The following is a 72089-nucleotide window of genomic DNA, read 5'->3' on the forward strand; positions in this document are numbered from 1 at the left end:
CCGCGATCAGACCCAAATCGCCTAAAAATATTCCAGCCCATAAAAACGATCAAAGGATTAATAGTTTTCGCTTCGTCATGACCGTTCCTCGTTTTTGGCATTTTGGGGTCATAAAACTGGAGTTCCGCCCGATTCTCAGATTTTTATGTGCTTAGCCCTCACTATCTGCATGCGTCCGGGCGACCAGACTCAAATCGCCTAAAATTTTGCCGGCCCATCAAAAACCATCAAAGGATTAATAGTCACCGCTTAGTCATGATTGTTCCTCGTTTTTTGGCATTTTGGGACCGTAAAACTGGAATTTCGCTCGATTTTCATGTAATTTAACCCACGCCATATGCATGCATCGGGCGAGTGGACCCGAATCGTCTAAAATTTTACTGGCCCATCAAAACTGACTAATGGAACAATAGTCACCGTTTTGCCATGATCGTTGCTCGCTTTTTGGTGTTTTAAGGCCATAAAACTGAAATTTCGCCTGATTCCTAGATTTTCATGTGCTATTGCACACGCCATTTGCAAGCATCCAAGCGATCGGACCCAATTCGCCTAAAATTTTGTCGGCCTATAAAAAATGAATAGTCACTACTTCACCATGACCGTTCCTCATTTTTTGGTATTTTAGGGCCATAAAACTGAAATTTTGCCTGATTCCCAGATTTTCGTGTGCTTATAGCCCACGTCATGTGCATGAATCCGGGCGACCGGACCCAAATCGCTTAAAATCTTATCGGCCCATAAAAAATGACCAAAGGATTAATAGTCACCGCTTCATCATAATCGTTCCTCATTTTGATACCATAAAACTAAATTCCGTCTGGTTCTCAAATTTTCGTGTGCTATCCATCTGCATGCATCTGGGCAACCAGACTCGAATCGCCTAAAATTTTGCCGGCCCATAAAAAATGACTTGAGGAACAATAGTCATTGCTTTGCGATGACCGGTCCTCATTTTTTGGCATTTTACGGCCATAAAACTTGAATTTCGCCTGATTCACACATTTTCGTGGGCTGCCCGCACCATCTGTATGCATCTGGACGACCGGACCCGAATCGCCTAAAATTTTGCCGACCCATAACAAACAACCTAAGGAACAATAATCATTGCTTCGCTATGACCGTTCTTTGTTTTTTGGCATTTAAGAGACATAAAATTTGAATTTCGCCTAATTCACACATATTCGTGTGTTATGGCCGACGTCATCTGCACGCATCCGGTCGACCGGGCCGAATCGCCTAAAATTTTATTGGCCCACCTAAAATGACATGAGAAATAATAGTTTCTGCTTCGCCATGGTTGTTCCTCGTTTTCTGGTGTTTTAGAACCATAAAATTAGAATTTTGGCAAATTCTCATATTTTCGGGTGCTATAGCCCTCGCCATTTGCATGCATCCGGTTATCGTCCCTGAATCGCCTAAAATTTTGTCGGCCCACCAAAAATGACCTAAGGAACAATAGTCATTGCTTCGCCCTAACCGTTCCTCGTTTTCTGGTGTTAAGGGCCATAAAACTAGAAATTCGGCCGATTCCTAGATTTTCGGGTGACAAAGCCCACGCCATCTGCGTGCAAACATGTGACCAAACCCAAATCGCCCTAAATTTTGTCGACCCATCAAAAATGACCTAAGGAACAATAGTCATCACTTCGCCATGATCGTTCCTCATTTTTTGGCGTTTAAGGACAGTAAAACTAGAATTTTACCCGATTACTAGATTTTCGTATGTTATTGCCGACGCCATCTGCATGAATCCAAGCGACGGGACCCAAATCATCTAAAATTTTGACAGCCTATCAAAAACGACCTGAGGAACAATAGTCACCGCTTCGCCATGACCTTTCCTCATTTTTTGGCATTATAGGACCATAAAACTGGAATTTCGCATGATTCCCAGATTTTCATGTGCTCGCTAGCTTCATGAATTCGGGCAACCGAACACGAAACGCCTATAAATTTTTTTGGCATATCAAAAATGACCTAAGGAACAATAGTAACCGCTTTGCCATGACTGTTCCTTGTTATTTGGCGTTTTAGAGCCATAAAAATGAAATTTCACCCGATACTCAGATTTTCGTGTGCTATAGCCCATGCTATCTGCATGTATCCGGTCGACCAAACCCACGCTATGTGCATGCATCCGGGCGACAGAACCCGAATCACCTAAAATTTATCGGCCCATCAAAAATAACCTAAGGAACAATAATTACCGATTCGACATGACCGTTCCTCGTTGTTTGGCATTTTAGAGCCATAAAATTGAAATTCCACTCAATTCCTCGATATTAGTGTGCTATAGCCCACGCCGTCTGTATGCATCGAGTGACTAGACCTGAATCGCCTAAAACTTTCCCCGTCCGTCAAAAATGACCAAAGGAACAATAGTCACAGCTTCGCCATGACCGTTCCTCATTTTTTGGTGTTTTAGGGCCATAAAATTGAAATTACGCCCGATTTCTGGATATTAGCGTGCTATACCCTACACCATCTGCATGCATCGAGCGACTGAACCTGAGTCGCCTAAAATATTGATGGCCCATTAAAAATGACCAAAGAAACAATAGTCACAGCTTCGCCATCAGTGTTCCTCGATTTTTGTTGTATTAGGGCCATAAAACTAGAATTTCACCTGAATCTCAGATTTTCATGTGCCCATACCATCTGCATGCATCCGGGCGACCGGACATGAATCACCTAACATTTTGCCGACCCATCAAAAATGACCTAAGGAACAATAGTCACCGCTTCACCATGACCGTTCCTCGTTGTTTTGGCGTTTTAGGACTATAAAATTGGAATTCCGCCCGATTCCTAGATTTTTGTGTACTTTTGTCAATGCCATCTGCATGCATCCGGGCGACCAGAACCCAATCGCCTAAAATTTTGCCAGTCCATAAAAAATGACCTAAGAAACAATAGTCACCGCTTCGCAATAATCGTTTCTCGTTTTATGGTGTTTTAGGACCATAAAATTGGAATTCCGCCTGATTCTTAGATGTTTGTGTGCTATAGCCCACACCATCTACATGCATCCGGGCCACCAGGACTAAAAAAAATTCGGCCCATCAAAAGATACCTAAATAGCAACAGTCACCGGTTTGCCATGACCGTTCCTTACTTTTTGGCTTTTTATGACTATAAAGTTTGAATTTTTCCCGATTCCCATATTTTCATGTGCTATATAGCCCACGCCATGTGCATGCATCCGGGCGACAGAACCCAAATCACCTAAAATTTGTCGGCCCATAAAAAATAACCTAAGGAACAATAATTACCGATTCGTCATGACTGTTCCTCGTTGTTTGGCATTTTAAGGCCATAAAATTGAAATTTCACCCAATTCCTCGATATTTGTGTGCTATTGCCCACGCCGTCTATATGCATCGAGCGACCAGACTTGAATCGCTTAAAAAATTTCCCGCCCATCAAAAATGACCAAAGGAACAATAGTCACAGCTTCGCCATGACCATTCCTCATTTTTTGGCGTTTTAGGGCCATAAAATTGAAATTACGCCCGATTTCTGGATATTAGCGTGCTATACCCCACACCATCTGCATGCATCGAGCGACTGAACCTGAGTCGCCTAAAATATTGATGGCCCATTAAAAATGACCAAAGAAACAATAGTCACAGCTTCGCCATGAGTGTTCCTCGATTTTTGGCGTATTAGGGCCATAAAACTAGAATTTCACCTGAATCTCAGATTTTCATGTGCCCATATCATCTGCATGCATCCGGGCGACCGGACATGAATCACCTAACATTTTGCCGACCCATCAAAAATGACCTAAGGAACAATAGTCACCGCTTCACCATGACCGTTCCTCGTTGTTTTGGCGTTTTAGGACTATAAAATTGGAATTCCGCCCGATTCACAGATTTTCGTGTACTTTTGCCAATGCCGTCTGCATGCATTCGGGCGACCAAAAACCAATCGCCTAAAATTTTGCCAGTCCATAAAAAATGACCTAAGAAACAATAGTCACCGCTTCGCAATAATCGTTTCTCGTTTTATGGTGTTTTAGGACCATAAAATTAGAATTTCGCCTGATTCTTAGATGTTCGTGTGCTATATAGCCCACACCATCTACATGCATCCGGGCCACCGGGACTAAAAAGATTTCGGCCCATCAAAAAATACCTAAATAGCAACAGTCACCGGTTTGCCATGACCGTTCCTTACTTTTTAGCTTTTTTATGACTATAAAGTTTGAATTTTGCCTGATTCCCATATTTTCGTGTGCTATAGCCCACGCCATGTGCATGCATCCGAGCGACAGAACCCGAATCACCTAAAATTTGTCGTCCCATCAAAAATAACCTAAGGAACAATAATTACGTATTCGTCATGACCGTTCCTCGTTGTTTAGCATTTTAGGGCCATAGAATTGAAATTCTGCCTGATTCCTCGATACTAGTGTGCTATTGCCCACGCCATCTTCATGCATCCGGTCGACTAAACCCGAATCGCCTACAATTTTGCCGGCCTATCAAAAATGACCTAAGGAACAATAGTCACCGCTTCGCCATAACCGTTCCTTACGTTTTGGCTTTTTATGACTATAAAGTTTGAATTTTGCCCTATTCCCATATTTCCGTATGCTATAGCCCACGCCATGTGCATAAATCCGGGCGACAGAACCCGAATCACCTAAAATTTGTCGGCCCATCAAAAACAACCTAAGGAACAATAATTACTGATTCGCCATAACCGTTCCTCGTTGTTTGGCATTTTAGGGCCATAAAATTGAAATTCAGCCTGATTCCTCGATATTAGTGTGCTATAACCCACGCCGTCTGCATGCATCAGGCGATCAGACCTGAATCGCCTAAAAATTTCCCCGCCTGTCAAAAATGACCAAAGGAACAATAGTCACAGCTTCGCCATGACCGTTCCTCATTTTTTGGCATTTTAGGGCCATAAAATTGGAATTATGCCCGATTTCTGGATATTAGCGTTCTATACCTCAAACCATCTACATGCATCGAGCGACTGAACCTAAATCGCCTAAAATATTGATGGCCCATTAAAAATGACCAAAGAAACAATAGTCAGAGCTTCGCCATGAGTGTTCCTCGATTTTTGGTGTTTTAGGGCCATAAAACTGGAATTTCACCTGGATCTCAGATTTTCATGTGCCCATACCATCTGCATGCATCCGGGCGACCGGACCTGAATCACCTAACATTTTGCCGACCCATCAAAAATGACCTAAGGAACAATAGTCACCGCTTCGCCATGACCGTTCCTCGTTGTTTTGGTGTTTTCGGACTATAAAACTGGAATTCCGCCCGATTCCCAGATTTTCGTGTACTTTTGCCAATGCCGTCTGCATGCATCCGGGCGACCAGAATCCAATCGCCTAAAATTTTGCCAATCCATTAAAAATGACCTAAGAAACAATAGTCACCGCTTCGCAATAATCGTTTCTCGTTTTATGGTATTTTAGGACCATAAAAATGAAATTCCGCCTAATTCTTAGATGTTCGTGTGCTATAGCCCACACCATCTACATGCATCCGGGCCACCGGGACTAAAAACATTTCGGCCCATCAAAAAATACCTAAATAGCAACAGTCACCGGTTTGCCATGATCTTTCCTGACTTTTTGGCTTTTTATGACTATAAAGTTTGAATTTTGCCCGATTTCCATATTTTCGTGTGCTATAGCCCACGCCATCTGCATGCATCCCGGCGATCGGGCCCGAATCGCCTAAAATTTTGCCAGTCCATCAAAAACGACCTAAGGAACAACAATCACCGCTTCGCCATGACCGTTCCTCGTTTTTTGGCATTATAGGGTCATAAAACTGGAATTTCGCCTGATTTCCAAATTCTCGTATGCTATATCCCATGCCATCTGCATGCATCCGGGCGACCACACCGGAATCGCCTAAAATTTTGTCGGCCCATAAAAAATGACCTAAGGAACAATAGTCACTATGTCGCCATTATCGTTCCTCGGTTTTTGGTATTTTAGGGCCATAAAACTAGAATTCCGCTCGAATCTCATATTTTTATGTGTTATAGCCCATACCATCTACATGCATCCGGGCGACCGAACCTGAATCACCTAACATTTTGCCGACCCATAAAAAATGACCTAAGGAACAATAGTAATTTTCACCATGACCGTTCCTCGTTGTTTTGGCGTTTTAGGGCGCCATAAAATTGGAATTCCGATCGATTCTCAGATTTTCGTGTACTTTTGCCGATGCCATTTGCATGCATCCGGGCGACCGGAATCGAATTGCCTAAAATTTTGCTGGCCCATAAAAAATGAGCTAAGGAGCAATAGTCACCGCTTCGCAATGATCATTCCTCATTTTATGGTATTTTAGGACCGTAAAATTGGAATTCCGCCTGATTCTCACATGTTCGTGTGCTATATCCCATACCATCTGTATGCATCCGGGCGACTAGACCTAGAAAAATTTCGGCCCATCAAAAAAGACCTAAGAAATAATAGTCACCGCTTTGCCATGACTGTTCCTTATTTTTTGGCGTTTTAGGGCCATAAAACTATAATTCTGCCTAATTTCCAAATTTTCATGTGTTATAGCCCACGCCATCTGTATGCATCCGGGCAACCGGACCCGAATCGCCTAAAATTTTGTCAGTCCATCAAAAACGACCTAAGGAACAACAGTCATCGCTTCGCCATGATCGTTCCTCATTTTTTGGCATTATAGGGCCATAAAACTAGATTTTTGCTTGTTTCCTAGGTTTTCGTGTGCTAGCCATCTTCATCAATTCGAGCAACCGGAATCGAATCGCCTAAAATTTTGCCGGCCTATAAAACACGACCTAAGAAACAATAGTCACCGCTTCGCCATGACCGTTTCTCGTTATTTGGCGTTTTAGGGCCATACTAAAATTTCACCTTATACTCAGATTTTCGTATGCTATAGCCCATGCCATTTGCATGCATTTGGTCGACCAGACCCGAATCGCCTAAAATTTTGTCGGTCCATCAAAAATGACCTAAGGAACAATAGTCACCGCTTCGCCATGACCGTTCCTCGTTTTTGGAGTTTTAGGACCATAAAACTAAATTTTTTCCCGATTCCTAGATTTTCGTGTGGCTCACGCCATCAGCATGCATCCAGACCCGAATAACCTAAAATTTTGTCAGCCCACAAAAAATGACATAACGAACAATAGTAACCTCATTGCTATGATCGTTCCTCGTTTTTGGCATTCTATGACCATAAAATTAGACTTTCGCCTGATTCCTAGATTTTCGTGTGCTATAGCCCACGCCATCTGCATGCATCCGGGCATCCGCACCTCAATCGTTTAAAATTTTATCGGCCTTTCAAAAATAACCTAAGGAACAATAGTTATCGTTTTGCCAGGATCGTTTTTCTTTTTTTGGCGTTTTATGGTCATAAAACTGAAATTTTACCCGATTTCCAAATTTTTGTGTGTTATAGCCGACGTCATCTGCATGCATCTAGACGACCGGACCCGAATCGCCTGAAATTTTCCAGCCCATAAAAATGACATAAGGAAAATAGTTACCGCTTCGCCATGACTGTTCCACACATTTTGACATTTTAGGGCTATAAAACTAGAATTCCACGAGATTCTTAGATTTTCGTGTGCTACAACCCACGTTATGTGTATGAATCCGGGTAACCGGATCCGAATTGCCTAAAGTTTTGCCATCCTATAAAAAATGACATAAAGAACAATAGTCACTACTTCACCATGACCGTTCCTCAATTTTTGGCATTTTAGGGCAACAAAACTGGAATTCCACCAGATTATCAAATTTTCGTATGCTATATAGCCCACGCCATCTACATGAATCCAGGCAAACAGACTCGAATCGACTAAACTTTTGCCGCCCTATCAAAAAATGACATGAGGAACAATGATCACCGATTCGCCCTGATCGTTCATCGTTTTTGGCATTTTAAGGCCATAAAACTGAAATTCTCCCTCTCCCTCTTCCCCCCGCGATTCCCAAATTTTCATGTTCTATAACCCACGCCATGTGCATGCATCGAGGCGACTGGACCCGAATCGCCTTAAATTTTGTCAGCCCATCAAAAATGACCTAAGTAACAATAGTCACCGCTTCGCCATGATCGTTCTTCATTTTTTGACTTTTTATGGTCATAAAATTAGAATTTCGCTCGATTTCCAAATTCTTAAGTGCTATAGCCCACGCCATCTGCATGATCCGGGCGATCGGACCCGAAATACCTAAGATTTTGCCAGCCCATAAAAATGGCCTAAGGAACAATACTCACCGCTTCATCATGATCGTTCCTTATTTTATTTTGATATTTTAGGGCCTTAAAACCCGAATTCCGTCTGATTCCCTGATTTTCGTGTGCTATAGCCCACGCCATCTGCATGCATCTGGGCGACCGAACCCGTATCACCTAAAATTTTGTTTGCCCATCAAAAATGACTTATGGAACAATAATCAATGCTTCGCCATGACCGTTTCTATTTTTGGCATTTTAGGCCATAAAAGTGAAATTCTGCCCGATTCTTTGACTTTCGTGCTATAACCCACGCTATTTGCATGCATCCGGGCGACTAGACCCGAATCGCCTAAAATTTTGTCGGCCCATAAAAATAACCTAAGGAACAATAGCCACCGCTTCGCCATGATCGTTCCTCATTTCTTGGCGATTTAGGGTAATAAAACTAGAATTCCGTACGATTCCCAGATTTTTGTGTGCTATAGCCCACGCTATCTGCTTGCATCTGAGCGACCGGACTCGAATCGCGTAAAATTTTACATGTCCATCAAAAACAACCTAAAGAATAATAGTCACCGCTTCACCATGATCGTTCCTCATTTTTTGGCGTTTTAGGGCCATAAAATTGGAATTATGCTTGATTCCCAAATTTTCGTGTGCTATGCCCACACCATGTGCATGCATCCAGGCGACCGGACCTGAATCGCCTAAAATTCTACCGGACCATCAAAAACGACCTAAGGAACTATAGTCACCGCTTCACCATGATTGTTCCTCATTTTTAGGCATTTTAGGGCCATAAAACTAGAATTCCGTCCGTTACCCTGATTTTCGTATGCTATCATCTCCATGCATCCGGGCGATCGAACCAGAATCGTCTAAAAATTTTCCAACCCATCAAAAATGTCCTATGGAATAATAGTCACCGCTTCGCCATGGCCGTTCCTCATTTTTGGCGTTGTAGGGCTATAAAATTAGAATTTCATCTGATTCCTAGATTTTCATGTCATATAGCCCATACCATATGCATGCATCCGGGCGACCAGACCCGAATTACCTAAAATTTTGTCGGCCAATAAAAAACCACCTAAGGAACAATAGTCACTGGTTCGCCATGATCATTTCTCATTTTTTGCCGTTTTAGGGACATAAAACTGGAATTCCGCCGGATTCTCAGATTTTTGTGTATTATAGCCCATGTCATCTGCACACATCCAGGCGACCGGACCCGAATCGTCTAATATTTTTGTCGGCCCATAAAAATGACCCAAGGAACAATAATCACCACTTCGCCATGACCATTCCTCGTGTTTTTGATGTTTTAGGGCCATAAAATTAGAATTCCGCCTGATTCACAAATTTTTGTGTGATATAGCCCACGCAATGTGCATGCATCCTAGCGACCTGACCCGAATGCCCTTAAATTTTGCGGGCCCATAAAAAACTACCAATGGAACAATAATCACCGCTTCGCCATGACCGTTTCTCATTTTTTGGCGTCTTAGGACCATAAAACTGGAATTTCGCCCGATTCTTAAATTTTCATGTGGTATGGCCCACGCCATCTACTAGTTTCAAGGCGACCGGACCCGAATCGTCCATAAATTTTTTGGCCCATCAAAAACGACCTAAGGAATAATAAAAATGACTTAAGGAACTATAATCAACTTTTTGCCATGACCGTTCTTCATTTTAGGCATTTTAGGGCCATAAAACTGGAATTCCACCCGATTCCCATATTTTCGTGTTCTATAGTCCACGCCATATGCATACATCCGGGCGAACGGACCAGAATCGTCTAAAATTTTTCCAACCCATAAAAAATGTCCTATGGAATAATAGTCACCGCTTTGCCATGATCGTTCCTCGTTTTTGTCGTTGTACGGCCATAATTTTAGAATTTTGCCCGATTTTCATATTTTTATGTGCTATAGCCCACGCAATCTACATGCATCCGGGCGACCGGACCCGAATCGCCAAAACTTTTGCCGGCCCATCAAACTGGAATTCCACTGGATTCCCAGATTTTTCTATGTTATAGCCCACGTGATCTGCATATATCTGGGCGATCGGACCCGAATCACCTAACATTTTGTCGGGCCATCAAAAACGATCTGAGGAATAATAATCATTGCTTCTCCATAACCGTTCTTCATTTTCTGGCATTTAGGGCCATAAAACTGAAATACTGCCTGATTCTCATATTTTATTGTGCGCCCACGCCATTTGCATGCTTCTGGGCGACCGAACCTGAATCACCTAAAATTTTGCCGACTCATAAAAAATGACCTAAGAAACAATAATCACCACTTCGCCATGATTGTTCCTCATTTTCTAGCGTTTTAGGGCCATAAAACTGAAATTCCGCCCAATTTCCAGATTTTTTATACTATCGCCCACGCTATCTGCATGCATCCGGGCGACCGAGCCCGAATTGTCTAAAGTTTTGCCGGCCCATCAAATAATACCTAAGAAACAATAGTCACCATTTTGCCATGGCTATTCCTCGTTATTTGGCGATTTAGAGCAATAAAACTAGAATTTTGCCCGATTCCTAGATTTTCGTGTGTTATAATAGCCCACGCCATTTGCATGCATCCGGGCGACCGGACCTGAATCACCAAAAAATTTGTCGGCTGATAAGTGAGGATTTTGACTACTTATTAGCGCCTTTTAGCTTTTGTTTTAGTCTAAAAGCATTGAATTGTGTTTCCGAAAACTGATAAAATGTGCTAAATTGTAGGAATATTGGAAGATGAACTCCCGAGATAAAATCCAACTCAAAAAGGAGTAGTCTAAACTCAAGGCCATAAAAGTCACAAGAGCTCACAAAGTGCGGACCGTAGAATTCCCATAGCGTTCGCAGATGATGAAGGAAAAGCCAGCAGACTTTTGTACAAAGTGCGGACCGCACATGAATTGTGCGGCCGCAAAAGATGGCTAGGAACAAAGTTCAGAGAATGTGCAAAGTCCCAAGTTTCCAAGCCCTCAGAAGTGCGGACCGCACAGGAATTGTGCGGCCACAGACATAAAAGTGCGGACCGCAGTTACAAATCTGCAGACCGCAGAAAGAATGCCTTGCGGCCGCAGATCAGAATTATGCGGCCGCAGACCTCCAGTCGTGTCAAGTTGAAGAAATCTGCAAACTGCACATGGAATTGTGCGGCCGCAGAACCTCCCGAAGGGCATTTTTGTCTGAAATTTCCAGCCCTGTATAAATAGATGAGTTTCACAATTTTAGGAAAACTTTTGACATCAGCAACTATAATAGTCGTTTCTCTTTACTTCTTTTAGTAGTTTTTCATATTTTAGGATATTTTAACATAAATTTTATTATTTTGATTTCACAATATGAGTTTAATTATCATTTTTCTTTTATTTCTTCAATCTCAAGCATGAGTAGCTCGATTTTTACTAGGGTTATGACCCAACCCTAGTGTGTAAACCTTATGGGTGTTTAATTTGATGCTTGTTTATGGTTGGGTATTTATTATTTAGGCTTGTTCATGCTTTAATTTGTGAAATTAATGGTTGCAAACATTAGTTCATGCATATTTGACTTTGTCTCTACTTGAGAAAGAGAGATTTAGTCTAGGACAACTTGGCTAACAAGAAATTGGGTCAATCGAGAGATTGATAATCTCAATTAAAGGATTCAACCTAGAGATAGCAATAACCTGACTTGAGCTTTTATCAACCGCTTTGTGCAATACCCATTTGGACTTGAGAAAGCCAAATAGTGTAAAATCACTCTCTGACCGAGAGGTATTGAGTGGGTAATTGAGTGTTGATAGTTATAATACATCCCGATCAACAAAACAAGTATTAAGGTCTATAACCCATAAGGCAAACACCTAGGTGATGGTCATAGGCCTAGGCTTTTTACAAAACTTGAAAAACAACAAAAATAATTCTCTTAGTTTCATTTCTTAACCTTGCAATCTTAGTTTAAATTAGACATAGAATCAACCCCAATTTGTGAAAGTGTAAATTGAGATAGTTCAAACTAACGTACTATAATATATACGCCTAACTCCCATATATAACTCCATGTGGAAATCGACCCCGACTCTTGTTGGGTACTACTATTGAAATCGACCGTTTCATAACCTTGAATTGAGGTGTGAAATTGGACGAGTTCACCGTCCCATCAAAAATCATCTAAGGAGCAATAGACATCGCTTCGCCATGACTTTTCTTCTCTTTTGGCATCTTAGGGCCATAAAACTGAAATTTCGTACGATTTCCAGATTTTCGTGTGCGAGAGCCCACGCCATCTGCATGCATCCAGGCGATCGGACCCGAATTGCCAAATATTTTGCCGACCCATCAATAACGACCTAAGAAACAATAATCACCGCTTTGCCATAATTGTTCCTCGCTTTTTGGTATTTTAGGGCCATAAAACTGAAATTCTACCTTATTCCCATATTTTCTTATGCTATAACCCACGCCATCTGCATGCATCCGGGCGACGGGACCCGAATCACCTAAAATTTTGTCGACCTATAAAAAAATGACCTAAGGAACAATAGTTACCGCTTCGCCATGATCATTCCTCATTTTTTGCGTTTTAGGATCATAAAACTGGAATTCCGCCCGATTTTCACATTTTCGTGTGCTATATCCCACGTCATCTGCATGCATCCGGCGACCGGACCTGAATCACCTAAAATTTTACCATCCCATAAAGAAATACCTAAAGAACAATAGACACTGATTCGCCATGATCGTTTCTCATTTTTGGGGTTGTAAGGCCATACAATTGGAATTCCACTCGATTCTCAGATTTTCGTGTGTATAGCCCACGTCATCTGCATGCATCCGGGCGACTGGACCCGAATCGCCTAAAATTTTGCCGGTCCTTCAAAAACGACCTAAGGAACAATAGTCAACACTTCCCCGTGAATGTTCCTCATTTTTTGGTATTTTAGGGCCATAAAACTAGAATTCTACCGGATTCGCAGATTTTCCTGCGGTTTAGCCTACGCCATCTGCATGTATCCAGGTGACCGGACTCGAATTGCCTAAGATTTTGCCGGCCCATCAAAAACTACCTAAGGAACATAGTCATCGCTTCGCCATGACCGTTCCTCATTTTTTGGCGTTTTAGGGTCATAAAACTGGAATTGCGCCTCATTCCTAGATTTTCATGTGCTAGCACCTAAGCGTGTAGCCTAGTTGTCAATGAAGTGCGTGACAGCAGAGGAGATGAAGATTCAAATCACAACAAAGACAAAGAAAATTAGGTGATATTTCTTCTCATAGAGTTATTCGATAATTGTGTTGACGGAAGATAGTAAATATTTGATCAAATAGTTTTTAATATTTTCCACGTGATTTCAAGCCTTGCAATTACTCCACCCCATCTGGGATCAACGGAACTCTTCATGCAAAACCTATCTTTCCTATAAACAAAAAACTAATCAGAAACACTAAACTGAATTGCTTGAACTACAATTCCTTCTCTAGAACTCTCCTCTTGTCCTGTGAAACTACTCCGGTGAAGCACCGGCTGCTCCACCGGAGAACGACACATAGGGCAATCCAAGTGAGAATAAAGCCACATATCGATACAAGAAGCATGAAAAGAGTGGTTGCATCTTGGAAGTTGCTTCACTTCTTCCCCTTCTTCAAAATCTGATAAACACACAGCACACTCAATATCATCATTATTCTTCTCATGATGATTTCCTCCAACTTCAACTCCTCCTTTCTTGTACCTGAAACTGGACTCTAAGATCACGTTAAGATTATCATGAGAAACTTGGCTAGAGTTTTGTTCAAGAGACTGATCATTTGTGTGGTTTTCATTGCACCATCGAACGATAAGGAGATTGTACAGGCTAAGCAAGACAACTGCTATTCCGACAATGATAAGAGCACAATACAAAGTGGGTAAGTTTGATTGTTTTGGAGAAGAAGGTGGCATAGGAGCTTCTGCCATAGCTTGAACCTTTTCGTTTGAGAAGCAAATTTTAGGTCCCTCTATCCCATTTTAAACTACAGTATTACCGGGGGGGGGGTATGTATTACTAAGTTAAATAGGCAAAAGTTTTGTTGTGAAAGTTAATTAAATAATACTCTTCAAATGTCATTTTAGCCATAAAAAAGATTGTTTCAAAATAAATGTCGCTTTAGAAAACCGAGAAATTAAGTGTTTTTTTCTTTCAAATCTACTCCAATAAATGATTAATACAATTTTCTAAAAGTTCCCAACGCTTATTACTCATTTTGAAAAGAGATAAAAGGGTAATTTAGTTAAATAATCTTTATGATTAATGTTGTTAAACAATTTTTTTAATGAGTATTCCAAGACCTTTAACATGGCCAGAGGAATTAAATATTACTAGTAGAATGATGTCAAATATTTTATGATGTTTTAAAATGAAAAGTGAGTCATATACATTAGTATTGGTAAAAGGGGAGTATAATCTATTAGTAATAGAAGGAACTCTTTCCGCAAGAGTGTTGTAGGATGTATGAGATTTCTTCATTCTTAATTAGAGGTCTTAAATTTTATTTTTGATATGGATAAACTCGTGGTAAGGAAGGCTTCCTCCTTTAGCGACTACGAACTGCTATATGACATAAATTCATATTAGTCAGGGCATTCCTTAGTGATTCTTACTATACGTAAATCCGAATTAATTGAACCATTCCTTTAATGAGCCTTTCGTTTTGTAAATTTGAATGAATCGGGCTAATGAATTTTGAAACCGAATGGTTAAGCGAAAAAAACAAAAGAGCTAGCTTATTCAATTAGATATTTATAAAAACACAGTAAATTATTAATTATGAAGTCGTGGAATCAAAGGAGCATAGAAAGGAATAGCTCTGTGAACTGGTTGATGAATAAACTCCGTGAAACATAAAATTAATTTAATGAAAACGACAAGGAAAATGGACAACTAAATATTTGGGAAAATGATATCTAAGCGTTATCTAACCTTGCCTTTCTTCCATTCTAGCAGTCAAAGAAAATTGCTGTCACTTTTCAAGCAGACTCAATTTTGTTGCTCCTATTTTGACATTATATAGCAGGAAATTGGAAATGATCATTATTAGCAATGACTTTGTGAAGCTTATCGTTTGATAGACAAAAGAAAAAAAAAGTTTTCTTTCTTTCCTATTTTCCCATCTATAAAGTTTTAAATTTTAGCTTTTACCGACAGTAATTAAGTAAGGCGGAAAAATATTGTAAAAACATATTTTTAATCAACCTACTTTAGTCTACTAACTAAAATATCGAATAATTGGATCTTATAGTGGTCTTGAAATATTATGTATTCACGAGTAAACTTGTAAGTTGAATGGGAAGAAGTCCAAAGATGGATATTTGATATTTTTATGTATTTATTTTTGTGTAACATTTCTCCTGCTCAAGATAGTTGTTCAAACTAATAGATTCATCTACTAGTGAATTAGATCGGTTATTTGTGTAAAAATCTTATATTTTTATACATTTGTTATTGTTTAATATTCAACTTTTTTGAGTCACTAGTCACCTTCCAATGAGGGGCGGATACACCTTGCCCCATGTAGTGTGTTACGAACACTCATTTTTTTTAAATATGTATATATAGATAATAAAAAAAATATTAGGCATAAATATAAAAGTGACTCTGCTGTTATTATGGTGATTTATTTATTTATTCACTTTTTAAATATTGATACCGCTTATGTAGCGACTCGACTGGTCGTTTTGCTTTCTAGATCCTCGTTCCCCTAAACAAGACTCCTCGTATGTGCTTTTACTATTTTATGACTTGTGGGAATGGTTAGTTCGGGTTTGGAAGGGTTCGGGTTGAAATCAGAATAGTTAGTTCCTTAATATTGGCTTAAAAGTATTAAGTTTGACTTGGGTTAGCATTTTTAATAAATGATCTCAGAACCGAGATTTGACGGTCCCAATAGGTTCGTATGATGATTTTGAACTTGAAAGTATATTCGGATCGGGTTTCAGAAGACCTAGGAGCATTTCAGCGCTTAATATTGGAAGTTGGTGCATTGAAGGTTTTCATGTTCTTTAAATTTGGTTTGAGGTAGGATTTGATGTTATCGAGGTCCGATTGAGATTCTGAGCTTTGGAATAGTTTCGTATGGTGATTTGTGACTTGCACGCAAAATTTGATGCCATTCCGAGTAGTTTAAGTGTGATTCGGCGCATTCGGAGCAAGTTGGAAGAACTTGAAGTTCATAAGTTGATTCGATTTGATTTTGGAGTGTGATTCTTAGTTTTGATATTGTTTTACGCATTCCGAGGGTTCGAGCGAGTCCGTTTTATGTTTACGAACTTGTTGATATGTTTAGTCGAGGCCCCGGGGCCCCCGTGTAGAATTCGGAGGGTCGACAGAGCTTGATTGCTCTTTGGAGAAGAGCTAAAGTTGGTTGGCATCTAGTGTGTTCGCACCTGCGGTGGGAATGGTCGCAGGAGCGGCACTGAAGTTGCGGCATCTCGTTCGCAGAAACGGAAAGGAGGGGAGTGAGCGAGGTCCGCAGAAGCGAAGGATTTCCGTAGAAGCGACCTCACTTCTGCGATGAAAGGGTCCATCGATGCAGAGAATGGAAGCCTGGCCATGGTCGCAGGTGTGCGAGGCGAGCCGCAGAAGTGGGCTCGCAGATTCGAGACTTGGCCGCAAGTGCGGCTGGTCGTGGCTCGTGCGCATTTCGCAGATACGGAAAATCGACCGCAGAAGTGGAGATGCTTCCGCAAGTGCGGAAAACCGCTGGGTAGAAAGGATGCATTTAAGTCGAGACTTAGGCTATTTTGGCTCATTTATTTCATCTCTTGGGCGATTTTGGAGCTCTTTGAAGAGGGATTTTCACCTAGCACTTTGAGGTAAGTAATTTCTATATAGGATGAGTTTAATACATGCATATTGGGTAGATTATTGGAATATAAAGTGTAGAAATTGTGGGTTTAGTTGAAAATTTTAGGTTTTGATAAAAATGAGATTTAACCACGAAAATGATTATGGAGTTGAGTGAAAATTATATATTTGAGTTCTTGAGGTTATGAGTAATATTTATCTTCGAAAATTTCGGAATCCGGAGAAATGGGCCCCGGGGGAGAATTTTAAGAATCTTTCAATTTGGGTTGGGTAATTACTCTAATAGCTAAATTATTAACTTTTGAGTGTATATTGATTAATTTATATAAAATTTGGCTAGCTTCGGATTGTTTGGCACCAAGTTGATGCCTTAGAGCGAATTTGTGGTCTGTAAAGTGATCTTTGAGATGAGGTAAGTCTCTTGCCTAATCTTGTAAGAGGGAATTTACCCCATAGGTGGTTTAAATTACTATTTTCTTCTAATTATTGGGACTACGCACGCACGAGGTGAGGAGAGTCCGTGCGTAGCTACTAATTATGCTTAAGTCTCGGTAGTTTTAGGACCCAAATCATGAAATACTTGTATTGTTTGCACTCTACTTGTTAATTTAAGTGCCTAAATTATATTGAAACTTGATAAAGGATTCGTAAATAATGAATTTCACTTACTCTGGAGTCCCACGGGGTGGACTTTACCACATTTCGACTGGAACACAAGGCCCGTAGATGGTGGCAGTCTTATATTCTTGGCAGGCCAGCAGGTTCTCCTCCCTTGACTTTGGACTAGTTCACACGCCTTTTTCTGGATATATATATTCCACCCTCTCAGAGGGAAGGGTTGCGATTTTAGTTCGAGCAGCTTCAGCAGGGTCAGATATCGGTGACCGACTATGAGGCGAGGTTCTCTGAGTTGTCTCGCCATGCACTTATGATACTTCCCACCAATACAGAGAGAGTGCAGAGGTTTGTTGCGGGTTTGCACTCTATCCAGGACATTGTGGCCTGAGAGGTTGAGATGGGGACTTCTTACGAGCTAGTTGTGGAGATAGCTCGGAGGATCAAGGGTATTCGTTAGCGAAGCCGAGAGCAGATGACGAGGGACAAGCGATTTCGGTATTCAGGAGGGTTCAGTGGTGCTTCGTCTGGGGGCAGAGGTTAATTTAGTATAGCAAGCCCACATATCTAGCATCGCCGCCTTCTTGGGGTGCTCCAGTGCGACCATATTCCAGCGCTAGTCCAGAGAGCTCCCACCGTCTACCAGTTATTTAGGGTTCCTCCAGTAGGCCTTCAGGTCAGCAGTTAACCGTACCGAGAGGTTATTTCGAGTGCGGGGATCTTGGTCATATGACGAGGTTTTGCCCCAGGCTTCGGGCAAGGTAGTACAACAGGCTCATCAGCTTATGATTACAACACCAGCTGCCGCACCAGCCATCCGGCCGCCCAGAGACGGAGGGCAGGTGGGTAGGGGTCGTCCTAGAGGTGGAGGCCAGCCAGGTGGCCCTCCAGCTAGGTTCTATGCCTTTCCATCCAGACCAAATTTAGTAGCCTTAGATGTCGTGGTCACGGGTATTATTTCTATCTGCGGTAGGGATGCTTCGGTACTATTTGATCCAGGGCCTACATATTCATATGTTTCATCTCTGTTTGCTCATTTTCTAGGTGCTCCTCGCGAGTCCTTGGGTGCTCCCGTATATGTGTCCACGCCAGTGGGCGATTCTGTTGTTGTGGATCGGATCTATCGGTCTTGTATCGTGACTTTTTGTGGTTATGAGACTAGAGCGAATCTTTTGTTGCTTGATATGACCGACTTTAAGGTCATCCTGGGCATGGACTGATTGTCTCCATATCATGTCGTCCTTGATTGCCATGGCAAGACTGTTACCTTGGCGATCTAGTCGGGTTATCTCTTTTCTGAAGGCTCGAAACATGGTCGAGAAGGGTTGTTTGACTTATCTAGCTTATGTTCAAGACACTACTACAGAGACTCCGGCGATTGATTCAGTGCTCATGGTCCGGGAGTTCTCCGATATGTTTCCTTCTGATGCATTTAAGTCGAGACTTAGGCTATTTTGGCTCATTTATTTCATCTCTTGGGCGATTTTGGAGCTATTTGAAGAGGGGTTTTCACCTAGCGCTTTGAGGTAAGTAATTTCTATATAGGATGAGTTTAATACATGCATATTGGGTAGATTATTGGAATATAAAGTGTAGAAATTGTTGGTTTAGTTGAAAAATCTAGGTTTTGATAAAAATGAGATTTAACCACGAAAATGATTATGGAATTGAGTAAAAATTATATATTTGAGTTCCTGAGGTTATGGGTAACATTTATCTTCGAAAATTTCTGAAATCCGGACACGTGGGCCTGAGAGAAAATTTTAAGAATCTTTCAATTTGGGTTGGGTAATTACTCTAATAGCTAAATTATTAACTTTTGAGTGTATATTGATTAATTTATATAATATTTGGCTAGCTTCGGATTGTTCGGCACTAAGTTGATGCCTTAGAGTGAATTTGTGGGTCGTAAAGTGATCTTTGAGACGAGGTAAGTCTCTTGCCTAACCTTGTAAGAGGGAATTTATCCCATAGGTGGTTTAAATTACTATTTTCTTCTAATTATGGGGGCTACACACTCACGAGGTGAGGAGAGTCCGTTCGTAGCTACTAATTATGCTTAAATCCGGGTTGTTTTAGGACCCAAATCATGAAATACTTGTATTGTTTGCACTCTACTTGTTAATTTAAGTGCCTAAATTATATTGAAACTTGATAAAGGATTCGTAAAGACCGAATTTCACCTACTTTGAGTTTTTGGCGGGTTACTTGACCGTTAATGGAAATTGTGCTTTTGTGTGTATTAGTCTTGTAATAGCTTTTAAATCGGATATTCATAGAGTATTCTCTCTTCTTGTGGAGCGGGTCGAACGCCTCGGTAGTATAATAGATGCATCTATTGTTCGTACCGCTCGACCCTCGGCAGTGTGCACGTTATTCTGGATCGGGCCGTACGACCTCGGCATAAATCGTGAGTGTTAATGGTTGGAGTCCGAATACACTTGATATTATTTTTATGAATTGAGGGTTTATAACTCATTTATTTGCCCGGATTTTATCTGGAGTTAGCATGTGTTAGTTGAAGAATTTTTGGGATTTACTATCAATTAAAGAATCATTTATTCACTGCTTGCTAATGTGCTATTATTATTACTCACATATCTCATGCCTATTTAAAATTTCTGTATTTTATTGTTGGCCCATAGTAAGTGTCGATGTCGACCCCTCGTTACTACTTCTTCGAGGTTAGACTGGATACTTACTGGACACATATTGTTTATGTACTCACGCTACACTTATGCACTAATCGTGCAGGATCTGAGGTAGGTACATCTGACAGTCATCCCAGCGCGCACCCCCGTTACCCCGAGGCTTAGTGGTGAGATGCTCTCTGAGGTCGTTCTGCAGCACTCGCAGTTTCTCTTTTGTATTTACATTCTGTCTACCATATTTTAGACAGTAGCTTACTGTTTATATATTCTACTAGTTGCTCATACACTTGTGATATCAGGTCATAGAAATATGCTAGTGGACACTTTATGGCTTTTGAGCATTTATTTCACTACATTTGCCCTTTCATTAATTTTCGCTTTACTTTATTAAATTTTTTATTTTTCATTCACTTAATAAAATAAATAAAAAATCGACTACTTTGGAATTTAAAAAAAAAGAATAGATACATGACTAATTCATCGTTAACTTGCCTAGCGGCGACGTTGGGTGCTATCACGACCTATAGGAAAAATTGGGTCGTGACAACTTAATGAAAAACAATCATGCTATAGGGGTGTACATGGACCAACTTCTATATTTTGTCAACTCGGTAGATGAATTTATAACTTTCCCATTTAAACACTTCAACTCTATAAAATGCATATGAATACACACATCTGCCCGTTGACCATGCTTATGTGGCAACAAGGTAACTGATGCGGCAGTTAGGGGTGTACATGGACCAAGTTGGTAAAAACTAAACCAAACCATTTATATCGTTTCGGATTGGTTCGATTTTGTCGGATTTTTCGGATTTGTTTTCTTACATGAATAATATGTCAATCTTGCTTTGTCAAAAAATTTATAAGTAAATATATGTTTAATAAAAATTAAAAAAATTGACAAACATATGATCCATTAAAATATTTTTATGGGAGAATTTTCTTAGTAACACACGATAGTTATTTTTTTAGTTGTCTAACAATAAATTTTCGTTAATGTACGCTTTCAAATTTACCGAATTCAATAATTAAATATAAAAATCAATATGATACCTAAATAATGTATATGCTATTTAATTTTCAATATCGAAATACCAATTCAAATTCGAAAAAGATATAAGAATATATAGATCTTGACATATGAATATGAAAAAATAAAGAGATTGACACATTTCAATAATACTTGATAAGAAAGTGATCATACAACACATTATATAAAGTTAATAAAAATGGAGCACTTCAAATTTTTATTAAATATTACATTCCATAAGAGAATCCCAAATATTTCTAGACATTTTTTAAAGAAGATTCTATATAAAATCTTAAAAATATATATATAAATTATATATTTTATGTCGGTTTGATTCAGATTTTTTTTACTCAATACCAAACCTCATCGGGTTTTCTAATCGGTTTGGTTTGACTTTTCGATTTGGTGCGATTTTTCGGTTCGATTTATACACCCCTAGTGGCAGTAGTGCGTGATGCTCACGCTGAAAAGGAGCGTGGAAATATTTTTTAATTAAAAAATACTAAAATAAATAAATCATAAATCAAAAAAAAAAAAAAAGTAAAGAGAAAAGAAAACCCAACCAACTTTTTCCCTCCCGCTTCCCACCCTTGGCCTCCCCTCCCTTTTCTTTTCTTTCTTTCCCAATTTCACTTCTTGCCATTGCTCCACCATTTTTGTCATTTCCATTTCATCACAGGTGCCTTTAACTAATATAGTACCCAACGAAATCAAAGATCATTCCTTTATGGGAGGCGAAGGAATAGCTGCAATAGGTGGACCATCGATGGAGGTGGAGATGATAATAAAATTACTGAGAAAATAGGATATTGATGGACAAGTAAATAAGATCTATATTTTCCCACCTTTTTACCTCAATCTCATCTCTTAACTGTACAAATCATGGAGAATTGCAGAGACAAATTTTTTTTACGAAGAAAAAGGTTATTTGGTCAGCAATCTTGCAACTAGATCTTCAAGTCAAATTCAAATAAATCAAATCGTTGGTAGATAAGATCAAACTAATATTGATTTGCCAATTCGAAGCAACGTTTGAAGAAGGTCAGATCTGAAGGTTTTCCTTTTTAATGGTTCTTGCTTTTTTGTGAGAAGAGGACGAAATACAGAGGAGGAAGGTAGTGGAGTGAGAAAAAAATGACAGCCGCTGAAGAAAATTTTTCTGTGATATTTGAAGGTTTCCGGCGAGTTCTAAAAGGAAAAAGAAGGGTACACACAATTACAAAGAATCTGACAAAAAATAATTATTTAAAAAAAAAAAAAAAAAGTGGGACCCACAATTTACAAGTATCAAGAAAATATAATGTGGAACATATGGTAATAGAAAATGCTAAAGCTTATCCATGTGCAACGATTGAACAACACTCATTCGTGGGTGTTTATTTATAGTCATTTAGTTATGTTAAGGTGTTTAAATGGAAACGTTCTAAATTTATCTACCGGGATGACAAACAGGTACAAGTTTAAATGGTTCGGAGACCAATTTGCCTTTTAGAAACATATAAATACATTAAGTTTTATTTATTGTCATCCATGCATACTGAATGTAAATGTAGTGATAGTCCTACCTATTTATTTTCACTTAATGAAAGTTCGAATTTGAATCTTAGAACCCTATCGACTAAGTTTGTCTATTTCGTTTTTTCTAAAATCACTTAGTTACTCTTAATAAGATTTGTTCCATTCTTATACGGTCTTAAAATTATTAAAAATATCACTTAAAAGATTATTATAAAGGTGATTTTTTCTATTGTTACCGTACAATCACCACTATTAATTAACCTCCATCGGACAACCATCCACGTCAGTCAACTTTATTGCCAGCCACCACCACTCGCTTCCACCATCATCGCCAACCACCACCACCAACTACTACTACCCGCTATCGCCGCATCTTCACTCAACCATCACCTTGAATTTGACTATACTACCACCAACCACCGCCTCACTACATGTAAATTAAGTTTTTATCTAATATTTTGTGGTCATAATATTTAATTAATTATTTTTTTGTGTATATATATATATATATATATATATATATATATATATATAATTGTCCAGCGTTTAATTTCCAAAATAATGTTCTAAATCTATCTATACTATCTTAAAAGCACAAAACCCTGTCGAAATGTTGTTCGTTATTTTTTACTTTTTAAAAATAGATCCCGCACTAGACAAGATAGTAATTTGATAATTTTTCTAATATCTAAGATTCTTAAATCAACTAAAATTTTAGTTTTAAATATAACCTTATTTGAACTACTTAAAGAGTCCTAATATTAAAGACTTTAAAATTCACTAAGAATGTGATATAATGTTAGAGATATTCACGTGATTTAAAGTTGGAAGCTAAAATGATTTATTTTTGTAAGTCAAAACCAAGTTTGTGTGGGTTTTAGGTTGTGCAAATATTATAGAATACTAGAGTCATGCCAAAAACAGGAGACAAGCATTTATACAAAAATTCATGTACGTATTTTCAAAACTTGTCTTTCTCTATTTTTTCCTCCAAACTTATTAGTTTTTTCAATAAGTATAATTCCTTTTATTTGTGGTGTGGATATACACATGTTTTCCTGAGGCTTGGATATGATAATATATTTTTATAAATTATCCATCTGTAGAATTTGAGATATGAAGTTTCTTATGTATAAATTCTTTTTTGAAGAGTCAATGAATGAAAGGTAGAGGTACAATTATTACTTCAAACATGTTTGTGGTTTAATTTTAAAATCGATTTCTTCAGAGTATGCTCCTTTAGATAATTTTTTTATGTATGAAATTGTTGAGTTCTTTGAGTTTAAAGGCCTCTTTTTCGACGCAGCAAGCTAAGGTGATCATCTTGATGGATAGTTATTGACAAGAGATTTAAAAAATATGTTGGAGCGTATTATATAATTTTTCCTTATGAGATTGCAGACATAGAGTTATTTCGTTCAAGGTCAGACACATTCCTTTTCTTCTTTATGGTTCCAAATTTTCTATTGTCTTTTGCATAGGCTTTATTATTTTGTAAATTATATGTGTGCAATTCCCGTTTTTATACAATTATAAGGTACAGGTGAAAGAAAGCTACATGATGGAAAATAAATGGATGATTCCATTATACAAAAATGGCCAGTCATATACAATAAAATTATCTCACGATTTTAATCTCCATTGGAGATAAATTATCAATGTTAATAAGATATTTCAACATTAAATAACTATTGATAATTATTGAATAATAATTCTATCATATAATATAGACATATGTTTTTCGAGTATTCATGCCTTTTTAGTAACATTCTATAATATGGTAGTATTCAATAAGATATGAGAGGAACTATGTAGGGTACAATTTCTTCCTTTATTGCATTAACTAAATAAAATAAGTATTAATGATTTTCTGGAACTTAATTTTTTTTCTTACAATATTATTGTATAACTCAAATATATTTTTAAATAATATTAAAAAATTTATTCATTTTCTTGAGATAAACGTGCAACACGTACTTAAAAATTATATTATTATTATTTATCTATCTATCTATACTATTATAAAAGACTAAAACTAAAATAAAATATTAAACCACTTTTTTATTATTTAAAAATAAAGTTCACATTAAATATTCTTATACATTATATTCGTAGTATCTTGAAGAGTTAAAAAATAATAATTTTTTAGGACTCAATGGACAAAAAACTCTGGATCCCTACTTTCTTGATTCTTTTATCTTTAACTTTCCTTCTGATATTTATTTTATAATTAAAATATATTTTAATAATTTTTATTTTTGCGATGTTTAAAAAATTATATTTATTGGTATTAGGTACGCGCGCAACGCGCGTATACTAAGACTAGTTCTAATAAAAAGATGTGTGTTCAAATTCAAATATTTATATTACAAAAATGTGCTTCACATTCCCTTAACTTAAAAGTTAGGATTCTCATATGCTTCCAACCCTAGAAATTTGATGCAACATGAGTTTTTTTCTAAGCTTACAAAAACATAAAATTATGACAAGCCTCCAATAAGATAACCTTATCCAACGTAGCCAATGAAAATCAGCCACGTAAGAACAAAGGAAAAGATACCAAACCCCCAAAGCTCAATTTTCCACCTCTCAATAAAAATCCTCTCAATCTAAGTTCCTCTTTCTCCTCTCAAAATCACATCATTTTACCAATACCACACTCTTAAATTTTAGGAGGAAAGAAAAAAGTTGAGAGCAAAAAATAATGGCTTCAACTTCACTAGTTTCAATGGCAATGCCACTAACTTACACAAACCAAAAGAAGCAACCAATTATTGAAGCTTTTTTAAAGCCATTGCCAATAAGGCCATCAAAACAAATTGCAACAAATTCAAAACCAATTGTTGCTAAGTTTGTAGTGAAAGCTTCACTTAAGGAAAAGGTAGTGACAGGGTTGACTGCAGGTGTACTTACAGCATCAATGGTTGTACCTGATGTAGCACAAGCTGCTGATGGAGTTTCACCTTCACTCAAGAATTTCTTGCTTAGTATTGTGGCAGGTGGGGCTGTGCTTACTGCAATTATTGGTGCTATTATTGGTGTTTCCAACTTTGATCCTGTTAAGAGGAGTTAAAGTTGTTTAATTTGTGTCTCTTTAATTGTGTCCATATGATGTTAAATTAATTTCCAGTAATTTGTGTATGTTTAAATGACAATTAATTAATCTATTGTTTTTTTCGAATTATTAATTGATCCCAAACACACTATCCGACTATTTCGAATTCGTGTTGCGTAAGGGGTCACTGAAGTGCACTGCACTCAAAATTTCTGATAGGGAGCGCTCCCCTTTATTGAGCCTAATGCAGGTGCGAAATAGTCGACCATAAGATCTATAATTGAGGGTTGATGGATTTTATCCATCCTACTATACTCATTGCTAGTAATTCATCATAGTTGTAATTTTGCTAGAAACACCAAGTTGGCAAGTTACTTAAAAAAGTAACTACATGCATTTAGACTTATTACTTATCTGAAAAATGTAACTTGTTACAATAAGTCAAGTTAAATGTTAACAACTTCCAGCAATGTGGATACATAAAGAAGATCCAGGTAAACATGCACACAATTTGAATGCAAAAGCAACAATATTTTATTGTTTTTATGATTTATACTCTACTCTCATTGTCAAAAATCCAAAAGATTTCGACTTCTCTGCACCGAAGCTACTCATCAAAAAGATCAAATTCTAGGGGCATTATTCTATAGCGCAGCTATAACACTGACAATGTTATATGATAGTGAATGCTGATTGTTAAAGTCTAACATATTCACAAAATAATCGGGGCAGATATGTGAATGCTAAGATGTACGATCATACATGATTAGATAAGATAAAAAATCACCACATTCGCCAAAATGTGCAAGTTACACGTATTGAGGATAAAACGAAAGAATGTCGCTTGAGATAGTTTCGTCATGTCTTGCGTCACCCTACAGATGCACCGGTTCATAGATATAAAATTATGGTAAATGAAGATGTAAAAAAAGGTACGAGATAGACCTAAAATCACATGAAAAAAGTTGTCTCGGAAGACCTACAAATCCTTAGAACCAATGAAGACTTAGCTAGATCCCACCACGTCCTTTAATGACAATTCAAACTTGTGTTATTAACTTCAAAACCGCTTGTGTTTGATTCCTAAATAGTGACTACTCGTACAAAAAGGTGCAAATCGTATTTCATCCCATTTTAATGGCGGAAATTAAGTGAACAAATAAAACTTTTACAAAGAAAATGCAGTGGTTTTAACATGACTAGTTTTCGAAGATTTCACAAAGTTTTGTCACGTATAACTACAGGTAATAAACTCCAAATAACAAGACAATAACTTGAATCTGACAGAATATACACCCAGCGAAAGGGTTCTGCAAATCTTTAAACAGAACAGAGCTAATGTTTTTGGAACTCAACAGTAAGGGGACTGAGTTACATATTCTTCAATTGAGTTAAGCTGAGGATTTGTTCCATCATGTCCAATAAAATTTAAACAGAACATAATTCCCAACTAATGAACTAAACAACAACACCCCCAAAAGAAAAGTCAAAATAAGGGTAGATTCAACCATTAATAGAATAGAATAAAAATCTTATTAGGTGCATTAGAAAGATAGTCATATAAAGTAACGGATTTCCAGACATGTTTAACAGTACCCAAAGATGAACAAAAAAAGAAGAAAAAAAACTAAAACTTGACTTATAGATGTAACATTCAGAGATTATTCAGCGAGAGGCAAGTGAGATTCGCTGTCTACATAACTGGGACTGGGATAGGAATATCAGTTGGCAACATTGTTGGCACTACGTCTGGCACCACAACCGACGTTCTGATGTAATCTTCTTCCTCCTTGGGTGAATGTATTGTGACAAGATCTGGAAGAGGAGTTGTTGGACCTTGCTTTCCTTTTGGATCCCAATCAAGCATGATCTTAACCTTGATGCCAAGTACACCCTGTACAACTCAAAAGAACGGAACACATCACAAGACAACAATGACGATAAGAAAAATAAAAGAAATCAAGAAAAGAAAGCAAGCCCCCAAAGCTTCGGTAACCATGCGCCACTGGAATTTCTTGGTCGCGAGAAAAAAGAATAAGGAAAACAAAGCGAACAAATTAGCAAGACCGAGGAAATCACTTGCATGGAACCAACCTGTCTCATGAGAATATGTCTTACAGCAGAGTCAATATACTCCTTGACTGGCTGACCGGAAGAAATCATATAACCGTCTTTGAACTTCATAGATTTAGCACGCTGAGCCCTTAGCTTTCCACTAACGATCACCTGTTTAATAAATCAATCAGGTGTTACTACTCTGTATCTGAGGCGTAGTGAGCAGATATATAGTGCATTGCAGTAGCATACCTCGCATCCCTTGGCTCCACTCTCCATTATAAATCTCAGAACACCATAGCATGCCCTGATAATAAAAATTAAAAGAGCAATTTAGAAAATGAAATGTAAACCACATTAAACCACAGAACATTGATCACAAAAAGAACTAAGAAAACAAATTCAAGTATGTCTGGAGTATTTTTAGGATTGGAAAGCATAAAAAAGTGACAAGGTTCATGGGGCTTGACGCGAAGAGAGAAGTGAAGCACACAATTTATGGAAAACTTAAAAGTAGTAAGCACCCATTAAATTAGTATACAAAAAATTAGATTGCAATTAAAATAACTATTTCAGTATCCAATTTATAATAAAGCTGATATAAATCCAACTTCTAAAAGTCGAGAGTAAAAGAAGCGCCTGATTCTCGTTGGATCACTTTGTTCACCTTTCTTTAAACTTCTCTAATGTGAACGGGTTCACCCGTGAAGCCATCATCCCTCGCTTTTCATTGCTTCATCGCTTGCTGTGAAAAATTGATGGCTTTAATACGTTGTATGTCGCAACACAAGGACAGATGTGTATATATTTACCAGAACACCACTCACAACATTTTTCGAATAGCTTCAGTTGACATAGTCATCTTCTGACACAAACTCGGCACTAAGTCAACCTAATTGCGTTACAGATGCTCAACTTGAGGAATTAGCTCGGGCTCAAAATAAGGTCACCACTCAAAAAATCATTATGAATAACATATACTTGATTTTATAATGGTGATCTAGACCAGCTTACGCGCATCTACACTATTCCACCAAGTACCAACTACTTCCTACCAGCACACGTACCGGGTGACCACCCGAAAGGGTTAAGCAAACAAGCTCTTCAGTTGTCCCTTCAGTTCCACACATAGCTTTAAGTCTATATGACCAAAGCTTCAGAAATTGGAACGATATGAGCATTTTGACAACTTCATCATCAGAGCTTTAAGCACAAACAAGAAACCTAGAGAATAAGGTGAAAGAATTGAGCTAAAAAAGGTTTAGCCGGATGGGAAGAAATCACCTATTGTTTTTCGCTTCTACTGGAATTTAAACCCTGGTCTCCATTGATATTCACCCACTTCGTTGACCCTTGGCTCCATTTTGAACAACATATATTTGTTTCAAGTTTAATCACAATACAAGCTATGTACTATTAAGTATTAATTACCAATGTTCCTCTCTAGATAGTGCATAAAGACAAATATTCCACAAGGATGCTTGCATATAGGACTCTAGTCGTCATCCAACACAAAACTGGCACTAGAACATTTGTGGATAACATACGCAGAAAAACAAATTATGCACAAACCCAACACCCTTAAAAGTTAATTAGTCCCAGTAAAGTGGACTGGAAATAAATAAAAAAAGAGAACATTGGACTGAAATACACATGCAGCGATTGTCAAATATTACCAGAGAAAGGCAATGCAAAAACAAAAGATAGTATTAAGCATACTAGAATTTCTCATAAAAGAAAACACTGGAACATCACATAAAGTATCAAAGGACCAAGAACAATCAATTTTGAAGCAAATGTAAACTCGTAGATAGACTGAACACCTACCTCCTAACAGCGAGACCACCAAGGAGCTTGTAACGAAGAGATTCGGCCTGAGCAACGGCACAAAGCCCTCTGTTGTTAACCTTCTCTGCATATAGCTCCACAGAGTTCTCTTTAAACTTGAATCGCTTCTGGACAACTGATGTCAATTCCCGAATCCTCCTTCCCTTCTCACCTAATACAATACATGGACCCAATGTAACAAATAACAAAAAATGATCCTAATCGAGTCAAAATAATACCAACCAGAACTTCATCACATACAGACACTGGGACACATTCTTTTCAGCATGAGGATAAGGACATGAGTTGAAGGGAAACTATTTAGTGAGGACAATAACTTACTATAAAATGAATAAAACGCTAGCAGTCATCAGTGAATGTAAATGTTAAATGTTCTCTCTCTTAATTCTTGTTCTTTTGGGTCAAAAGTCCAAAAACACTATCCTACCCTTACTTTCTTGTTCTTTCTTTGAAATCCAAATGTCACAAAGATGCAAATTTTTTGTCATTCTCTCACCCTCCCCATCTTATCGCTTTTGTTTGTCCCCCTTCTCTGAATGGTCAATGGTCGACATACCTTTCTTCCCCTCAAATTTACAAGGCAAACTACATGGCAACTAAAAGAGAATCGAAAGGCACAAAATTAATTTCAAACATATTTTATAAGTCCAATCTTAAAATTTTGCACAGAAGAAATGGCAAGAACGATGATGTCATCAACATAAAATCCAACCAAAATCATGATGAAAATTTAGAAGTTAATGAAATTTTTTTTCATTTGTTCTAGTTTATGAGACACTATTTACTCATTACTCAGTTTTAAGAAGAATGACACATTTTTGTATTTGGGAACAATCTAATTTTGAACTTCCTATTTTCGCCCTCAATTAGAAGCTTTTATAGCCACAAAATTGTTATAACATGTTTAAGACCAGAAGTTTCAAATCTTACAGCCACAAATGTTATAGCATGAATAAGACCACAAGTATCAAAAGTCTTTTAAAACCACATCACATAAAATTGAAACAGGAGGGAGTAACTGATACTTTTTTGGGGACCGAAACCATACATAGAACAAAGAAAGACAACAGAAATATCAAACAATGAATGCAATTTTCACGTTAGCCACCAAAAGCATAACCTTCAACACAGAAACTAGTTGAAATAAACCCAAAAAAGAGTTATCACCTAAAACGTTCTGAGTACGAGTGGCTCTGATGATGATCTCAGTCCTCACAGGAGTGACTCTAACCTCAACTCCAGAATATCCATCCTCAGCCAACTCACGTGTCAACACTTCGTTAAGCTCCGCAAAGAAGACACCATCTGCAACAAACTGATTCACAAATACCTCCAATCTTAAGTGTTACAGTAAACGAACAACAGTATATTGCAATTTAACGAAACAACTTAAAAATATAACTAACCTTTCGTTTTTTGCTAATCTGAGTAACCGGAGTATCCATTTTCAAATTTTGTCACCTAAATTGGAACGAAAGGGTATAATTTAACAATTTCAAGCCATTAGAAATCAACAGGAACAGTGATATCAATTTATTTGAGTAATTAAAGCAATTAACATCGATAAACATATACGAAAGTATCACTTACAATTTTCGAAACGGCCGGAAAAAGAGAACGTGAAGATTTTCGCAGCTAAAAACAGCACGTCTATGGCGGCAGAGGAGGGTTTAAGAAGAAATGCTAGTTCGAATCTGGGCTCGTTTCTGAAGTAGCCCGTTACAAGATGGGCTTGGGCCGAGGTCCTTTTTCTCCAATGGGTTACAATTATTTTTTGAGAAAATGATACTATATATAGTCGTTCTCAAAATAATTGTCGGAAAAATATATATATTTTTTGTATATATATATATCTCTGTATATTATATACAAAAAATATATAAATTTTATATACTTTTGCGGCTACTAGATGTAAATAATTTCGGGCACAGGGTAAAAGTAATCTTTGCCCTTATTTTTTTGGCAAGTTATACATTTGGATTGTCGGCCAAAAGTAATTACATCTATTAGTCAGTATACAAAAAAATATATAATTATGTATAAAATATATATTTTTTTTATATATTATACATTAATATATAAATAAATAAAAAAGTATATTTCTCCGGCTACTATTTTTTAGAGCACCTATACTGTATAGTTTATCCTCTTCTTCTTTTTTTGATATATTAAGTACATCTGAAATGAGTTCCAAGGCTATTTGTGTACTTCACCTCCATTTTAACATACTAGTCTTAGGGTACGCGCTTTGCGCGTGTACTTTATATAGATAATATAACACTTTTAAAAATTATATAAATATTATTAAATTTTGTATATCTTATGCGCAATTATTCTGTCTCATCCGATAGTTTTTTAAAATTTGATGTTGAGTTAAAAAGTATAATAATTATGAATATTAGGATAAATTATACCTAATAATAGTACTTAGTAGGATTTGTATTTGTACCTGTATTTGTATATAACCAAAGAATGAAACATATTTTTTCACAAAAAGTTTTTCTCTATATTTTTCTTTTTATTGTTATTAATATAATTAAATTATATAAAATTAATTAGGTTTAATTTTATGATTAGTTATAAATCTATAATTGAGAATAAAAAAATCATAGGAGTGCCAACTGATATTATACAAGATATTAATATTGAAACTTATATAATTCAAAAAATGATTTAATGTATAAAATTTAGTTGATTTAAAACTTTTAGTCTCTCAGTATAATTCTTTTTTAAATTACATAATAAATACATTAAGATATGTTTAAGTTGTAGTAAAAGTTAGTATCAAACATGTAAGTCTTTGAAATTGATAAATATTAATAGCAAGCTTAGATTGTTAAATAAAACAGATAAATACGATATAAGAGCCAAAGAATTTAAAGTAAAATAAAGTAAAAATAAGAGAGAGATTCAAAACCATATGATAAAATATTCGTTAAAATATTAGAAGGGGTAATAGATAATACATTAATAATGAGTAACAGAAGAAACATACTTTTATTTTTAAATATCAGTTCCTATTATTTATTACGTACTTAATCCACAGAAAGTCTTTTACATAAAATATTTGCTCAACTTATTTTTTGTCATCGATTCATGGTAATGATAGTCCAAAAAATAAAAGAAGAAAAATTACAGAGGACCTATAATAAACAAGACTAATGTCAAATTTGATTTGATTCTTTCAATTCCTTATTTACCGTTTGATTCAACACCATAAAGAAAGTATAAGTTATCGGAAGTTTCTATGTTAGATTTTATACATTACTTAATTACTATGTTTATCTTATAGCTCTATAAGGTAAATCTTTAATTCATATTTGATTTTTAAATATTAAAATTTCTTACCCAGTAGTTCAAATAAGGTAATTGTTTAATATGCAAGAATTTTAGTTGATTTTAAAGTCTTAATAAATATTAGAATAATTAAATGACTATTTTACCTAATGTAAAATTAAATTTTAAAGGGCAAAAAAGACGAACGACATTTCGCTAAGGGTGTTCGTGCTTTTAATATAATATATATAGATTCAAAAGGAAAAGTTATACTCTTAGCCATTTGACCAAAAGTATTTATATTTGCTAGTTGATATACATAAATTATACTAATTATATATATATATATATTATACATTTGTCGGCTATTTTTTGGGTTATGCGACTATTTAAGTTAATTTTAAAGAAGGAAAAATTGCTGCAAAATTTAATTGAATATGATAAGGTAAAGCAAATTTCAAAAACTAAATCCATATTATCTATGGCTTTTTTTTCCTTCTATAACTAGAACTTAATTACTGGCTTTCCTTCGATATACCTCTCATATTATAAAGGGGTATACTTTCTAATACTTTGTCAACATAGTAAATTCAAACTTCAATCACTTCTCTTTCTTCAATAATTTTTTTGGCTTCGTTAGAGTTTTCATCTGATATACCTTTCGAGATATTATCTCGAACCTTCGTAGAAACACTAGATGCATGTAAAGTAGTAAGCAAAACATGGAAAGGATTGACATATAAATCAGGTTTCATGCAAGTATATACATATATTGTCGAAGAACCAACAATATTTCAGGTTACTCTATTCAAGGTATAAAAAAATGTAAGTACATCTTAGGATTTGTTTCAATGGACGGATGCTTGAGGAAGAATTTATTACATCTTCCCATTGAAGACTTAGAAATTTGAAGATAGATTTTCAACCGTTATTGTGCTTTGAAGATCGAGGCATCTTCAAAGTATGAGATTTTAATATGTGTTGCATGAGACGACGACGACAACAATAACAACAATCCAATATAATCTCACTAGTGGGGTCTGGGGAGGGTAGTTTGTACGCAGACCTTACCTCTACCCTAGGGTAGAGAGGCTGTTTCCAATAGAAACTCGGCTTCCTCCCTCCAAGAACTCCCCATCTTGCTCTTGGGGTGACTCGAACTCACAACCTCTTGGTTGGAAGTGGAGAGTGCTCACCACTAGAGCAACTCACCTTGCTCTTGTGTTGCATGAGAAAGAATCATAATCATATGTACTACAGTCAAACCTCACTATAACAGTTTCGTTTGTTTTGAATATTTTTAGATGTTATATCGAAGTGCTGTTATAGAGAATATTATAACATAACATAAATATTGATTCCGGAAAAGTTTAGCTTTTATAGTGAAGTGTTGTTATATAGAATTGTTGTTATAGAGAGGTCTGTACATTGCGAAACCTAGTACCTTAGAATGGAAAGCTTTGTTTAATTCGAAAATGAGGTAGTTGATTGTCAAGGTTGCTCTATTGGTACTCAAATCAAATCCTTTACATTTCAAGATTATTTGTTTGTCGGAAAATTTACCACCTCGATCTAGGTATGTATAGATTTTTGAAAAAAAAATCCTGAAACATAAAGGAATTGATTTGAGTACCACTAAAGAAACCTTGACAATCAATACCTCATTTTTAGGATGTAACGAACAAGCAGTCAAATATAGGAAATAGAAGTGAGCAGTTGGTCGTCTATTTTTATTAGAGTCATGGTATCTCTATTCTGGTCTGTGAGTTTAATTTATTTCAATTAAGTCCCTAGGGACAGGTTTGCAATTAATAGCCACGTGGCTTTATTCTAGAAGGTTCTTGGTCTGTAGAAATTAAGGACAGTTGTTCAATAGGAACGTTGCCTATTTAGATTCTGGGCTGTAACAGAATTTACTATCATTGGAATTACAAAAATTTTATCCTTTTCCTTGTTAAACTTTTATTCCTTTTCTTCTTGTTCTGTTCGTTACAATAGTGGTATCAGAGCCGGCGTTCCGGCGGCTGTGAGTTCCAATCATGGTAGAAACTCTAGAATTCAAAGAAACCGATGAAGGGTGGAAGCGTATTGAAGCTCAGCTTCAAGCTTACATGGGAGAAAATCAGAAACGTCTAGAACATATCAAATTGAACCAAGCTAGGATCAGCTCGGAAGCAACTCAACGACAAGCAGAAAGCAATCGTCGTTTTGAAGCGATGCTTGGTCATTTGGACGGTGAGCAAAGAGGAGAATCAGTTGTATCTGCGCGTTCCCGACTAGCCATGGAAGGTGGAGGTTCTATTGGGGACAAGGGAGAGTCCTCTGTTGTTGGACTTCAAAAGCCAATTTCATCCCTTGTTACTCCGGCGAGTGTACACACCTCGATGCTTCCTCAAGTCAGTCGGGTAATGTCAACATCGTTAGCTCCCTTCAATCCTTCAAATTTCTCTGCTCCCATCCCTATAACACACTATACACCCACTTATTTATATCCTCCAGCACCTGTTTCACTTGTCCAACTTAGCACCACCACAATGAACTACTTCTCTCCTCCTTCTTTTGCTCAGCCCACAATACCCACCAGTTTCTCTACACCTCAGCTTAACTACCGACTTTAACCCTCTGTTGTTGCAGCTCCTGTAAACTCAACCTATAACCAACCTTATGCTCACCAAAATTCAGGGTCGGGTTCTTTGTTTCAAGCCATTGTACAACCCAGTTTTCAACCCAATATCCTGACACCTGCCAACAATCATAGTCAAAACAAATTTCCCAAAATTAAATTGGCTTTTCCTGAGTTTGACACCAATAATCCTCGTGGGTGGTTAAGAAGATGTGAACAATTTTTTGAGTTGTACCAATTTGCTCCAGAATCCAGGATGTCCTATGTTGCTATACACATTAAAGATAGATTGGACACTTGGTTTAATGTGTATGTCATGGAGAATGGGGGTGTAGTAACTTGGGAAAATTTTTGCTTGGATGTTTGTCGTAGGTATGGTAACATAAGGCCGATGGACGTGGTTATGGAATTTAATAGGCTACAACAGTGGGCCGATGTTGAGAGTTTCTTCAACAAGTTTGAAGAAATGCATTTCTATGTGTTACTGATCAATCCCACACTCACTGAAATTTATTTTGTTTACTGTTTTATTGGAGGATTGAAACCTGATTTACAATCAATGGTGAGGGCTTATGATCCTCAAACTATGTTAGCAGCTTTTGAAATTACTAAGTTACACGAGAAGACCCTTGCTTCAATTTATAGGAACCTTCAGCCCAGATTTTCATCGTCACAGCCTAGAATCACCTTTCCTCCAAGCCCTCGATCCAATACTCATGCCCCCTTAGCCATCACAAATACCCCTCATAATGCTCATTTAGCCATCACTAATACCCCTCACAACACCTCTCATAACACACCCTTGAAGGCCCTTCCTCCTATAAACACTAGGCCTCAACCTCCAGAAATCAAACCTTAGAGGAGTTACGGGAGAAGAAGTTATGTTTTCGATGTAAGGAGAGGTATTTCCCGGGACATCAGTGCCAGACCAAGGCATTGAATTGTCTGGAGGGGTCGGAAGAAGAAGAATTTTTCGAAGCCCAGGGAGATCCAGTTGAGACAAGAGGTCCTGAAGAGGAGACCCCTGAAGAGGCAGTAATAAATACCAAGTGGGGTCATTCTGATTCTCGTCACACTACTATCCGAATCTCGGGAATTGTAAAAAAAAGCCTGTTACAGTGTTAATATATAGTGGAGCAACTTATAGTTTCATGGATCCTTGGCTAATTAAGCACTTGGGTTTAACGGCCGAGCCCATCAAAAGGAGCATGATTGTTCGAGTAGCAAACGGGCAAACTATGAGGTGTGAGCAGATTTGTAGAGGTTTTAAATGGGAGATGCAGGGTGAACTCTTTGAATTTGATCTTATAGTATTAAGAGCTGGAGGTTGTGACATTGTGTTGGGGATAGATTGGTTGGATTCATGGACACCAATTTTACTGCATACCAGGCCTCGCAACATTTCTTTTATAAAGGATGCTAAGCTGATTACCTTGTTAGGCAATCAGAACTCTTTCAGTGATGTTGAGGTAGCGTCCAAGGCATTCCACAAATTACTAAGTGAAGGAATTGATAATTATGTGGGATTGTGATGCTCTTTGGAGGACAGCAAAGAGGTGGTGCAGATGCCAATTCCGGTGGAGGAATTAATTCAAAACTATGGTGACATTTTCAAGGAGCCCACAGAACTGTCCCCTTCTAGGGATTGTGATCATTCAGTTGTGTTAGTTCCTGGAACTAAACCAGTTAATTTGAGGCCGTATAGGTATTCTTTTGAACAAAAGAATGCCATTGAGAAAATAGTTAATGAGATGCTGGAAGCTCAAACAGTCACCCCTAGTTCGTCACCCTTTGCCTCGCCAGTCATTCTTGTTAAGAAAAAAGATGATACTTGGCACATGTGTGTGGATTATAGGAAGCTAAATGAGACCACAATTAAGAATAAGTACCTAATACCAGTGGTTGAGGACTTATTGGACGAATTGTCGGGAGCTCAATATTACTCTAATTGGACCTTCGTTCAGGCTATCACCAAGTACGTATGAAGCAAGGGGATGAGTATAAAACTACTTTTAAAACTCACCATGGGTCATGGGAGTTTAGAGTGATGCCTTTTGGACTAACAAATGCACTTGCAACATTTCAAGCCCTTATGCACACTGTTTTTAGCCCATATTTGCGGAAGTTTGTTTTAGTCTTCTTCGATGACATATTAATTTATAGTGTGTCACTGGAAGATCATGTGAATCATCTACAAATTATGTTTGATGTCCTGAGGGCTAACAGGTTATTTGCTAAACAATCAAAGTGCAGGTTTGCTCAGGCCAGTATAGAGTATCTGGGCCATGTTATTTCTGGTAAAGGGGTGAGAACAGATAGAGCCAAGGTAGCAGCTATGATTAACTGGCGTCCGCCCAAGTCTATCAAAAAGTTAAGGGGTTTTTTGGGATTAACGGGCTACTATCGAAGGTTCATTAAGAACTTTGCTTTAATTAGTCGGCCTTTGACTCATTTACTCAAGAAAAGAGCCTTTGAATGGAACGAAAATGCTACTAAATCCTTTGAAGAGTTGAAGACTGTGATGACTCAAGCCCCTATTCTTGCATTGCCAAACTTCAGTGAGCCTTTTGTCGTTGAAGTAGACGCATCTGGATTGGGAGTTGGGGCTGTGCTTTCCCAAAATGGCAGACCTATTGCATTCTTGAGTCAGGCCCTTAGTCCTCGACATTTGGGACTTTCCACTTATGAGAAAGAATTAATTGCTCTTTTGATGGCAGTGAAAAAGTGGCGCCATTACTTGTAATCAAATCATTTTGTGATCAAAACTGATCACTTTAGCTTGAAATATTTGAGTGAGCAGCGTATTACTACATCCTTACAACAGAAAGGGATTACTAAGCTTTTGGGCCTAAGCTACGAAATCCAATACAAAAAAGGGATTGAAAACTTAGCAGCTGATGCTCTCTCAAGAAGGTTCGAAACCCAGGCTATCTGTAATGGGCTTACAGTTGTGCAGCCTGCATGGGTTCAAGAAGTTCTTAATAGTTATAATAATGATGAGGAGGCCCAAAAGATGCTGACTAAATTACAAGTAGATCCTAATGCCTTGCCAAATTTTACTCTGCAACAAGGGATTATACGTTTCAATGGTAAGGTTTGGGTGGGCAATCAGGGAGAACTTAGAGGGAAGCTGATCCATTCTATGCATGATACTTCTTGGGGTGGGCATTCTGGAATTTACGCTACTCAACAGAGACTTAGGGCATTGTTTCACTGGCCTTCATTAGCTAAGGATGTCAAAAGCTATGTTCAAACGTGTGAAGTTTGCCAAAGGAATAAAGGAGAACAGGTGGCCTACCCAGGCCTGCTCCAGCCATTACCATTACCAGACAAAGCTTGGGAACATCTTGCTATGGACTTTATCGAGGGCTTACCTAAATCCCAGGGGAAGGAAGTGATCTTGGTTGTGATTGACAGGTACACCAAGTATTCCCATTTCTTTGCACTTACTCATCCTTATTCAGCCTCACAAATAGCTCAAGTTTTTGTTGACAACATTTGTAAGCTTCATGGGGTTCCTTATTCAATTGCGTCCGAGAGAGATCCTCTCTTTACTAGTCTCTTTTGGAATGAATTATTCAGTCAGTTACAGGTGAAATTGAGGTTTAGCAGTGCTTATCATCCTCAGTTGGATAGTCAATCTGAGAGGTTGAATAGGTGCTTAGAGACTTACCTCCGTTGTATGACCGGCCACAAACCAACGGATTGGAGTAAATGGCTGCCTTTAGCCAAATTTTGGTATAACACCAATTTCCATTCAACGATTGGTATGACACCATTTAAGGCACTATATGGGTATGATCCACCATTGCCCACATTTGAATTGATTTGCCAATCCAAGGTCGAATCTGTGGATCAAATGTTGAAAAATCGCCAGTTGATGGTAAAGGCCTTAAGGGAGAATCTGTTGAAGGCTCAATCAAGGATGAAGCAGCAAACTGATTCAAAAAGGAGCGAAAGGAGTTTTGAAGTTGGGGATATGGTGTATTTAAAGCTTCAACCATACCGTCAAATATCTGTAGTTGTGCGGAAAAGTTTGAAACTTGCAGCAAAGTTCTATGTACCATATAAGGTGATTCGAAAAATTAGGGTTGTTGCATACGAACTAGAATTGCCACCAGGATCACGTATCCATCCCGTCTTCCATGTCTCTCAGCTTAAAAAGAAGGTGGGGCGACAGAATAGTACCATCCATTGATCCTCCATATTGTTCCGATAATAGCCAAATCAGAGTTGAACCAGTGGCAATCCTGGAACGCAGAATGGTAAAGAAAGGAAATCGAGCTGCTGCCAAAGTGTTGGTCCAGTGGGCAAATTTATCTCCCGAAGAAGCTACTTGGGAGGATTATAATTTTCTGAAGTCGCAATTTCCAGAATTTAAACCTTGAAGGATCAAGGTTCTTTGAAGGAGGAAGGAATTGTAACGAACAAGCAGTCAAATATAGGAAATAGAAGTGAGCAGTTGGTCGTCTATTTTTATTAGAGTCATGGTATCTCTATTCTGGTCTGTAAGTTTAGTTTATTTCAATTAAGTCCCTAGGGACAGGTTTGCAATTAATAGCCACGTGGCTTTATTCTAGAAGGTTCTTGGTCTGTAGAAATTAAGGACAGTTGTTCAATAGGAACGTTGCCTATTTAAATTCTGGGCTATAACAGAATTTACTATCATTGGAATTACCAAAATTTTATCCTTTTCCTTGTTAAACTTTTATTCCTTTTCTTCTTGTTCTGTTCGTTACATAGGATTAGCCCACTCTTTTCTTCTCGAGTACTATTTTACTAATATAATAGCGCTTATGGGTGTAGTGCCAAAGAAATATTAATCTTTATCTATTTTGCAAGGTACTTATCTAGATTTTAAAAAATTTGGTATTCTTATTTCTTTTAGTTATGGTTCTTTGTTCCTCTCATGTAACACAAAATATCTTGCTTTGAAGATACTTCAATCTTCACGTTGCAATATTAATGGTTGAAAAATTTATCTCATATTTCAAGACTTCAATTGGTAGACACATGAATTTTTTCAAACATTCGTCATTGAAGTTAACTTTAAAACGTACGTACTTGCAATTCTTTGCACTAAACAAAGTAAGTTGAAATATTGTCGGTCCTTCAACGATATCGTTGCATCGAATCTTGATTCATATGTCATCCTTTCCATTATTTTGCTTACTATTTTGCATAAATCTAGTGCTTCTAATTAAGGATAATGGAGATACTATCTCAAAAATTTTAGTAGGAAACTCTGAAGACGCAGTTAATGAAATTATTAAAGGAGTTTTCGTGGAGAAAAGAAAGACTTTTTGACTACTGTTAGGAAAGATGAGTGAATGGATCGTGAATTCAAAATGTTAGTTTAAAAATATTACTAAGTGTACAGCTGTTTATAATAAGAGAAGTACCTTGAAGGAGAAGCAAATAATTAAATTAGAGTAATAGAAGGATAAAAAGTCATGTAGAATATGAATTTGATTTTTGAAATTTGTCTTGACCTGGTTATAACTAGTTATGCGATTATCATATTTTTGTTTTTAACAATTTCCTATATCTACTAGGAGAAGTGTAGAAGTCATACACACCAACTATGAAATTAATAATTTTACTTGTTCAGAATTAAATTTAGAAATGAAAAGGAAGCAAATATTCCTTAAATGTTGTTATAAATCAGATTTCTAAGGTGGTATTGAAAAATACTTGTGAATTCACGAAGAGATCAATATACTAATAAAGAATTTAATACCATATTGTTTTTCTATGAGGAAGAAAGCGCTTATAAACAGCATACATTTGCGTCAATTTATATATTAGCGCATATATATTGATTTATTTAAAGCAAAACATAGTTTAATACATATTGTCATATATGAACGTTTTTGAAAGAATTTGTCATTTACAAATTGTCAAATACAAACGTTTTCCCTCATTATATTTTTCACAGAATCCCACTTTGTTCAAGTAAGAGAAGAACTTAATCCAGAAGTTAGATTTAGCAATATATAATAGTAATAATATTTTTTTTTTAAAAACTCATTTAATTTACCTGGAATGTACCGAAAGACCCCATTCCACAAAAGAATTAGTCCGCCTCTGGCAATCTAACAAAGAACAAAAGATGAAACAAAGGACAAAAAGGAAGAAGAAGAGAAAGTTGAGTAATTTCATTTTTATAGATAACCGAGTAAGAATTTAATTTTAGTGTTAAAGAAGTTGACATTTCATTTTTATAGACAACCGAGTAAGAATTTAATTTTAATCATTCCTTTTTGATACTCTCAATAAATAGTAATTAGGCAACATAAATGTAGTGTTTAGTTAGCATTAATACAGTCTATACTACAATGTGATTAAGAGAATTTAATATGTGACTTTTGGGTTTTGTAATATGTAACACATAAACGGAAAAATAAAGGAAAAGCCAAAAAAATTGAGTAACAAGATTAACATATTTAATAATTTGTTTGATGGAATTTAATGTAGGGTAGAATTGTCACTCAGATTTTAATGGTAATTCGGCAATTCAGTTTTACCCTTTATCATATGCAGATTTTCAAATTTGATGTATTATGCAAGATGAAACTTTGTAGCGCAGATTTTTAAAAGTATTATTAATAATGTTAGAGAATTTACATGACTGTTATATAGAGGTAGGAAGAAAACTTAATTTTTGTAATGAATACGTGTTAAATAAAAATATTGTAAATAGCATTGTTGGACATCTTAAGTACGCAATATACATGGAGTCAATTGCTTTTTCTCCGTAATGATTGCCGATCAAGTTGCTAAGTTAAACGGATGCTACGTCGTAGGAAGTGTCGGGACAAACAAAAAGTAACTCGTTTTACATAGATAGTAAGATATCCTAGAAATTACATTGTTATAATTGGAAAAGCCAATTTGAGGACCTTGCAAATGAGTAAATCTATAATTTTTTGCTATGGTGTTTATAAGCGTTTTCCTTCTTATAGAAAAAAAGATAGAGATATAACAGAGGCATCTTCATTGAAGATTGAGGCATCTCCAAAGCAAGGGATTTGGTGTTGCATGAGATGAACAAAGAATCATAATCCTAGGTACTACATGTCACCACCCATTTCGACCTATAGGTCGTGATGACACCCAACACTATATCTAGGCAAGCCAACTAATAAATTAAATATATATCGATAAAATTTAAATCCAAGAAAAATATAAATACCAAATTCTATTAATGTGTGTGCCAAGACCTGGTGTCACAAGTGTATGAGCATCTAGTAGATTATACAAAATTTCTAATACTGTCTGAAATAAAAATAGACGGAATGAAAAGTACAAGGAGAGACACTAGTAGCTGCAGAACAGCTCAGAAAGGCAGCTCACCACTATGCCCCTGGATAACGTGAGTGTAAGACGATAGGTCCCCCACTAGTACTTGCCTCAGGTCTTGCACAAAAAGTGCAGCAAGTGTAGTATGAGTACGTAAGCAACGTATACCCAGTAAGTATCAAGCCTAATCTCGAAGTGGTAGAGACGAGATGATCGATTTTGACACTCACTATGAGTCAATAATAATAATTGAAATACAACTAGAATATCTAAATCAGCATGATTCACAGAATTTACAATAATTTATTTAACCAACAAAAATAATTAAATTCCTTCAAATGCAACAATTCTCAATATATTAATTAAATTCTTTCAATTCAAATAATTTCTAATTTATCAATTAATCTCATTTACAGGAATAACAATTAATTCCTTAACAAGCAGGCATAATAATTCATTAAATTCCAAGGATTCTCCAATTTACCAATTAGTCTCGCAAGCTGAAATAAGCTATTAAGGTATCGTGTGATTATTATTAAGCACGATTTCTGCCGAGGACCTACAATCCGATCCAAAGTGTCGTGTACACTGTCGAGGGACGTGCGGCACGATCCATAGATGTATCTATCCTGCCGAGGCTTTCGGCCCGCTCCACAAGAAAGAAGGACATTTTCTTATTTACCTCCGAAATGAGAGTATATTTATTATAAGATAAATTCAGGAGGAAGAACAATTTCTCTTAACAATTAATTAACTTAAACAGAAAATCAAGTATATGAATATACCAAATAATATTAATTAAACAAAGAATATAATTTACACAAGTATTTCATGCTTCGAGTCCTAAACTATCAGAACTTTAGCATTAATAGTAGCTATGCACGGACTCTAGTCACCTCGTGCGTACGTAGCCCCCACAATTAGCAATAATTATTTAGTTTTTAATCACCTATGAGGAAATTTCCCCCTCACAAGATTAAACAAGAGACTTACCTCGTCTTGCTCCAATTTAATCCACTAGAAGGCCCTTTTCATGATTATCCAACTCTGTCTGGCTCGAATCTAGCCAAAATAATTCGATACAATCACTAAAAATTATTGGAATCAATTCTATAAGAAAATACTATATTTTCAATAAAAATTCCGAAATTAATTAAAAATTCGTCTGTGGGCCCATGTCTCGGAATCCGGCGAAAGTTATGAAATATGAACGCCCGCTCAACCACGAGTCTACCCATACCAAAATCACTAAATTCCGATAACAATTCGGCCCTCAAATACTCAAATCTATCCAAAAGGGTTTTCAAACTTTTCCAACTCAATTCACTAATTAAATGATAAAAATTGTGATAGATTCGGGTAATTTAACCAATATTGAGTTGAGAACACTTACTCCGTTGTTTTCTCTGAAAATCTCCCAAAAATCACCTAAATCCGAGCTCCAAATCATTAAAAATGGAAACTTAAACTCTCTGCCCAATGATTTCTTCTACGCGATCGCGAACTTCCTCACGCGATCGCGTAGCACAAATTTGACTGCCCAGAAGATAACCCTACGCGATCGCGAAGCACTGACTCCGCAAACCTACGTGATCGCAAACCTCTTCACGCGATCGCGAAGCATTAAATGCGTTGCCCAACTCCTCTCCAGTTTCCCTACGCGATCTCAAACAACGACACGCGATCGCGATGCACAAGCTGGTCTAACCTACGCGATCGCGGACGTGCCCACGTGATCGCATAGAACAAATTTCCAGCTGCCCAAATTAAGCCTACGCGTTCGCAACCTCATTCACGTGATCGCGCAGAACAAATTCACCTCTTCCCAAATTACCCTAAGCGATCGCAGACCAACTTACGCGATCGCTTGTAAGGAAATCAGAAGAAAAATACCAGCAGCTATCAGCAGTCTCCCAAAGGCCAAAAGTGATCTGTTAGTGGTCTGAAACTCACTCGAGCCCCTGGGGACCTCAACCAATTATTCCAACAAGTCCTAATACATCATACAAACTTAGTCGAACCTTCAAATCACATAAAACAATGCTAAATCTACGAATCATCCTTCAATTCAAGCTTAATAAAACCTAAGATTTTCAACTTCTACATTAGGTACCGAAACCTATCAAATCAAGTCCGATTGACCTTAAATTTTTCACACAAGTCATAAATGACAATATAGAGCTATAAAAATTTTCGGAACTGGATTCCGACCCGATATCAAAAAGTCAACTCCCCCGGTCAAACTTCCAAACTTAAATTCTTGTTTTAGCCATTTCAAACCTACTTTAACTACGGAGTTCCAAATAAATATTCCGAACACGCTTCTAAGACCAGAATCACCATACAGAGCTATTTCCAGGCTAGAAATTCCAAACGGATCTTGATTACTCCCAAACCTACTCCAAACCAAATTTAAAGAATACTAAACCTTCAAATAGTTAATTTTTACTATTAATAGCCAAAACGCTCCTGGATTATCCAAAACCCGATTCGAACATACGTCCAAGTCCGAAATCATCATACGAACCTATTGGAACTGTCAAATCCTGATTCCGAAGTCGTTTTCTAAAAATGTTGACCGAAGTCAAACTTGCCATTTTAAGGCTAACTCAAGGAACATATACGGGAAGTTTTATTTTAGGGAACGGGGTTCCAAAAGTTAAAATGACTGGTTGGGTCATTACATTCTCTCCCACTTAAATATATGTTCGTCCTCGAACGTGCTAAGGATTGTTCCAGAGTGTCCCAAAATTACTGTTTAACACTTCGAGCACCTACCCTGTGTTACTACAACCAATTGAGCACATTAGCTCGAGCCAATCTGAAAATTCTCCCCTTTATTTAGGAAATTAAGCCTTAGAGCCAAATTCTAACATCCAGAATTTTTCACTATGCCTATTTCCAACCTATGAACACCGTATCAATCACTGCACCAGTACATGATTACAAACCTTGGTTGAATTTAGACCATGCACTGCATCATTCACATGACCATAATAACATCCTCTAATATATATAAGTCCTGTTCCAACTCTTGAAATGCTTCCACGATGGAAGAAATGTGTAGAAATTCATAACCAACTGCCGAGACAACAAATTATTGAGTTTCTCCTTCTGACAATAACCATTGCCTCATTATGGACCAAATAATGGTATTTGCTCTTTATTATACTTCATATAATTCGATCGTACTGATCCCGGATCAAATAGCCTCGCCTTACCTAGTATAAGCTGCTCAGGCAATAAGCCACCTTAGACATGACAAAAAGTCTCATATGACGCCACAATGAGCTAATAAGCTACGGACTCGATTGAGATACATAAGGAAAACGGACTATGAAAAAAGATTATTCAACCCACGTGACTTATTAAACAACTGAAAGGTGTCATGAACCTTTCTTAGAAAATGGGACACAAAACACACAAAATAGAATATAGGGGACTGTACTCAATATCACACTATTGCGACGTGCAACTCGATCCACACATGATACCGTTGCGGCATGCAACCCAATCCAAACAACATATCCGTGGCGGCGTGCCACCCGATCCGCACAAAAAGAATCTGTAAGAACATACTTACCAAGCTAGAATGTTCACTACTGCAAAATATCCGAATATCGGACACAAGCACGCTAAGTGCATGATACCATCCCTGGAAGGACCGACAACGCCATACACTACAAAACTCAAGCATAACTAAGGTGCAATATATGATCTGAATCTCGAGAGCCATCCTGCTCACATAACACTATCGCTACGTGGAACCTCAAGACATAAGAAATTTATCAAGCCGTTTCATAACTCACACGACACGATATAGTATTACATGAAATAACCGACGACGAAACGACATCCATCGTCCGAATACTCCTCCATAGGGAGCGCTCATGCTGAAATGAACACATCCGGCCTAATATAGAGCCCATATTCATATTCAAATCCATCCACAGACCTCAAGCCGATTCTGATCATATCGTACTAGGATAATAACCTTTCAAGGATCCATAATAACCCCTTTTCCCCATAACACACAAGAATAGCCATCATAATTGGAACAAACATCCACAGTCCACAACCAAATGAACCGAGCGCCCTCCAGGCATAAATTCTAGAATCAGCGATATCGCCATAATCTTCATACTTGGTTGTTAAATATTTAATCAATCAAGTGACTACTTGTCACACTTATACCATCTTTCCGTGAGACACGCTCCCACGACCTTCAGCTCCAGGTAACAAGTCTGCACATCTATGCTACCGGTTACACAAATGCTGTAAAGCATATCAAGAATCCACAAATCAATACACAAGGTCTCTTACACCTGACATCGACCTTAGGTGATGCCGAAAACAATACCATCTTACTTTACACATCTAAATCCTTTTCCTTCTCATCCGAGCTCATGATATCCTTGTCAACACCGAACCGAAATCTTGAATCCTCAACTTTCGAATTCAATGCTACTTAGTGCACTTAATCACGCAAATGCGCAGGAGTACAAGAATTCCATCATAACTCCCGGACCACTAATAGGGTAAACACTTCATCATATAGAAACCTTCTACTTAACTCACTTCAAGATAACCATTGCAACATGTGATTGAATTCACATATCCACAGAAAATACCAGCCTCAAGTAGTGGTCTAAACCACCATAATTCTTCTAGGATCCCTCTACACATAACATGCCATAATACTTGAATTCCTCCAAATAAAATTAATTACGGCGGTCGTCAAGCCTCGTACGTACCGCCAAAAATCACATGCATAACTCAATGCGCTGAAGGAACTCATCATTGCCACTATCATGCCAATTCAATCATTGTTAACCGACCAGTTTTTTCTTAATTTATTCTCCACTTGCCTTAGAAATAATATTAGCTACATTCATTACATCACAAACTCAAATCCGCACTCATCCCGAGTGACCTTATTTCACGAGACCACGCTGTTTCAAAACCCATGAATCATCTCATACTCCTCCTTGTGCGCACTTTTACATCTTCAACTAGTACAACCATTCTGATACTTCTTTTATTAATCTGAAGTTATTTCCTTCTGTTTCTTCCAATGCTATACCGCAAATCGAAGATAACACAGAACACCCCAAACCCTTTTTAAAATCTGCTGCAAAAGCTCGACGCTTAACCATACTACGGACTCGAGATCCATAGGCACCGTACTTTAAATTTTTGAACCCTCTAAGACCGTTATTGAGAGTCACTTGATCTGCTTTTTCCCAAACATGATCAACTCCAAGGCCTTCCTGCACATGGACACTTTCTCAAGGAAACACCCGACTATCTCACTTTCTCTATGCATTACATCAACACGAAGCATAAACATTGAGTCTTCCCATAGCCTAAACATGAATAGATAAGGCCAAATATGTCACACATTTCCCCCAAATCCTTTACTCAACTACCACTGATGTTTTCTTTCCTTAGTTGAAATGACCCACCAATACACCGATAACTAGAAACCTCACAAATAGACAACCATGCAATCCAATTGTAGACGGTGGGGCTCTCCCACTTAGCTTTAAGCTACAATTACAAGATTTTGGAATCTGTCAAGATTCTTCCTTCATTGTTGTCATGATTCTGCACACACAACTCGCCAAATTTTCTCGAAATCCTTCTATTAACCTTTAATAAACACTCTGAACCACTAGCCACATTTACATATTAAATCTCTTACCGGGTAGCCAGTAAAATACTTCGCAGAAGCTTCGTCAACCCCACGCGACCGCTAACCTGCTCACAGGAGATAACCCACATGTGGGAATTACATGTCGACATATTCCAAAGTAGCTGCACTGGGTGCAATTACTACAAAATCAGTAGATCATCCTTAGTCCGAGCTCATTCACTAGTTGCACCAGTCCGTTCACTTCTCACGGACATCAACTAAAGGTGCGACAATATATTCCAATCTAAAGTCATGTTGTCTCCTTCTTCATATCAAGCAACTCCCTCCTGTTGTATCCAATCTTCCTCAATATAGGAGCTAATATTACAACTTAAGTCTGTAGACCTAGTCATTGTCCATCCTAAATCCCAAATTACTTCAAACGTTCCTCAAGCTGTGTAGTTATCCTACCACGTAACTCATATGCTACCTTTCCACTCTCCTACTTTGGTCAACCATCTCCTTTAAGCAACTACTCAACTTCTATTTTCTTACACTTGGCCTTCTAAGAACCTAACCCCCAAAAGAGACCTTCAACACGTCCTTCCTCATCCTTCGCTGCCCCAGTTGTTGCCTTAACTAAAAATTTGTCTCTGTAGCTCTCGAACCAATAGGTTGTTACCAGCTTTAAACCTTTCGGAGGATCATCTTTCTCGAGCCATCAATACTAGGAACACCGCTTCGATCCTGAACCACTGCACACCGTGACCTCTAAAAACTGCTTCTCCTACACCAATTCCTAATACCCCGCCGTAAAAGCGAGTTGAATAAAAACCATAACACCGGCGAACCTTAACGCATTTAATAAGGCAATGACACCACATCATAATTGAGAACTCTACCATGCTCAAAAATATCAAGCTCTGTTACTCCATCCACCCAAACCTGAACATTTATAGTCCGATTGCCTTTTCTCTACTGGAAATAAAACATGGAACCTCTGAATCATGTACTGAGAAAAACCTTCTTTCAAGTCATTTACTGCCCTGACACATAGACATGCATTTTACCATTACATAAACACTGTGCGATAATAACGCACGAATCGTCATAAAAATCAACGCCAAATCTCAAAACCTTAGGTAGTACTAACACTTAACTTGAAATGACAGAGCAGCCTTCCGCAAGGCGAAGACAATAGCCCAAATAATTACACAGGGAGAAGCATTTTGCACTACATCTGTAGTACCATTAAGAATTTTCCCGATCCCCAATTTATAACAAGCGTTTCACATCGCATAAGATTGAATAGGAAGGAAATAAAGGCATAAGCCTCAAAGAAATCGAATCGCACAATGATGAATCAAAAAGGGAAGTATTCCTAACAGTCTTGTAGCCTCTTGAAGATAGGTACAGACGTCTCTGTACCGATCCGCAAGACTCTGCTTGACTTGCTCATGACTTGTGAGACCTAAGTGAACCTAGTGCTATGATACTATGTTGTCACGAACCAGTTCTACCTATAGGTCGTGATGGCGCCCAACACTATAGCTAGGCAAGCCAACTAATAAATTAAACATATATCGATAAAATTTAAATCCAAGAAAAATATAAATACCAAATTCTACCAATGTGTGTGCCAAGACCTGGTGTCACAAGTGTATGAGCATCTAGTAGATTGTACAAAACTTCTAATACTGTCTGAAATAAAAATAGACAAAATGAAAAGTACAAGGAGAGACACTAGTAGTTGCAGAACGGCTCAGAAAGGCAGCTCACCACTATGCCCCTAGATAACGTGAATGTAAGACGATAGGTCCCCCACTAGTACTTGCCTCAGGTCCTTCATAAAAAGTGCAGCAAGTGTAGTATGAGTACGTAAGCAACGTGTACCCAGTAAGTATCAAGCCTAATCTCGAAGTGATAGAGACGAGATGACTGACTTTGACACTCACTATGGGTCAATAATAATAATTAAAATACAACTAGAATATCTAAATCAGCATGATTCACAGAATTTACAATAATTTATTTAACTAGCAGAAATAATCAAATTCCTTCAAATGCAACAATTCTCAATATATTAATTAAATTCCTTCAATTCAAATAATTTCTAATTTATCAATTAATCTCATTTACAGGAATAGCAATTAATTCTTTAACAAGCAGGCATAATAATTCATTAAATTCCAAGGATTCTCCAATTTATCAATAAGTTTCGCAAGCTGAAATAAGCTATTAAGGTATCGTGTAATTATTATTAGGCACGATTTCTGTCAAAGACGTACATCCCGATCCAGAGTGTCGTGTACACTGTCGAGGGACGTACGGCACGATCCATAGATGCATCTATCCTGCCGAGGCGTTCGGCCCGCTCCACAAGAAAGGAGGACATTTTCTTATGTACCTCTAGAATGAGAGTATATTTATTATAAGATAAATTCAGGAGGAAGAACAATTTCTCTTAACAATTAATTAATTTAAATAGAAAATCAAGTATATGATATTTCCATCGTTTAATATTTTTATCTAACAATTCACAATATATATATTACCAAATAATATTAATTAAACAAAGAATACAATTTACACAAGTTATTCATGCTTCGAGTCCTAAACTACCTGGACTTTAGCATTAATAGTAGCTACGTACGGACTCTCGTCACCTCGTGCGTGCGTAGCCCCCACAATTAGCAACAATTATTTAATTTTTAATCACCTATGAAGAAATTTCCCCCTCACAAGATTAGATAAGAGACTTACCTCGTCTTGCTCCAATTTAATCCACTAAAAGGCCTTTTCCATGATTATCCAACTCTGTCTGGCTCGAATCTAGCCAAAATAATTCGATACAATCGCTAAAAATTATTGGAATCAATTCTATAAGAAAATACTACATTTTCAATAAAAATTCTGAAATTCATTAAAAATTCGACAATGGGACCCACGTCTCGGAATCCGGCGAAAGTTAGAAAATATGAATGCCCGCTCAACCACGAGTCTACCCATACTAAAATCACTAAATTCCGATAACAATTCGGCCCCCAAATCCTCAAATCTATCCAAGAGAGTTTTCAAACTTTTTGCAACTCAATTCACCAATTAAATGATAAAAATAGTGATGGATTCGGGTAATTTAACCAATATTGAGTTAAGAACACTTACCTCGTTGTTTTCTCTAAAAATCTCCCAAAAATCGCTTAAATTTGAGCTCCAAATCATTAAAATGGAAAATGGAACGAAGTCCTATTTTTAGAACTTAAACTCTCTGCCCAGTGATTTCTTCTACGTGATCCCGAACTTCCTCACGCGATCGCGTATCACAAATTTTACTGCCCAGAAGATAACCCTACGCGATCGCATAAAGTCCCACGCGATCGCGAAGCACTGACTCCACAAACCTACGCAATCGCAAACCTCTTCACGCGATCGCGAAGCATTAAGCACATGGCCCAGCTCCTCCCCAGTTTCCCCTATGCGATCGTGAACAACGACACGCGATCGCGATGCACAAGCTAGTCTAACCTACGCGATCGCGGACGTGCCCACGTGATCACATAGAATAAATTTCCATCTGCCCAAATTAAGCCTACGCGATCGCAAACCTATTCACGCGATCACATAGAAAAAATTCACCTCTGACCAAATTACCCTACACGATCGCAGACCAACTTACACGATCGCGTATAAGGAAATCAGAAGAAAAATACCAGCAGCTATCAACAGTCTCCCAAAGGTCAAAAGTGATCTGTTAGTCATCTGAAACTTACCCGAGCCCCTTGGGACCTCAACCAATTATAGCAACAAGTCCCAATACATCATACGAACTTAGTCGAATCTTCAAATCACACAAAATAATGCTAAAACTACGAATCATCCTCCAATTCAAGCTTAATGAAACCTAAGATTTCCAACTTCTACATTAGGTACCGAAACCTATGAAATCAAGTCCGATTAACCTCAAATTTTGCACACAAATCATAAATGACAATACGGAGCTATGAAAATTTTCGGAACTGGATTCCGACTCCGATATCAAAAATTCAACTCCCCGATCAAACTTCCAAACTTAAATTCTTATTTTAGCCATTTCAAGCCTACTTTAACTACGGAGTTCCAAAAAAAAATTTCGAACACGCTCCTAAGACCAGAATCATCATACGGAGCTATTCACAGGCTCGAAATTCCAAACGAACCTTGATTTCTCCAAAACCTAATCCAAACCAAATTTAAAGAACATTAAACCTTCAAATAGTTAATTTTTACTATTAATCGCCAATACACTCCTGGGTTTTCCAAAACCCGATTCGAACATACGCCCAAATTCGAAATCATCATACAAACCTATTGGAACCATCAAATCCTGATTCCAAAGTCGTTTTCTAAAAATGTTGACTGAAGTCAAACATGCCCTTTTAAGGCTAACTTAAGGAACCAAGTGTTCCGATTTCAACCCGAACACTTCCAAATACGGAATCAACCATCCCCGCAAGTCGTAAATCATTAAAAACATATACGGGAAGTTTTATTTTAGGGAACGGGGTTCCAAAAGTTAAAATGACTGGTTGGGTCATTACATTCTCTCCCACTTAAATATATGTTCGTCCTCGAACGTGCTAAGGATTGTTCCAGAGTGTCCCAAAATTACTGTTTAACACTTCGAGCACCTACCCTGTGTTACTACAACCAATTGAGCACATTAGCTCGAGCCAATCTGAAAATTCTCCCCTTTATTTAGGAAATTAAGCCTTAGAGCCAAATTCTAACATCCAGAATTTTTCACTATGCCTATTTCCAACCTATGAACACCGTATCAATCACTACACGATGCACCAGTACATGATTACAAACCTTGGTTGAATTTAGACCATGCACTGCACCATTCACATGACCATAATAACATCCTCTAATATATATAAGTCGTGTTCCAACTCTTGAAATGCTTCCACGATGGAAGAAATGTGTAGAAATTCATAACCAACTGCCGAGACAACAAATTATTGAGTTTCTCCTTCTGACAATAACCATTGCCTCATTATGGACCAAATAATGGTATTTGCTCTTTATTATACTTCATATAATTCGATCGTACTGATCCCGGATCAAATAGCCTCGCCTTACCTAGTATAATCTGCTCAGGCAATAAGCCACCTCAGACATGACAAAAAGTCTCATATGACGCCATAATGAGCTAATAAGCTACGGACTCGATTGAGATACATAAGGAAAACGGACTATGAAAAAAGATTATTCAACCCACGTGACTTATTAAACAACTGAAAGGTGTCATGAACCTTTCTTAGAAAATGGGACACAAAACACACAAAATAGAATATAGGGGACTGTACTCAATATCACACTATTGCGACGTGCAACTCGATCCACACATGATACCGTTGCGGCATGCAACCCAATCCAAACAACATATCCGTGGAGGCGTGCCACCCGATCCGCACTAAAAGAATCTGTAAGAACATACTTACCAAGCTAGAATGCTCACTACTGCAAAATATCCGAATATTAGACACAAGCATGCTAAGTGCATGATACTATCCCTAGAAGGACCGACAACACCATACACTACAAAACTAAAGTACAGCTAAGGTTCGATATATGATCTAAATCTCGAGAGCCATCTTGCTCACATAACACCATCGCTACGTGGAACCTCAAGACATAAGAAATTTATCAAGTCGTTTTATAATTCACACCGCACGATATAGTGTTACATGAAATAACCGATGACGAAACAACATCCAACGTCCGAATACTCCTCCATAGGGAGCGCTCATACTAAAATGAACACATCCGGCCTAACATAGAGCCCATATTCATATTCAAATCCATCCACAGACCTCAAACCGATTCTGATCGCATCTTACTAGGATAATAACCTTTCAAGGATCCATAATAAACCTTTTTCCCATAACACACAAGAATAGCCATCATAATTGAAAAAAACTTCCACAGTCCACAACCAAATGAACTGAGCGCCCTCTAGGCATAAATTCTCGAATCAGCGATATTGCCACAATCTTCATACTTGGTTGTTAAATATTTAATCAATCAAGTGACTACTTGTCACACTTATACCATCTTTCCGTGAGACACGCTCCCACGACCTTTCGCACCAGGTAACAAGTCTGCACATCTATGCTACCGGTTATACAAACGTTGTAAAGCATATCAAGAATCCACAAATCAACACACAAGGTCTCTTACACCTGACATCGACCTTAGGTGATGCCGAAAACAATACCATCTTACTTTGTACATCTAAATCATTTTCCTGCTCATCTGAGCTCATGACATCCTTGTCAACACCGAACCGAAATCTTGAATCCTCAACTTTCAAATTCCATGCTACTTAGTGCACTTAATCACGCAAATGCGCAGGAGTACAAGAATTCCATCATAACTCCCGGACCACTAATAGGGTAAACACTTCATCATATAGAAACCTTCTACTTAACTCACTTCAAGATAACCATTACAACACGTGATTGAATTCACATATCCCCAAAAAATACCGGCCTCAAGTACCACCATAATTCTTCCGGGATCCCTCTACACATAACATGCCATAATATTGAATTCCTCCAAATAAAATTAATTACGGCGGTCGTCAAGCCTTGCACGTACCGCCATAAATCACATGCATAACTAAATGTGCTGAAGGAACTGATCATTGCCACCATCATGCCAATTTAATCATTGTTAACCGACCAGTCTTTTCTTAATTTATTCTTCATTTGCCTTAGAAATAATAATAGCTACATTCATTACATCACGAACTCAAATCCTCACTCATCCCGAGTGACCTTATGTCACGAGACCACGGTGTTTCAAAACCCATGAATCATCTCATACTCCTCCTTGTGCGCACTTTTACATCTTCAACTAGTACATCCATTCTGATACTTATTTTATTAATTTGAAGTTATTTCCTTCTATTTCTTCCAATGCTATACCGCATACCGAAGATAACACAGAGCACCCCAAACCCTTTTCAAAATCTGATGCAAAAAGCTCGACGCTTAACCATATTACGGACTCGAGATCCATAGGCATCGTACTTTAAATTTTTGAACCCTCTAAGATCGTTATTGAGAGTCACTTGATCTGAATTGTTCCCAAACATGATCAACTCCAAGGCCTTGCTAGCACATGGACACTTTCTCAAGGAAACACCCGACTATCTCACTTTCTTTGTGCATTACATCTACACGAAGCATAAACTTTGAGTCTTCCCAAAGCCTGAATATGAATCGATAAGGCCAAATATGGCACACATTTCCCCCAAATCCTTTACTCAACTACCACTGATGTTTTCTTTCCTTAGTTGAAATGACCCATCAATACACCAATAACCAGAAACCTCACAAATAGATAACCATGCAATCAAATTGTAGACGGTGGGGCTCTCCCACTTAGGTTTAAGCTACAATTACAAGATTCTGGAATCCATCAAGATTCTTCCTTCATTGTTGACATGATTCTGCACACACAACTCACCAAATTTTCTTGAAATCCTTCTATTAACCTTTAATAAACACTCTGAACCACTAGCCATATTTACATATTAAATCTCTTACCGGGTAGCCAGTAAAATACTTCGCAGAAGCTTCGTTAACCCCACGTGATCGCTAACCTGCTCACAGGAGATAAACCACATGTGGAAATTACATGTCGACATATTTCAAAGAAGCTGAACTGTGTGCAATTACTACGAAATCCGTAGATCATCCTGAGTCCGAGCTCATTCACCAGTTGCACCAGTTCGTTCACTCCTTATGGACGTCAACTAAAGGTGTGACAATACATTCCAATCTAAAGTCATGTTGTATCCTTATTCATATCAAGCAACTCCCTCCTGTTGTATCCAGTCTTCCTCAATATAGGAGCTAATATTACAACTTAAGTCCGTAGACCTAGTCATTGTCCATCCTAAATCCCAAATTACTTCAAACTTTCCTCAAGCTGTGTAGTTATCCTATTACGTAACTCATATGCTACCTTGCCACTCTCCCACTTTGGTCAACCATCTCTTTTAAGCAACTACTCAACTTCTGTTTTCTTACACTTGGCCTTCTCGGAACCTAACCAACATTAGAGACCTTCCACACGTCCTTCCTCATCTTTTGCTACCCTAGTTGTTGCCTTAACTAAAAAATCCGTCTCTGTAGCTCTTGAACCAATAGGTCGTTACCAACTTTAAACCTTTCGAGGATCATCCTTCTCGAGCCATCAATACTAGGAACACCGTGACCTCTAACAACTGCTTCCCCTACACCAATTCCTAACACCCCACTGTAAAGGCGAGTTGAATAAAAATCATAACACCGGCGAACCTTAACGCATTTAACAAGGCAATGACACCACATCGCAATTGAGAACTCTATCATGCTCGAAAATATCAAACTCCATTACTCCATCCACCCAAACCTGAACATTCATAGCCCGATTGCCTTTTCTCTGCTGGAAATAAATCATGGAACCTCTGAATCATGTACTGAGAAAAACCTTCTTTCAAGTCGTTTACTGCCCTGACACATAGACAAGCAATTTACCATTTCATAAACACTGTGCGATAACAATGCACGTATCGTCATAAAAATCAATGCCAAATTAATTACACAGGGAGAAGCATTTTGCACTACATCTGTAGTACCATTAAAAATTTCCTCGATCCCCAATTTATATCAAGCGTTTCACGTCGTATAAGATTGAATAGGAAGGAAATGAAGGCATAAGCCTCAAAGAAATCGAATCGCACAATGAGGAATCAAAAAGGGAAGTATTCCTAACAGTCTTGTAGCCTCTCGAAGATAAGTACAGACGTCTCCGTACCGATCCGCAAGACTCTGCTAGACTTGCTCATGACTCGTGAGACCTAAGTGAACCTAGTGCTATGATACCATGTTGTCACGACCCAGTTCCACCTATAGGTCGTGATGGCGCCCAACACTATAGCTAGGCAAGCCAACTAATAAATTAAACATATATCGATAAAATTTAAATCAAAAAAAATATAAATACCAAATTCTACCAATGTGTGTGCCAAGACCTGGTGTCACAAGTGTATGAGCATCTAGTAGATTATACAAAACTTCTAATACTATCTGAAATAAAAATAAATAGAATGAAAAGTACAAGGAGAGACACTAGTAGCTGCAGAACGGCTCAGAAAGGCAGCTCGCCACTATGCCCCTGGATAACATGAGTGTAAGACGATAGGTCCCCCACTAGTACTTGCCTCAGGTCCTGAACAAAAAGTGCAGCAAGTGTAGTATGAGTACGTAAGTAACGTGTACCCAGTAAGTATCAAGCCTAATCTCGAAGTGGTAGAGACGAGATGGCCGACTTTGACACTCACTATGGGTCAATAATAATAATTGAAATACAACTAGAATATCTAAATCAGCGTGATTCATATAATTTATAATAATTTATTTAACCAGCAGAAATAATTAAATTCCTTCAAATGCAATAATTCTCAATATATTAGTTAAATTCCTTCAATTCAAATAATTTCCAATTCATCAATTAATCTAATTTAGAGGAATAACAATTAATTCCTTAACAAGCAGACATAATAATTCATTAAATTCCAAGGATTCTCCAATTTATCAATTAGCTTCGCAAGCTGAAATAAGCTATTAAGGTATCGTGTGATTATTATTATTAAGCACGATTTCTGCCGAAGACGTACGGCCCGATCCAGAGTGTCGTGTACACTACCGAGGGACGTGCGGCACGATCCATAGATGCATCTATCCTGTCGAGGCTTTCGGCCCGCTCCACAAGAAAGGAGGACATTTTTTATTACCTCCAGAATGAGAGTATATTTATTATAAGATAAATTCAGGAGGAAGAACAATTTCTCTTAACAATTAATTAACTTAAACAGAAAATCAAGTATATGAATATACCAAATAATATTAATTAAACAAAGAATACAATTTACACAAGTAATTCATACTTCGAGTCCTAAACTACCCGGACTTTAGCATTAATAGTAGCTACGCACGGACTCTCGTCACCTCGTGCATACGTAGCCCCCACAATTAGCAACAATTATTTATTTTTTAATCCCCTATGAGAAAATTTTCCCCTCACAAGATTAGACAAGAGACTTACCTCGTCTTGCTCCAATTTAATCCACTAGAAGGCCCTTTCCACAATTATCCAACTCTATCTAACACCCCCACCAAAGGAAAAGAAATCACTAAACCACAAATGGCTAGACCATTTGTTCCACTTACTATCATTCCTAGCAAATCAACAGCCCCTCAAAGGCCACAACTTTCTTTTCAAAACCGGTATACAGCTCTAGCTGAATACCCGAAATTACCAGCACCAATTCCAGCTCCCTCAGAGAGACTTACCAACCAACCTAATCCTTTAGAAAAAGGATCAGCATCTAGCTCTTCAGTACAGACAAAAGAGAGCTACGCCATGAAAGTTCCAGAAACTTTCGCAGAAGCAGTCAACCCTTCAACAAAGAAGACGTCACAAGAAGATCTTCACAAAGAAGAAAAGTTCGATTACATTACCATCCAGGTATTACCCATATTAGTTTTGGATAAGGAATATGAAGGTCTCAGGATAGAAGACCTAATCAAACCTTGTTTCACGGATTTTAATTATGTGGATACTGACAATCCATACAAGACGAGGAGGTACTACGAAGCTATCCTCATTGATACAGACTCCCTTGAAGTAGAGCATACTTTATGTGATAATAGACTAGGGTTTATTAATTACTCTAGGTTTACCATTAAGAAAATCTTATCACCTTTTGAGTGGTTTGTAGATCATTTGCACACACCAGTTGCACTTACCATGACACATAATCCCCAGACTTATAACTGGCACGATTATAAAGCAGCATGGTTTAATTTCTGGTATCATAGGCCAGGGCATACTTGGTTCGTCAAATATAGCTCAGATGTCGCTAAAGCTGTAATTCCTAGGTGGTTTTACGAATAGTGGAACTTATTTGGAGGAAATAAAGAAATCCTCCCACAACAATTCCTCAACAGGTTTGATGATTTTCACACCAAAGAAGCCATTTCTACTTTACCCGAGCACATCAAAATGTGCAAATATTTTATTCAGAAATGAATATCCTTCATTATCAGTTAGAATTTCACTAAGGCAGAATTTGATAGAATCAGATATCTGTCTAAAGAAGTCAAGATCAAGGGATGGACTCCTAAACAACAAGTCCCCAAAATCCCAAAAAATATCCAGCAGAGCTTACCTAAAGCTTCACCTTCCAAGGCAGCTCTCAAAGAAAAGCTGAAACAAGCCCTACAAAACATAGACGACTATGAAGAAAACCAGATCATGCAATTGGTCGAAGATGCTGCTTCTACATGAGAAAGCAGTAATGGAGACATGTGCGACCCGAAAGGAATTGCTTTGGCGTACATGGACCCGAATTATGACTAAAAAAAGTCTACATCAACCAAGACCGACAAAGTCTCAATCAGCAAAGGAATCTTATCCTTTTTTACTGTTCACTTTTAAAAAGATTACAACTTTTACTGTTTGCTTTTTGAAAAGTTGGACAACCCATCACTGATTGTCGATCACCTTTGTTTGTCGATTAAATAATTGTAAGCCAAAGAAAAAAGGCATCTCACACTTCGTCTATATAAGACCCCATCTCCCATTGTAAGAGGCATCGAAAATATTCACCAATTTTCGAAAACCTCTCCCCCTCTGTATTCTTTTCTCTTACCTTCCGCTACTATGTTCTTAAGTTTGTATCAATAAAACTCTTGTAAGTTTTAAAGGGCTTTCTTTTATACTGTTATTTAAATTTAAATACTGCACTTCGTTCCGTCAATTGGTATCAGAGCCATGTTGGCTGTATACGTACTTAGTATGAGCAACTAAGTACATATACTGTCTAGGGCATGGCAAAATCACTTTCTTTACAGTATTTATAACTATAATTATACTCATATCTATTTTATCCAGTTCTTTAAATTCTGGTTCTAATATGCTTCAAAGTTCTATATGAGGTTATTATTTTCTCTATAAGTATAAAGTAACCGATTAATATCCGGCTCAGACGTTGGCTAGCCTGAAAGAGATAGGTCGTTGTTGCCGAGGTAGGCTATTAGACCTTGCTAGGTGTTCCCGTCGCTAAGATGACTTTAGAGAAAAGGATGTAAAGCCAAGAAGACACCACTAAGAAGTCATTAGATCTAAGAAGTTAAGGTACTGTATCTTTTAGATGTTTGCATAATTACTATTTATTTATACGTATTGAATAGTTATTTTAGCCCTATAAGCCCCTAGACAGTATTTTCATATCATGAATTCAAACCAGCATGTTTTGAATAGTGTTAATTTATCTTATGCAGCAACTAAGATTGCTAAACTAGAAATTGATTTACAAAATTGGAACATCCCCAATGAACCTTTTAAAAAGATTTATGAATTAGGAAATTTTAGTTTCATTAAGAAGCATAACATTAAGACCTCTGAGTCCACTATTGCTATTAATAATTCCTTAGAAATTATTAAACTACTTTCTTAGCAAGATTTGAATAGATATAAACGTCAATTCAATTACTTGCATATTGGTTTAGTCCAGATTGCTGTTAAACCTCTCTTTAGAAAAGGTTTAGACGTGCCTATATGCGTCCTTCTAAGAGATGCTCGTCTCTTGAACTTCGACGACTCACTCTTAGGAGTCCTTCAAAGTAACCTAGATAATGGCCCGGTTTACTTTAACTGCTATCCTAATTTCTCGGTAGATATCAATGACCCTAATGTCATGGATACTTTGACCTTGAATGTCAAAACCAAGAATATGAATAGCAAGATCAATACTCATGAAGTAGCTATCATTCACAGAGTCTATTATAGACTCATGGACACTACTCTTGCACCTAGAGCTCGAGTTAAAAGTGTCAAAGGAGTCACCATGCTTATGGAAGCAAATACTGATCATAGCACTGTATTTGTTCCTAGACTGCTTAATTGAAATGATATACTCACAAGTGATGAATGGAACTTCGATGCCATAACTCAACCTTCTACTTCGAATCTTGAAAGATCTCAAATTGAACAGGTGATTTAATTTCCTGATGGATCTATAGATCTCAAATTCTTAGGAACAAGTTCTAATCTTTCGAGCAAAACTAGTTATTTTAGAAGATCTACTGTCCCTTCCGTACCTTATCTTCTAAACCCCCGGAGGAAAGCATAACTGAAAACTCAACTTCCGTTCCGTCAATTGGTCCTGCGTTGACTTTGGTTGACTTTTTAGAATAAAATTTTAAATCGACGTTATATTATCCGAAATTGATTCCGATGGATTTTAATAAATTTATACAATTAATTTGAATAGATTAGAGCTGTCCGGAGGATTAATTCAAGCAAGACAACTATTTTGGAATATCAGCATAACTTCAAAAAGGTAAGTATCTTGCCTAACCTTGAGTGGGGGAATTACCCCTTAGACATTGAGTCTTATTTGGAAATTGTGTGATTGAAAACTATGTACGCGAGGTGACGAGTACGTACTTGGTTTATATGTGCAATTTATACCGGTTAAAAAAATTGTAGACACCCTTATATATTAAATTAGAAAATTATTGGAACATAGTAAATCTTTTATTTGTCATGCCTCGTTCCTTGTTTGTCGAGTTTGTATTTTATATGATAATTTGGGGTGATTGTCACTCGAATTTTATGTGAATTCCGTGTGTTTGTTGATTTGTTATTTTTTGGAATTAATTTCATTATGGATTTTTCATCTGTAAATAATTAATTAAATAAGCTTAATGTAATGACCCGGCCGGTCGTTTTGAGTATTACAATCCCGTTTCCCCATTTACTTCTCAAATTGTACTTTACAGTTGTGTAAATTACCAGGGTAATCTGTTCGGGTCTAGTGGTTTTTTTTGAAGGAATTGGAACACTTAGTTCCAAGGTTTAAAGCTTAAGTTAAAATAGTGACCGGATGCGGACTTATGTGCAAACGACCTCGGATTCAAATTTTGATGATTCCAATAGCTCTATATGGTACTTTTGGACTTAGGAGCGTGTCCGAAAAATTATTTGGAGGTCCGTAGTGGAAGTTGGCTTGAATTGCCGAAAGTTAAATTTTTGAAAAGTTTGACCAGGGGGTTGACTTTTTTATATCGGGGTCAAAATTCGAATCCGAAAATTGGAATAGGTCCGTAATGTGAAATGTGACTTGTGTGCAAAATTTGAGGTCAATCGGATATGATTTAATGTGTTTCGGCGCAAGTTATAGAATTTGAAGTTTCAAAGTTCAATGATTTCGAATTGAGGTATAATTCGTCGTTTCGATATTGTTAGGTGTGATTTGAGGCCCCGAGTAGGTCTGTGTTATGTTATGGGACTTGTTGATACAATTGGTTGAGTTTTCGGGGGCCTCGGGTGAGTTTCAGACGGTTAATGGATCAAATTTGGACTTAAGGAAATGCTGGATCTGCTGCCTACTGGTATGATCGCACCTGTGAAGCCGCATGTGCATGAAATAAGCCGCAAAAGCGACCAAGAGTGGGACTGGACATTGCTCGCAGGTGCGAGGAATTTTCCGTATCTGCGAGGCCGCAGGTGCGAAGGTGTTGGCGCAGATGCGGACTGGGGTTGACGTAAGGCGACCGCAGGTGCGAAGGGGAATGCGCATCTGCGAAGCCCGCAGATGCGAGAATAGCGCCGCAGATGCGAGATTTTGGAGGGACGACTGTTTTACGCAGGCACGCATTTTTGTCCGCAAAAGCGGATGCGCAGGTGCACAAATCTTGTCCGCAGATGCGAAAATCGCTGGGGCAGAACCTTAAATTCGAGGGTTCAACATTTTCACCCATTTTCGGATTTTGGAGCTCGGGTTGGGCGATTTTGGAGAGGAAATTTCCACACAACCTAGGGTAAGTGTTCTTAATTCCCTTGTGATTATATTCCATGAATTAATCTTCATTTTTTTGTAAGATTATTGAATTTTCAAGAGAAATATAAGGAATTTTCTATAATGTCACAAAACGAATTTTTCAAGTTTGAATACCGATTTGGAGTTGGATTTGAGTGAAATTAGTATGGTTGAACTTGTAATTGGATGGGTTATCGTATTTTGTGAGTTTTATCGGATTTCGAGATGTGGGCCCCACAGGTGATGTTTTGGGGGCGTTATTTCGGATTTTATGGCAAATATTAGCGTTTTGATATGGAATTAATTCTTATAAATTGTGTGGACTGAGTCAAATTATTGTGACTAGATTCAAGCCGTTTGGATGTTGATACGCGCATAATGGAATTTTCGGAGCATTGCTTACCTTGCTTGACATTGGATTTGGCATGTTCGAGGTAAATAACTCTTCTAATCTTGGAGTTGAGGGTATAAACCCTGAATATATGTATTATGTGAATTGTTGGGAGGTGACGCACATGCTAGGTGACGGGCGTGTGGGCGTGCACTATAGAAATTGTGACATAATTATTTCTGTGGAATTTTGTAGTTAAATAATCTTGGCATTTTTCATGCGGTTTTATGAGTTAGAGAAATTAAGCTGAAAAGCATATTAAAAATCATGATTGAGGCTATGTGCCAGTATTATTGGGTCCCACAGAGGTCATATTGCTGTGAATTATCTTTTTTAAATTGAAAATTCATACTCAGTCATATTCATTTCATTGCATATCATAACTCAGTTTTATGACTCTATTTTGATACATATAAATATTTTGGGCCAAATGCCCTATTTTACTGAAATGCTCGAGTGGCTTGAGAGGTTTATGACTGAGTGAGGCCGAGGGCCTGATTTGTGAGGATATTTATGGGATCGGGCTGCACGCCGCAACATGTTGCATATTTATGGGATCGGGTTGCACGCCGCAACATGTTTGATATCAGTCGAGGACTTGATTGTGAGGATGAGTGTGGATCGGGGTTGCCCGCTTGCAGCATACTTTATTATTATAGCACGTGAGTTGTCCGTGCAGATTATAGCACTTGGGCTGAAGGAGCCCCTCCAGAGTCTGTACACACCCCAGTGAGCGCAAGTACCTACTAAGTGCGAGTGCCGAGTGCTAAGTGACTAGGAGGCATGAGTAATTGTGAGGTATACCCGAGTGTAAAGAGTGATTGTGAGGTATGCTCGAGTGGCACGAGTGACTGTGAGGTTTGCCCGAGGGGCTGTATATGAGTGATGTTCTGCCCGAGGGGCTGTTTATGATTTTATCACCGAGTTGCATCGCATTCTCATGCACACATGACATACATGCATAGAGATGTATTTTTTCTCATACTGTACAACTTCACATCATTCATGATTTATCACACATTTTGACAGATGGGCATAGGGATGCATTTGTTTTACACGGGTTATCCGGAAGGAAAATGAAACATATTACTTATTATTGAGAAGATTTTTGGAGAAATTCATTGTTTTCAAACTATTCATATTATTGGCAACTTCGGCAAACGATTTGGGTTTTCACTGATGTATTTGAAAGAAAGAACTACTATTTTGTTTTTGAAATCATTACGTGGCTGAGTATTTTATCCCTGAGTTACTTCTGGTATTATTTGCTTTATGTTGTTATGGATTGTTGTGGACTATTGGTTTTGGACATGACCTTAGTGGAAGCTCGTCACTACTTTCAACCTACGGCTAGGTTTGTTACTTACTCAGTACATGTGGTCGGTTGTACTGATACTATACTTCTGCATATTGCGTGCAGATGTTGGCTGTTGTTGTTGATGTGCTCGATGGTTGCGGGATTTGAAGATGTACCTGCGTTCCTGTTGTAGCTGACTCTTGTTCAGGGTAGCCTTAGATTTATAAAAACTCTGTTGATGTATTATTCAAACAGACTATGTATTTATTTCATTTCCGCTTTTTATACTCTATTCTTAGAAGCTCATGATTTGTACTAGCAGTTCTTGGGGATTGTATAAGATCAGGATCTTTATTTACTTAAATTGCTTTATAATTATTTTTGAAATTGGTTAGTTGGAAATTGGCTTACCTAATAGGATGGGTTAGTTTCCATCACGACTAGTTGGATTTTGGATCGTGACACTTAAAAAGAGGCGTTAGTATATTTATCAAAAATTTGGATTAAAAAAAAGTGTTGTCCTATGCTGAGTTACTTTTCCATCTCTATTGTTATTTTTGAGGTTTTATATACGTTATGTGGAGCCTTGGGCTATTTGCTTTGAAATTAATTGATTTTTGTTGTATCTTTGGAATTGGTTGTGGCAGGTGGGAAAATTGTGATATGAATTGTTGTATGGTGTTGTCGTTTAAACACTCTCCTTGATGTTATTTATGCTTCCTACCTTATTTGTTAATGATATACACATGCTTGGTAAGGAAGAGTATAAAGCACGAAGGGTGATATCGTTCCATTTGAGAGTATAAAGCACGAAGGGTGATGGCGTGCCATTTGAGAGAGTGAAGCACGAAGGGTGATGTCGTTCCATTCTTAATATGCACGAAGGATAACGTTGTGCCATTTCATTTATATTATCATGTGAGGATAAGAATAAAAACACGAGGGGTGATGCCGTGTCATTATTTTTATATTATCATATGCTCGTTGCACGAAGGGTATTTCCGTGCAGGCGAGGACAAGAGACATACATTATATTGTGATATCTTTTCGTTGTGTATACATTCATGCCTTTATCTTGAGCTGTTATTGTGCACCTATGTTTTCTATATGTCTTGTAGTCATTGTTGCTTCCTGTGTGCCTCCCACTTTATTTCTTTTATATTTGTTGGCATTTCTCCACCTAGTTGGTACTGTTATATGTATGCACGGTGAGAAAGAGATAAATGCAAGAAGGGTGTTTCCGTGCCAATTAATTTGATTTACATATATATATATATATATATATATATATATATATATATATATATATATATATATATATATATATATATCGGGTGAGAATGAGACAAGTGCATGAAGGTATTACTGTGCCATTCGATGTGATATGTTAAATATATTTCTCACACTAGGAAAGTTAAATTAGGTGTCACATGGTGACTTTTACTTGAAAGAATTATATTCGAAAGGTATTTAATTGAAAGAATTATATTCGAAAGATATTTACTTGAAAGAATTATATTTGAAAGATATTTATTTGAAAGATTTATATTCGTAAGATAATTATTTGAAGGAAGTATATTCGGGATATATTTAATTGTACGGATTACATTCTAAAGATTTTTATTTGAAAAACTCATAGATAAAAGATGTATATTTTGAAGGACTTGACTAATTGGCGGTACTTGTGTTTATTATTCGTTTGAGCAATATTTATGGTGTTCATGTTACCTTGCTGTTTATGTCACAAGTTGATTATTGTTGCCATCACTGCTATTTGTTTTCTATCATTTTGAATGCTATATTGCACAGGTTATTTGACTAGTGAGTGTCTTGACTGTACCTCGTCACTACTCCACCGAGGTTAGTCTTGATACTTACTGGGTACCGACTGTGGTGTACTCATACTACACTTCTATATATTTTTGCGCAGATCCAGGAATTGGAGATACCGAAGTCGGGCAGAGTTAGTGTGTTGATCGCAAGGATTCAAGGTAGAACTGTTTGGTCGTCCCAGTCCCTTGGAGTCTTCCCATTTTATTATACAGCTAACTATTATTTGAACAATATTGTATATTCGAACAATATTCGATCCTTGAGATCATTTCATGTATTCAGTTAGAGTACGTGACTCAGTATTATCAGCCTTGGGAAGTTGTTATAATTATTTTCGTTGTTGGTTTCGAAAACAAAATGGGGGGGGGGGGGAGGGGGTTGAATTGTTATTAAAAATCGACTTACTTAGTCTTAGAGACTAAGCGTCATCACGATGCCTGTGGTGGGATTTTGGGTCGTGAGAAGTTGCTATCAGAGCTCTAAGTTCATAGGTTCTACGAGTCATGAATGAGTCTAGTAGTGTCTTGCGGATCAGTACAGAGACGTCTGTACTTATCTTCGAGAGGCTACAGAACTGTTAGGAAATTTCCACTTCTTTCATTCTTGTCGTGCGGAATTCGTTGATTTTGGAATTTGAGCCTTTTTATCTCTATTCTCTCATAAATGGTAAGGACACGTGCTACTGGGTCAGCTCTAGGGCCGCAAGAGGCCGGGGCCGAGTGTCACGACCCAAAATCCCACCACAGGCGTCGTGATGGCACCTAGTCTCTAAGACTAGGTAAGCCGATGTCAATTACAATTTGAAGCTATTTTTTTTTTTGAAACTAATAGCGAAAATAATTACATTATACAACCTCCCAAGACTGGTAGAACTGAGTCACGAACTCTAACTGAATACATGGAATGATCATGAGGATCGCATATACAATACTGTTTGATTACAAATTAACAGTACAATAAAATGAAAAGACTCCAAGGGAATGCGACGACTAAGCAGCTCTACCTTGAATCCTTACGATCCCACTTTAACTCTGCTCAAGTCTGATATCTCCAATACCTGGCATTTCATTTTTATAGACAACCGAGTAAGAATTTAATTTTAATCATTCCTTTTTGATACTCTCAATAAATAGTAATTAGGCAACATAAATGTAGTGTTTAGTTAGCATTAATACAGTCTATACTACAATGTGATTAAGAGAATTTAATATGTGACTTTTGGGTTTTGTAATATGTAACACATAAACGGAAAAATAAAGGAAAAGCCAAAAAAATTGAGTAACAAGATTAACATATTTAATAATTTGTTTGATGGAATTTAGTGTAGGGTAGAATTGTCACTCAGATTTTAATGGTAATTCGGCAATTCAGTTTTACCCTTTATCATATGCAGATTTTCAAATTTGATGTATTATGCAATATGAAACTTTGTAGCGCAGATTTTTAAAAGTATTATTAGTAATGTTAGAGAATTTACATGACTGTTATATAGAGGTACGAAGAAAACTTAACTTTTGTAATGAATACGTGTTAAATAAAAATATTGTAGATAGCATTGTTGGACATCTTAAGTACGCAATATACATGGAGTCAATTGCTTTTTCTCCATAATGATTGCCGATCAAGTTGCTAAGTTAAACGGATGCTACGTCGTAGGAAGTGTCGGGACAAAACAAAAAGTAACTCGTTTTACATAGATAGTAAGATATCCTAGAAATTACATTGTTATAATTGGAAAAGCCAATTTGAGGACCTTGCAAATGAGTAAATCTATAATTTTTTGCTATGGTGTTTATAAGCGTTTTCCTTCTTATAGAAAAAAAGATAGAGATATAACAGAGGCATCTTCATTGAAGAATGAGGCATCTCCAAAGCAAGGGATTTGGTGTTGCATGAGATGAACAAAGAATCATAATCCTAAGTACTACATGTCACGACCCAGTTCCACCTATAGGTCGTGATGACACCCAACACTATAGCTAGGCAAGCCAATTAATAAATTAAACATATATCGATAAAATTTAAATTCAAAAAAAATATAAATACCAAATTCTATCAATGTATGTGCCAAGACCTGATGTTACAAATATATGAGCATCCAGTAGATTATATAAAACTTCTAATACTGTCTGAAATAAAAATAGACAGAATGAAAAGTACAATGAGAGACACTAGTAGCTGCAGAACGGCTCAGAAAGGCAGCTCACCACTATGCCCCTAGATAACGTGAGTGTAAGACGATAGGTCCCCCACTAGTACTTGCCCCGGGTCTTGCACAAAAAGTGCAACAAGTGTAGTATGAGTACGTAAGCAACGTGTACCCAGTAAGTATCAAGCCTAATCTCGAAGTGGTAGAGACGAGATGGTCGATTTTGACACTCACTATGGGTCAATAATAATAATTGAAATACAACTAGAATATCTAAATCAACATGATTCACAGAATTTACAATAATTTATTTAACCAGCAGAAATAATTAAATTCCTTCAATTCAAATAATTTCGAATTTATCAAGTAATCTTATTTACAGGAATAACAATTAATTCCTTAACAAGAAGGCAATGAATGGCAATAGAGACTGAGATATGATATGCAAATGATAGATGTGATTGAGTACAAAATTACAATTCAAACAAGTAATTCAATAGCAATAAGACCTATGTGGATCCCAAAATATCGGCACGTAACCTAAACATGATCTTTAACATGAGTCTCAACTCAATTTCCTCTAACACGTGGAGGATATGTGCATAATGACATAGTTATTTGATTATGCAACTCCATTGAATCAATTAAGTCACAATTTCTAGGGTGCACGCCCACACGCACGTCACCTAGCATGTGCGTCACCTCCATACAATTCACATAATACGTAATTCGGGGATTTATACCCTCAGAACCAAGTTTAAAAATGTTACTTACCTCAAACCATGTAATTCTTTATTCCAATATGTCTTTGCCTCGCGAATCGGCCTCCGAACGTCTCGAATCTAGTCACAATTAATTCGATAGAGTCAACACTTTTTATAGGAATTAATTCCATTTGAAAATACTAATTTTTCAACAAAATCAGAAATTATACTTAATTCCATATGGATAAGATGGCTCCGTTATTGCATGGAACTAGATGAGGTGCTATATATATATATATATATATATATATATATATATATATATATATATATATATATAACTCTAAGACGAAATTGCTAAAGGCTTAATAACTCTGCTTACCTTGAATCTTTTTCAGGTTATATAAACTCTTCTGTAGACATGCCATGGCTTTCCCAACAAGATATGATAATTATCCATGGGAATCACATCACACCAGATCACATCCTCATATCTTTCAATAGAAAATAGTAATAACACTTTTTTATCTACATTTACTTCTCTCAACATGTAAGGTTCAATATGCTCAACACAAGCCAAGTTCAATTCTTAACCATATAAGTGTTAATTGAGTTATAGCCAAACTCTTTGTCAATTCTAAGGGCACAAATCGTAGACATCACTTTAGCTCTTATTTGAAAAATAACTTTACGATTGTGTTCCTTCCATTCGGTTTACTGTAAGTTCGACTTTTCAAGTTGTTGAGTCATAGCTCGCCTCTTTTCGCTATAACTATCTATTTGAGACATCTTGACATAGATTAGAAGAAATATGTTTCTTTTAAATTTGCCTTTTTCCCTCTAATGTTCTCACCTATCTTGCATTTTTCACTCAAAGCAACTCTTGGTCGTTAATCTTTAGATTTATTAATAAACCTTACTAGTCACAACCTTAGTAATAAGAATGTGGAGTTAGACAAAAGGAAAAGGAAAGTGAAGGACCAAACCTAGGAAGAATAGGAATTGATTATTAAGAAAGAAAAAAAAGGAAAGAATTTAAGAAACCTAAAAACCACAAGAATAAGGAAAGAAGTTACCTTAATCTTCAAGAACTAGGATCCCTCTTCTTGTTTCTTTCTTGACTTGGAAACCAAATTATACTTGAATCCGAAAATAATAATGAGTAAAAGCACTTTTTGAGTTGATTTTCATTTTTTTGTGTTTTATTTTTTTGGCTTTTTTATCTCTTTTTTTTTGTGCTCAAGAATCACCCAAGATTATCAAGATTAAAATTTTGATTAGCCTATGCTCTGATACCACTTGATAACAACACGATAGGGGATTCAACCTTTACTAGTTCATAGTTTAAGGTAGTAAGATAACTTCTATATTGTGATATCATTGATTACTTTATGGTATTCTTAGAAAGCGATTAATATGAGTTATTAATTATTATCTCAAGTTACTCGTAAAGCGGTCAAGATCCGAATCTATTATTTTAATTTGTTTTTATGATGAGAACAAACCCTTTTCTTAGTAAAAGAAAGAAAGAAAAGTAAAAGTTGTAAAAGAAGACAAAGAGAAAAGGAGAACAAAGAAAACATGGAAAAAAATTTGCGTCAACCTCTCTCACCCCGCCATGTCAAAATTGGCAGGTTACAAATGTGAAAGAAGAATTCAGCGCGCAATTTGCGGTGTCGTCTTTTTCGTATTCACATTCGCTGAAAATTTTCTTTTTGCCTATAAATAGTCATTCACTTCTTCAGTTGTAAATCATCCATCAACTTCTTCTTTCTCTTCAATTACTAAAGAGCTATTATTTGTGTGACCGTAGAGTAAACAAAAATTATCGAACCACGTAAATCTTGTCTTATACAATTTATTATTTTTCTCTTTTAAATATAGTTTCCCTTCTATTAGCCTGATACGCTTTCTCATTCACTAACTGTGCTTCTGCAACAAATCAACTTACTTTTTCTTAATACAAAAACTATATCTTCTGAAACTTATATTGGATATCCAAGTTACAATATGAAATATATTTCACTTGAAAGTGTTTGTACATCTAGGTGTTTCTATTCGATTGTTGGATAAGAACCGTAAGAATGATTGACTAATGGCTTGACTTAATTATATAATGATTGTT

At 37.3% G+C, this 72089-nt stretch overlaps 3 protein-coding genes across 3 annotated transcripts; 1 reads left to right on the top strand and 2 right to left on the bottom strand.

Moving 5' to 3' along the window:
- Positions 1-13644: 13644 nt before the first annotated feature.
- LOC104087929 (RING-H2 finger protein ATL52-like) lies at positions 13645-14169 on the bottom strand. The gene has a single exon (XM_009592518.2). It carries the CDS (start codon positions 14167-14169, stop codon positions 13645-13647), a length of 525 nt encoding a protein of 174 aa, XP_009590813.2.
- Positions 14170-25577: 11408 nt separating this feature from the next.
- On the top strand, positions 25578-25946 carry LOC104087928 (uncharacterized). Its single transcript, XM_009592517.4, has one exon. The coding sequence runs from the start codon at positions 25578-25580 to the stop codon at positions 25944-25946; it is 369 nt and encodes a 122-aa protein (XP_009590812.1).
- A 1492-nt stretch (positions 25947-27438) lies between these two features.
- LOC104087927 (small ribosomal subunit protein uS3y-like) lies at positions 27439-31548 on the bottom strand. Its single transcript, XM_009592516.4, has 7 exons — positions 31422-31548; positions 31238-31292; positions 30999-31146; positions 29811-29982; positions 28236-28290; positions 28023-28154; positions 27439-27822 (listed from the first exon to the last, which is right to left on the bottom strand). Exons 2-7 carry the CDS (start codon positions 31274-31276, stop codon positions 27622-27624), a joined length of 747 nt encoding a protein of 248 aa, XP_009590811.1. The 5' UTR covers positions 31277-31292; positions 31422-31548; the 3' UTR covers positions 27439-27621.
- Positions 31549-72089: the final 40541 nt, after the last annotated feature.

This window comes from Nicotiana tomentosiformis, chromosome 6 (genome assembly GCF_000390325.3).
Source record: "Nicotiana tomentosiformis chromosome 6, ASM39032v3, whole genome shotgun sequence".
NCBI lineage: Eukaryota > Viridiplantae > Streptophyta > Magnoliopsida > Solanales > Solanaceae > Nicotiana > Nicotiana tomentosiformis.

Bases quoted from the DNA above. Each gene is read 5' to 3' on its own strand.
- LOC104087928 (XM_009592517.4), top strand. From the start codon at position 25,578: ATGGCTTCAACTTCACTAGTTTCAATGGCAATGCCACTAACTTACACA.
- LOC104087929 (XM_009592518.2), bottom strand. From the start codon at position 14,169: ATGGCAGAAGCTCCTATGCCACCTTCTTCTCCAAAACAATCAAACTTA.
- LOC104087927 (XM_009592516.4), bottom strand. From the start codon at position 31,276: ATGGATACTCCGGTTACTCAGATTAGCAAAAAACGAAAG. The intron at 29,983-30,998 runs GTGATAACTCTT...GTATTGTATTAG, and splicing joins TCGTACTCAGAACGTTTTAG to GTGAGAAGGGAAGGAGGATT. The intron at 27,823-28,022 runs GTTGGTTCCATG...TGAGTTGTACAG, and splicing joins GACATATTCTCATGAGACAG to GGTGTACTTGGCATCAAGGT.